This window comes from Pongo pygmaeus, chromosome 14 (genome assembly GCF_028885625.2).
Source record: "Pongo pygmaeus isolate AG05252 chromosome 14, NHGRI_mPonPyg2-v2.0_pri, whole genome shotgun sequence".
NCBI classification, from domain to species: domain Eukaryota; kingdom Metazoa; phylum Chordata; class Mammalia; order Primates; family Hominidae; genus Pongo; species Pongo pygmaeus.
In genome coordinates this window covers 14,040,181-14,112,110 of record NC_072387.2, presented here as the reverse complement: position 1 = coordinate 14,112,110, position 71,930 = coordinate 14,040,181, and positions in this window count along the sequence as shown.

Here is a 71,930-nt window from a genome sequence, read left to right as displayed (position 1 = left end):
AAGGTTCAACCCTGTGAGTAGAATGCAGTCATCACAAACCAGATTCTGGGAATGCTTCTGTCTAGTTTTTATGTGATGATATTTCCTTTTCCAGCATAGGCCCCAAAGCGCTCCAAATAAACACTTGCAGATTCTACAAAAGGAGTGTTTCCAAACTGTTCTATGAAAAGGAATGCTCAAGTCTGTGAGTTGAATGCACTCATCACACAGAAGTTTCTGAGAATGCTTCTGTCTAGTTTTTATTTGAAGATATTCCTTTTCCCAGCATAGGCCACAAAGCGCTCCAAATATCCACTTGCAGATTCTACAAAAAGAGTGTTTCAAAACTGCTCTTTCAAAAGGAACGTTCAAGTCTGTGAGTTGGATGCACTCATCATACAGAAGTTTCTGAGCATACTTCTGTCTAGTTTTTAGGTGAAGATATTTCATTTCCCAGCCTAGGCCTCAAAGCGTTCCAAATATCCACTTGCAGATTCTTCAAACAGAGTGTTTCAAAACTGCTCTTTCAAAAGGAACGTTCAAGTCTGTGAGTTGAAAGCTGTCATCATGAAGAAGTTTCTGAGAATGCTTCTGTCTAGTTCTTACGTGAAGATATTTCCTTTTCCTGCATAGGCCTCAAAGCCCTCCAATTAAACACTTGCACATTTTACAAAAGGAGTGTTACAAAACTGTTATATCAAAAGGAACGTTCGTGTCCGTGAGTTGAATGCACTCATCACACAGAAGTTTCTGAGAATGCTTCTGTCTAGTTCTTATGTGAAGATATTTCCTTTTCCAGCATAGACCTGAGAGCGCTCCAAATATCCACTTGCAGATTCTACAAAAAGAGTGTTTCAAAACTGCTCTTTCAAGAGGAACGTTCAAGTCTGTGAGTTGAACTCACTCCTCAGAAAGAGGTTTCTGAGAATGGTTCTATCTAGTTTTCATCTGCATGTATTTCCTTTTCCACTAGATGCCGTAGTCGCTCCAAATATCCTCTTGCAGAAATTACAAAAAGTGTGTTTCCAAATTACTCTATCAAAGTCAGTTTCAACTCTGTGAGTTGAATGCACGCATCGCGAAGAAGTTTCTGAGATTGCTTCTGTCTAGTTTTTAGTTGAAGATATTTCATTTCCCAGCATAGGCTTCAAGGCGCTCCAAATATCCACTTGCAGATTGCACAAAAAGAGTGTTTCAAAACTCCTCTTTCAAAAGCAAGGTTCAAATATGTGAGTTGAATGTACTCATCACACAGTAGTTTCTGAGAATCCTTCTGTCTAGTTTGTAAGTGAAGATATTTCATTTCCCAGCATAGGACTCAGTGCGCTCCAAATATACAGTAGCAGATTCTACAAAAAGAGTGTTTCAAAACTGCTCTTTCAAAAGAAAGGTTCAAGTCTGTGAGTTGAATGCACTCATCACAAAGAGGTTTCTGAGAATTCTTCTGTCTAGTTTTTATGTGAAGATGTTTCCTTTTCCAGTATTGGCCTCAAACAGCTCCAAATATCCACTTGCAGATTCTACAAAAAGAGCGTTTCAAAACTCTTCTATCAAAAAGAAGGTTTCACTCCATGAGTAGAATAAAGTCATCACAAACAAGATTCTGAGAATGCTTCAGTCTAGTTTTAATGTGAAGATATTTCCTTTTCCAGCATAGGCCCCAAAGCGCTCGAAATAAACACTTACAGATCCTACAAAAGGAGTGTGTCAAAACCGTTCTATCAAAAGGAACGTTGAAGTCTGTGAGTTGAATGCACTCATCACACAGAAGTTTCTGAGAATGCTTCTGTCTAGTTTTTAGGTGAAGATATTTCATTTCCCAGCACAGGCCTCAATGCGCTAAAAATATACACTAGCAGATTCTACAAAAAGAGTGTTTCAAAACTGCTCTTTCAAAAGAAAGGTTCAAGTCTGTGAGTTGAATGCACTCATCACAAAGAGGTTTCTGAGAATGCTTTTGTCTAGTTTTTATGTGAAGATATTTCCTTTTCCAGAATTGGCCTCAAACAGCTCTAGATATCCACTTGAAGATTCAACAAAAAGAGAGTTTCAAAACTCTTCTATCGAAAAGAAGGTTCAACCCTGTGAGTAGAATGCAGTCATCACAAACCAGATTCTGGGAATGCTTCTGTCTAGTTTTTATGTGATGATATTTCCTTTTCCAGCATAGGCCCCAAAGCGCTCCAAATAAACACTTGCAGATTCTACAAAAGGAGTGTTTCCAAACTGTTCTATGAAAAGGAATGCTCAAGTCTGTGAGTTGAATGCACTCATCACACAGAAGTTTCTGAGAATGCTTCTGTCTAGTTTTTATTTGAAGATATTCCTTTTCCCAGCATAGGCCACAAAGCGCTCCAAATATCCACTTGCAGATTCTACAAAAAGAGTGTTTCAAAACTGCTCTTTCAAAAGGAACGTTCAAGTCTGTGAGTTGGATGCACTCATCATACAGAAGTTTCTGAGCATACTTCTGTCTAGTTTTTAGGTGAAGATATTTCATTTCCCAGCCTAGGCCTCAAAGCGTTCCAAATATCCACTTGCAGATTCTTCAAACAGAGTGTTTCAAAACTGCTCTTTCAAAAGGAACGTTCAAGTCTGTGAGTTGAAAGCTGTCATCATGAAGAAGTTTCTGAGAATGCTTCTGTCTAGTTCTTACGTGAAGATATTTCCTTTTCCTGCATAGGCCTCAAAGCCCTCCAAATAAACACTTGCACATTTTACAAAAGGAGTGTTACAAAACTGTTATATCAAAAGGAACGTTCGTGTCCGTGAGTTGAATGCACTCATCACACAGAAGTTTCTGAGAATGCTTCTGTCTAGTTCTTATGTGAAGATATTTCCTTTTCCAGCATAGACCTGAGAGCGCTCCAAATATCCACTTGCAGATTCTACAAAAAGAGTGTTTCAAAACTGCTCTTTCAACAGGAACGTTCAAGTCTGTGAGTTGAACTCACTCCTCAGAAAGGGGTTTCTGAGAATGGTTCTATCTAGTTTTCATCTGCATGTATTTCCTTTTCCACTAGATACCGTAGTCGCTCCAAATATCCTCTTGCAGAAATTACAAAAAGTGTGTTTCCAAATTACTCTATCAAAGTCAGTTTCAACTCTGTGAGTTGAATGCACGCATCGCGAAGAAGTTTCTGAGATTGCTTCTGTCTAGTTTTCAGTTGAAGATATTTCATTTCCAAGCATAGGCTTCAAGGCGCTCCAAATATCCACTTGCAGATTGCACAAAAAGAGTGTTTCAAAACTCCTCTTTCAAAAGCAAGGTTCAAATATGTGAGTTGAATGTACTCATCACACAGTAGTTTCTGAGAATCCTTCTGTCTAGTTTGTAAGTGATGATATTTCATTTCCCAGCATAGGACTCAGTGCGCTCCAAATATACAGTAGCAGATTCTACAAAAAGAATGTTTCAAAACTGCTCTTTCAAAAGAAAGGTTCAAGTCTGTGAGTTGAATGCACTCATCACGAAGAGGTTTCTGAGAATTCTTCTGTCTAGTTTTTATGTGAAGATGTTTCCTTTTCCAGTATTGGCCTCAAACAGCTCCAAATATCCACTTGCAGATTCTACAAAAAGAGCGTTTCAAAACTCTTCTATCAAAAAGAAGGTTTCACTCCATGAGTAGAATAAAGTCATCACAAACAAGATTCTGAGAATGCTTCAGTCTAGTTTTAATGTGAAGATATTTCCTTTTCCAGCATAGGCCCCAAAGCGCTCGAAATAAACACTTACAGATCCTACAAAAGGAGTGTGTCAAAACCGTTCTATCAAAAGGAACGTTGAAGTCTGTGAGTTGAATGCACTCATCACACAGAAGTTTCTGAGAATGCTTCTGTCTAGTTTTTAGGTGAAGATATTTCATTTCCCAGCACAGGCCTCAATGCGCTAAAAATATACACTAGCAGATTCTACAAAAAGAGTGTTTCAAAACTGCTCTTTCAAAAGAAAGGTTCAAGTCTGTGAGTTGAATGCACTCATCACAAAGAGGTTTCTGAGAATGCTTTTGTCTAGTTTTTATGTGAAGATATTTCCTTTTCCAGAATTGGCCTCAAACAGCTCTAGATATCCACTTGAAGATTCAACAAAAAGAGAGTTTCAAAACTCTTCTATCGAAAAGAAGGTTCAACCCTGTGAGTAGAATGCAGTCATCACAAACCAGATTCTGGGAATGCTTCTGTCTAGTTTTTATGTGATGATATTTCCTTTTCCAGCATAGGCCCCAAAGCGCTCCAAATAAACACTTGCAGATTCTACAAAAGGAGTGTTTCCAAACTGTTCTATGAAAAGGAATGCTCAAGTCTGTGAGTTGAATGCACTCATCACACAGAAGTTTCTGAGAATGCTTCTGTCTAGTTTTTATTTGAAGATATTCCTTTTCCCAGCATAGGCCACAAAGCGCTCCAAATATCCACTTGCAGATTCTACAAAAAGAGTGTTTCAAAACTGCTCTTTCAAAAGGAACGTTCAAGTCTGTGAGTTGGATGCACTCATCATACAGAAGTTTCTGAGCATACTTCTGTCTAGTTTTTAGGTGAAGATATTTCATTTCCCAGCCTAGGCCTCAAAGCGTTCCAAATATCCACTTGCAGATTCTTCAAACAGAGTGTTTCAAAACTGCTCTTTCAAAAGGAACGTTCAAGTCTGTGAGTTGAAAGCTGTCATCATGAAGAAGTTTCTGAGAATGCTTCTGTCTAGTTCTTACGTGAAGATATTTCCTTTTCCTGCATAGGCCTCAAAGCCCTCCAAATAAACACTTGCACATTTTACAAAAGGAGTGTTACAAAACTGTTATATCAAAAGGAACGTTCGTGTCCGTGAGTTGAATGCACTCATCACACAGAAGTTTCTGAGAATGCTTCTGTCTAGTTCTTATGTGAAGATATTTCCTTTTCCAGCATAGACCTGAGAGCGCTCCAAATATCCACTTGCAGATTCTACAAAAAGAGTGTTTCAAAACTGCTCTTTCAAGAGGAACGTTCAAGTCTGTGTGTTGAACTCACTCCTCAGAAAGGGGTTTCTGGGAATGGTTCTATCTAGTTTTCATCTGCATGTATTTCCTTTTCCACTAGATGCCATAGTCGCTCCAAATATCCTCTTGCAGAAATTACAAAAAGTGTGTTTCCAAATTACTCTATCAAAGTCAGTTTCAACTCTGTGAGTTGAATGCACGCATCGCGAAGAAGTTTCTGAGATTGCTTCTGTCTAGTTTTTAGTTGAAGATATTTCATTTCCCAGCATAGGCTTCAAGGCGCTCCAAATATCCACTTGCAGATTGCACAAAAAGAGTGTTTCAAAACTCCTCTTTCAAAAGCAAGGTTCAAATATGTGAGTTGAATGTACTCATCACACAGTTGTTTCTGAGAATCCTTCTGTCTAGTTTGTAAGTGAAGATATTTCATTTCCCAGCATAGGACTCAGTGCACTCCAAATATACAGTAGCAGATTCTACAAAAAGAGTGTTTCAAAACTGCTCTTTCAAAAGAAAGGTTCAAGTCTGTGAGTTGAATGCACTCATCACAAAGAGGTTTCTGAGAATTCTTCTGTCTAGTTTTTATGTGAAGATGTTTCCTTTTCCAGTATTGGCCTCAAACAGCTCCAAATATCCACTTGCAGATTCTACAAAAAGAGCGTTTCAAAACTCTTCTATCAAAAAGAAGGTTTCACTCCATGAGTAGAATAAAGTCATCACAAACAAGATTCTGAGAATGCTTCAGTCTAGTTTTAATGTGAAGATATTTCCTTTTCCAGCATAGGCCCCAAAGCGCTCGAAATAAACACTTACAGATCCTACAAAAGGAGTGTGTCAAAACCGTTCTATCAAAAGGAACGTTGAAGTCTGTGAGTTGAATGCACTCATCACACAGAAGTTTCTGAGAATGCTTCTGTCTAGTTTTTAGGTGAAGATATTTCATTTCCCAGCACAGGCCTCAATGCGCTAAAAATATACACTAGCAGATTCTACAAAAAGAGTGTTTCAAAACTGCTTTTTCAAAAGAAAGGTTCAAGTCTGTGAGTTGAATGCACTCATCACAAAGAGGTTTCTGAGAATTCTTCTGTCTAGTTTTTATGTGAAGATGTTTCCTTTTCCAGTATTGGCCTCAAACAGCTCCAAATATCCACTTGCAGATTCTACAAAAAGAGCGTTTCAAAACTCTTCTATCAAAAAGAAGGTTTCACTCCATGAGTAGAATAAAGTCATCACAAACAAGATTCTGAGAATGCTTCAGTCTAGTTTTAATGTGAAGATATTTCCTTTTCCAGCATAGGCCCCAAAGCGCTCGAAATAAACACTTACAGATCCTACAAAAGGAGTGTGTCAAAACCGTTCTATCAAAAGGAACGTTGAAGTCTGTGAGTTGAATGCACTCATCACACAGAAGTTTCTGAGAATGCTTCTGTCTAGTTTTTAGGTGAAGATATTTCATTTCCCAGCACAGGCCTCAATGCGCTAAAAATATACACTAGCAGATTCTACAAAAAGAGTGTTTCAAAACTGCTCTTTCAAAAGAAAGGTTCAAGTCTGTGAGTTGAATGCACTCATCACAAAGAGGTTTCTGAGAATGCTTTTGTCTAGTTTTTATGTGAAGATATTTCCTTTTCCAGAATTGGTCTCAAACAGCTCTAGATATCCACTTGAAGATTCAACAAAAAGAGAGTTTCAAAACTCTTCTATCGAAAAGAAGGTTCAACCCTGTGAGTAGAATGCAGTCATCACAAACCAGATTCTGGGAATGCTTCTGTCTAGTTTTTATGTGATGATATTTCCTTTTCCAGCATAGGCCCCAAAGCGCTCCAAATAAACACTTGCAGATTCTACAAAAGGAGTGTTTCCAAACTGTTCTATGAAAAGGAATGCTCAAGTCTGTGAGTTGAATGCACTCATCACACAGAAGTTTCTGAGAATGCTTCTGTCTAGTTTTTATTTGAAGATATTCCTTTTCCCAGCATAGGCCACAAAGCGCTCCAAATATCCACTTGCAGATTCTACAAAAAGAGTGTTTCAAAACTGCTCTTTCAAAAGGAACGTTCAAGTCTGTGAGTTGGATGCACTCATCATACAGAAGTTTCTGAGCATACTTCTGTCTAGTTTTTAGGTGAAGATATTTCATTTCCCAGCCTAGGCCTCAAAGCGTTCCAAATATCCACTTGCAGATTCTTCAAACAGAGTGTTTCAAAACTGCTCTTTCAAAAGGAACGTTCAAGTCTGTGAGTTGAAAGCTGTCATCATGAAGAAGTTTCTGAGAATGCTTCTGTCTAGTTCTTACGTGAAGATATTTCCTTTTCCTGCATAGGCCTCAAAGCCCTCCAAATAAACACTTGCACATTTTACAAAAGGAGTGTTACAAAACTGTTATATCAAAAGGAACGTTCGTGTCCGTGAGTTGAATGCACTCATCACACAGAAGTTTCTGAGAATGCTTCTGTCTAGTTCTTATGTGAAGATATTTCCTTTTCCAGCATAGACCTGAGAGCGCTCCAAATATCCACTTGCAGATTCTACAAAAAGAGTGTTTCAAAACTGCTCTTTCAAGAGGAACGTTCAAGTCTGTGTGTTGAACTCACTCCTCAGAAAGGGGTTTCTGGGAATGGTTCTATCTAGTTTTCATCTGCATGTATTTCCTTTTCCACTAGATGCCGTAGTCGCTCCAAATATCCTCTTGCAGAAATTACAAAAAGTGTGTTTCCAAATTACTCTATCAAAGTCAGTTTCAACTCTGTGAGTTGAATGCACGCATCGCGAAGAAGTTTCTGAGATTGCTTCTGTCTAGTTTTTAGTTGAAGATATTTCATTTCCCAGCATAGGCTTCAAGGCGCTCCAAATATCCACTTGCAGATTGCACAAAAAGAGTGTTTCAAAACTCCTCTTTCAAAAGCAAGGTTCAAATATGTGAGTTGAATGTACTCATCACACAGTTGTTTCTGAGAATCCTTCTGTCTAGTTTGTAAGTGAAGATATTTCATTTCCCAGCATAGGACTCAGTGCGCTCCAAATATACAGTAGCAGATTCTACAAAAAGAGTGTTTCAAAACTGCTCTTTCAAAAGAAAGGTTCAAGTCTGTGAGTTGAATGCACTCATCACAAAGAGGTTTCTGAGAATTCTTCTGTCTAGTTTTTATGTGAAGATGTTTCCTTTTCCAGTATTGGCCTCAAACAGCTCCAAATATCCACTTGCAGATTCTACAAAAAGAGCGTTTCAAAACTCTTCTATCAAAAAGAAGGTTTCACTCCATGAGTAGAATAAAGTCATCACAAACAAGATTCTGAGAATGCTTCAGTCTAGTTTTAATGTGAAGATATTTCCTTTTCCAGCATAGGCCCCAAAGCGCTCGAAATAAACACTTACAGATCCTACAAAAGGAGTGTGTCAAAACCGTTCTATCAAAAGGAACGTTGAAGTCTGTGAGTTGAATGCACTCATCACACAGAAGTTTCTGAGAATGCTTCTGTCTAGTTTTTAGGTGAAGATATTTCATTTCCCAGCACAGGCCTCAATGCGCTAAAAATATACACTAGCAGATTCTACAAAAAGAGTGTTTCAAAACTGCTCTTTCAAAAGAAAGGTTCAAGTCTGTGAGTTGAATGCACTCATCACAAAGAGGTTTCTGAGAATGCTTTTGTCTAGTTTTTATGTGAAGATATTTCCTTTTCCAGAATTGGCCTCAAACAGCTCTAGATATCCACTTGAAGATTCAACAAAAAGAGAGTTTCAAAACTCTTCTATCGAAAAGAAGGTTCAACCCTGTGAGTAGAATGCAGTCATCACAAACCAGATTCTGAGAATGCTTCTGTCTAGTTTTTATGTGATGATATTTCCTTTTCCAGCATAGGCCCCAAAGCGCTCCAAATAAACACTTGCAGATTCTACAAAAGGAGTGTTTCCAAACTGTTCTATGAAAAGGAATGCTCAAGTCTGTGAGTTGAATGCACTCATCACACAGAAGTTTCTGAGAATGCTTCTGTCTAGTTTTTATTTGAAGATATTCCTTTTCCCAGCATAGGCCACAAAGCGCTCCAAATATCCACTTGCAGATTCTACAAAAAGAGTGTTTCAAAACTGCTCTTTCAAAAGGAACGTTCAAGTCTGTGAGTTGGATGCACTCATCATACAGAAGTTTCTGAGCATACTTCTGTCTTGTTTTTAGGTGAAGATATTTCATTTCCCAGCCTAGGCCTCAAAGCGTTCCAAATATCCACTTGCAGATTCTTCAAACAGAGTGTTTCAAAACTGCTCTTTCAAAAGGAACGTTCAAGTCTGTGAGTTGAAAGCTGTCATCATGAAGAAGTTTCTGAGAATGCTTCTGTCTAGTTCTTACGTGAAGATATTTCCTTTTCCTGCATAGGCCTCAAAGCCCTCCAAATAAACACTTGCACATTTTACAAAAGGAGTGTTACAAAACTGTTATATCAAAAGGAACGTTCGTGTCCGTGAGTTGAATGCACTCATCACACAGAAGTTTCTGAGAATGCTTCTGTCTAGTTCTTATGTGAAGATATTTCCTTTTCCAGCATAGACCTGAGAGCGCTCCAAATATCCACTTGCAGATTCTACAAAAAGAGTGTTTCAAAACTGCTCTTTCAAGAGGAACGTTCAAGACTGTGAGTTGAACTCACTCCTCAGAAAGAGGTTTCTGAGAATGGTTCTATCTAGTTTTCATCTGCATGTATTTCCTTTTCCACTAGATGCCGTAGTCGCTCCAAATATCCTCTTGCAGAAATTACAAAAAGTGTGTTTCCAAATTACTCTATCAAAGTCAGTTTCAACTCTGTGAGTTGAATGCACGCATCGCGAAGAAGTTTCTGAGATTGCTTCTGTCTAGTTTTTAGTTGAAGATATTTCATTTCCCAGCATAGGCTTCAAGGCGCTCCAAATATCCACTTGCAGATTGCACAAAAAGAGTGTTTCAAAACTCCTCTTTCAAAAGCAAGGTTCAAATATGTGAGTTGAATGTACTCATCACACAGTAGTTTCTGAGAATCCTTCTGTCTAGTTTGTAAGTGAAGATATTTCATTTCCCAGCATAGGACTCAGTGCGCTCCAAATATACAGTAGCAGATTCTACAAAAAGAGTGTTTCAAAACTGCTCTTTCAAAAGAAAGGTTCAAGTCTGTGAGTTGAATGCACTCATCACAAAGAGGTTTCTGAGAATTCTTCTGTCTAGTTTTTATGTGAAGATGTTTCCTTTTCCAGTATTGGCCTCAAACAGCTCCAAATATCCACTTGCAGATTCTACAAAAAGAGCGTTTCAAAACTCTTCTATCAAAAAGAAGGTTTCACTCCATGAGTAGAATAAAGTCATCACAAACAAGATTCTGAGAATGCTTCAGTCTAGTTTTAATGTGAAGATATTTCCTTTTCCAGCATAGGCCCCAAAGCGCTCGAAATAAACACTTACAGATCCTACAAAAGGAGTGTGTCAAAACCGTTCTATCAAAAGGAACGTTGAAGTCTGTGAGTTGAATGCACTCATCACACAGAAGTTTCTGAGAATGCTTCTGTCTAGTTTTTAGGTGAAGATATTTCATTTCCCAGCACAGGCCTCAATGCGCTAAAAATATACACTAGCAGATTCTACAAAAAGAGTGTTTCAAAACTGCTCTTTCAAAAGAAAGGTTCAAGTCTGTGAGTTGAATGCACTCATCACAAAGAGGTTTCTGAGAATGCTTTTGTCTAGTTTTTATGTGAAGATATTTCCTTTTCCAGAATTGGCCTCAAACAGCTCTAGATATCCACTTGAAGATTCAACAAAAAGAGAGTTTCAAAACTCTTCTATCGAAAAGAAGGTTCAACCCTGTGAGTAGAATGCAGTCATCACAAACCAGATTCTGAGAATGCTTCTGTCTAGTTTTTATGTGATGATATTTCCTTTTCCAGCATAGGCCCCAAAGCGCTCCAAATAAACACTTGCAGATTCTACAAAAGGAGTGTTTCCAAACTGTTCTATGAAAAGGAATGCTCAAGTCTGTGAGTTGAATGCACTCATCACACAGAAGTTTCTGAGAATGCTTCTGTCTAGTTTTTATTTGAAGATATTCCTTTTCCCAGCATAGGCCACAAAGCGCTCCAAATATCCACTTGCAGATTCTACAAAAAGAGTGTTTCAAAACTGCTCTTTCAAAAGGAACGTTCAAGTCTGTGAGTTGGATGCACTCATCATACAGAAGTTTCTGAGCATACTTCTGTCTTGTTTTTAGGTGAAGATATTTCATTTCCCAGCCTAGGCCTCAAAGCGTTCCAAATATCCACTTGCAGATTCTTCAAACAGAGTGTTTCAAAACTGCTCTTTCAAAAGGAACGTTCAAGTCTGTGAGTTGAAAGCTGTCATCATGAAGAAGTTTCTGAGAATGCTTCTGTCTAGTTCTTACGTGAAGATATTTCCTTTTCCTGCATAGGCCTCAAAGCCCTCCAAATAAACACTTGCACATTTTACAAAAGGAGTGTTACAAAACTGTTATATCAAAAGGAACGTTCGTGTCCGTGAGTTGAATGCACTCATCACACAGAAGTTTCTGAGAATGCTTCTGTCTAGTTCTTATGTGAAGATATTTCCTTTTCCACCATAGACCTGAGAGCGCTCCAAATATCCACTTGCAGATTCTACAAAAAGAGTGTTTCAAAACTGCTCTTTCAAGAGGAACGTTCAAGACTGTGAGTTGAACTCACTCCTCAGAAAGAGGTTTCTGAGAATGGTTCTATCTAGTTTTCATCTGCATGTATTTCCTTTTCCACTAGATGCCGTAGTCGCTCCAAATATCCTCTTGCAGAAATTACAAAAAGTGTGTTTCCAAATTACTCTATCAAAGTCAGTTTCAACTCTGTGAGTTGAATGCACGCATCGCGAAGAAGTTTCTGAGATTGCTTCTGTCTAGTTTTTAGTTGAAGATATTTCATTTCCCAGCATAGGCTTCAAGGCGCTCCAAATATCCACTTGCAGATTGCACAAAAAGAGTGTTTCAAAACTCCTCTTTCAAAAGCAAGGTTCAAATATGTGAGTTGAATGTACTCATCACACAGTAGTTTCTGAGAATCCTTCTGTCTAGTTTGTAAGTGAAGATATTTCAAGTCCCAGCATAGGACTCAGTGCGCTCCAAATATACAGTAGCAGATTCTACAAAAAGAGTGTTTCAAAACTGCTCTTTTAAAAGAAAGGTTCAAGTCTGTGAGTTGAATGCACTCATCACAAAGAGGTTTCTGAGAATTCTTCTGTCTAGTTTTTATGTGAAGATGTTTCCTTTTCCAGTATTGGCCTCAAACAGCTCCAAATATCCACTTGCAGATTCTACAAAAAGAGCGTTTCAAAACTCTTCTATCAAAAAGAAGGTTTCACTCCATGAGTAGAATAAAGTCATCACAAACAAGATTCTGAGAATGCTTCAGTCTAGTTTTAATGTGAAGATATTTCCTTTTCCAGCATAGGCCCCAAAGCGCTCGAAATAAACACTTACAGATCCTACAAAAGGAGTGTGTCAAAACCGTTCTATCAAAAGGAACGTTGAAGTCTGTGAGTTGAATGCACTCATCACACAGAAGTTTCTGAGAATGCTTCTGTCTAGTTTTTAGGTGAAGATATTTCATTTCCCAGCACAGGCCTCAATGCGCTAAAAATATACACTAGCAGATTCTACAAAAAGAGTGTTTCAAAACTGCTCTTTCAAAAGAAAGGTTCAAGTCTGTGAGTTGAATGCACTCATCACAAAGAAGTTTCTGAGAATGCTTTTGTCTAGTTTTTATGTGAAGATATTTCCTTTTCCAGAATTGGCCTCAAACAGCTCAAGATATCCACTTGAAGATTCAACAAAAAGAGAGTTTCAAAACTCTTCTATCGAAAAGAAGGTTCAACCCTGTGAGTAGAATGCAGTCATCACAAACCAGATTCTGAGAATGCTTCTGTCTAGTTTTTATGTGATGATATTTCCTTTTCCAGCATAGGCCCCAAAGCGCTCCAAATAAACACTTGCAGATTCTACAAAAGGAGTGTTTCCAAACTGTTCTATGAAAAGGAATGCTCAAGTCTGTGAGTTGAATGCACTCATCACACAGAAGTTTCTGAGAATGCTTCTGTCTAGTTTTTATTTGAAGATATTCCTTTTCCCAGCATAGGCCACAAAGCGCTCCAAATATCCACTTGCAGATTCTACAAAAAGAGTGTTTCAAAACTGCTCTTTCAAAAGGAACGTTCAAGTCTGTGAGTTGGATGCACTCATCATACAGAAGTTTCTGAGCATACTTCTGTCTTGTTTTTAGGTGAAGATATTTCATTTCCCAGCCTAGGCCTCAAAGCGTTCCAAATATCCACTTGCAGATTCTTCAAACAGAGTGTTTCAAAACTGCTCTTTCAAAAGGAACGTTCAAGTCTGTGAGTTGAAAGCTGTCATCATGAAGAAGTTTCTGAGAATGCTTCTGTCTAGTTCTTACGTGAAGATATTTCCTTTTCCTGCATAGGCCTCAAAGCCCTCCAAATAAACACTTGCACATTTTACAAAAGGAGTGTTACAAAACTGTTATATCAAAAGGAACGTTCGTGTCCGTGAGTTGAATGCACTCATCACACAGAAGTTTCTGAGAATGCTTCTGTCTAGTTCTTATGTGAAGATATTTCCTTTTCCAGCATAGACCTGAGAGCGCTCCAAATATCCACTTGCAGATTCTACAAAAAGAGTGTTTCAAAACTGCTCTTTCAAGAGGAACGTTCAAGTCTGTGAGTTGAACTCACTCCTCAGAAAGAGGTTTCTGAGAATGGTTCTATCTAGTTTTCATCTGCATGTATTTCCTTTTCCACTAGATGCCGTAGTCGCTCCAAATATCCTCTTGCAGAAATTACAAAAAGTGTGTTTCCAAATTACTCTATCAAAGTCAGTTTCAACTCTGTGAGTTGAATGCACGCATCGCGAAGAAGTTTCTGAGATTGCTTCTGTCTAGTTTTTAGTTGAAGATATTTCATTTCCCAGCATAGGCTTCAAGGCGCTCCAAATATCCACTTGCAGATTGCACAAAAAGAGTGTTTCAAAACTCCTCTTTCAAAAGCAAGGTTCAAATATGTGAGTTGAATGTACTCATCACACAGTAGTTTCTGAGAATCCTTCTGTCTAGTTTGTAAGTGAAGATATTTCATTTCCCAGCATAGGACTCAGTGCGCTCCAAATATACAGTAGCAGATTCTACAAAAAGAGTGTTTCAAAACTGCTCTTTCAAAAGAAAGGTTCAAGTCTGTGAGTTGAATGCACTCATCACAAAGAGGTTTCTGAGAATTCTTCTGTCTAGTTTTTATGTGAAGATGTTTCCTTTTCCAGTATTGGCCTCAAACAGCTCCAAATATCCACTTGCAGATTCTACAAAAAGAGCGTTTCAAAACTCTTCTATCAAAAAGAAGGTTTCACTCCATGAGTAGAATAAAGTCATCACAAACAAGATTCTGAGAATGCTTCAGTCTAGTTTTAATGTGAAGATATTTCCTTTTCCAGCATAGGCCCCAAAGCGCTCGAAATAAACACTTACAGATCCTACAAAAGGAGTGTGTCAAAACCGTTCTATCAAAAGGAACGTTGAAGTCTGTGAGTTGAATGCACTCATCACACAGAAGTTTCTGAGAATGCTTCTGTGTAGTTTTTAGGTGAAGATATTTCATTTCCCAGCACAGGCCTCAATGCGCTAAAAATATACACTAGCAGATTCTACAAAAAGAGTGTTTCAAAACTGCTCTTTCAAAAGAAAGGTTCAAGTCTGTGAGTTGAATGCACTCATCACAAAGAGGTTTCTGAGAATGCTTTTGTCTAGTTTTTATGTGAAGATATTTCCTTTTCCAGAATTGGCCTCAAACAGCTCTAGATATCCACTTGAAGATTCAACAAAAAGAGAGTTTCAAAACTCTTCTATCGAAAAGAAGGTTCAACCCTGTGAGTAGAATGCAGTCATCACAAACCAGATTCTGGGAATGCTTCTGTCTAGTTTTTATGTGATGATATTTCCTTTTCCAGCATAGGCCCCAAAGCGCTCCAAATAAACACTTGCAGATTCTACAAAAGGAGTGTTTCCAAACTGTTCTATGAAAAGGAATGCTCAAGTCTGTGAGTTGAATGCACTCATCACACAGAAGTTTCTGAGAATGCTTCTGTCTAGTTTTTATTTGAAGATATTCCTTTTCCCAGCATAGGCCACAAAGCGCTCCAAATATCCACTTGCAGATTCTACAAAAAGAGTGTTTCAAAACTGCTCTTTCAAAAGGAACGTTCAAGTCTGTGAGTTGGATGCACTCATCATACAGAAGTTTCTGAGCATACTTCTGTCTAGTTTTTAGGTGAAGATATTTCATTTCCCAGCCTAGGCCTCAAAGCGTTCCAAATATCCACTTGCAGATTCTTCAAACAGAGTGTTTCAAAACTGCTCTTTCAAAAGGAACGTTCAAGTCTGTGAGTTGAAAGCTGTCATCATGAAGAAGTTTCTGAGAATGCTTCTGTCTAGTTCTTACGTGAAGATATTTCCTTTTCCTGCATAGGCCTCAAAGCCCTCCAAATAAACACTTGCACATTTTACAAAAGGAGTGTTACAAAACTGTTATATCAAAAGGAACGTTCGTGTCCGTGAGTTGAATGCACTCATCACACAGAAGTTTCTGAGAATGCTTCTGTCTAGTTCTTATGTGAAGATATTTCCTTTTCCAGCATAGACCTGAGAGCGCTCCAAATATCCACTTGCAGATTCTACAAAAAGAGTGTTTCAAAACTGCTCTTTCAAGAGGAACGTTCAAGTCTGTGAGTTGAACTCACTCCTCAGAAAGAGGTTTCTGAGAATGGTTCTATCTAGTTTTCATCTGCATGTATTTCCTTTTCCACTAGATGCCGTAGTCGCTCCAAATATCCTCTTGCAGAAATTACAAAAAGTGTGTTTCCAAATTACTCTATCAAAGTCAGTTTCAACTCTGTGAGTTGAATGCACGCATCGCGAAGAAGTTTCTGAGATTGCTTCTGTCTAGTTTTTAGTTGAAGATATTTCATTTCCCAGCATAGGCTTCAAGGCGCTCCAAATATCCACTTGCAGATTGCACAAAAAGAGTGTTTCAAAACTCCTCTTTCAAAAGCAAGGTTCAAATATGTGAGTTGAATGTACTCATCACACAGTAGTTTCTGAGAATCCTTCTGTCTAGTTTGTAAGTGAAGATATTTCATTTCCCAGCATAGGACTCAGTGCGCTCCAAATATACAGTAGCAGATTCTACAAAAAGAGTGTTTCAAAACTGCTCTTTCAAAAGAAAGGTTCAAGTCTGTGAGTTGAATGCACTCATCACAAAGAGGTTTCTGAGAATTCTTCTGTCTAGTTTTTATGTGAAGATGTTTCCTTTTCCAGTATTGGCCTCAAACAGCTCCAAATATCCACTTGCAGATTCTACAAAAAGAGCGTTTCAAAACTCTTCTATCAAAAAGAAGGTTTCACTCCATGAGTAGAATAAAGTCATCACAAACAAGATTCTGAGAATGCTTCAGTCTAGTTTTAATGTGAAGATATTTCCTTTTCCAGCATAGGCCCCAAAGCGCTCGAAATAAACACTTACAGATCCTACAAAAGGAGTGTGTCAAAACCGTTCTATCAAAAGGAACGTTGAAGTCTGTGAGTTGAATGCACTCATCACACAGAAGTTTCTGAGAATGCTTCTGTCTAGTTTTTAGGTGAAGATATTTCATTTCCCAGCACAGGCCTCAATGCGCTAAAAATATACACTAGCAGATTCTACAAAAAGAGTGTTTCAAAACTGCTCTTTCAAAAGAAAGGTTCAAGTCTGTGAGTTGAATGCACTCATCACAAAGAGGTTTCTGAGAATGCTTTTGTCTAGTTTTTATGTGAAGATATTTCCTTTTCCAGAATTGGCCTCAAACAGCTCTAGATATCCACTTGAAGATTCAACAAAAAGAGAGTTTCAAAACTCTTCTATCGAAAAGAAGGTTCAACCCTGTGAGTAGAATGCAGTCATCACAAACCAGATTCTGGGAATGCTTCTGTCTAGTTTTTATGTGATGATATTTCCTTTTCCAGCATAGGCCCCAAAGCGCTCCAAATAAACACTTGCAGATTCTACAAAAGGAGTGTTTCCAAACTGTTCTATGAAAAGGAATGCTCAAGTCTGTGAGTTGAATGCACTCATCACACAGAAGTTTCTGAGAATGCTTCTGTCTAGTTTTTATTTGAAGATATTCCTTTTCCCAGCATAGGCCACAAAGCGCTCCAAATATCCACTTGCAGATTCTACAAAAAGAGTGTTTCAAAACTGCTCTTTCAAAAGGAACGTTCAAGTCTGTGAGTTGGATGCACTCATCATACAGAAGTTTCTGAGCATACTTCTGTCTAGTTTTTAGGTGAAGATATTTCATTTCCCAGCCTAGGCCTCAAAGCGTTCCAAATATCCACTTGCAGATTCTTCAAACAGAGTGTTTCAAAACTGCTCTTTCAAAAGGAACGTTCAAGTCTGTGAGTTGAAAGCTGTCATCATGAAGAAGTTTCTGAGAATGCTTCTGTCTAGTTCTTACGTGAAGATATTTCCTTTTCCTGCATAGGCCTCAAAGCCCTCCAAATAAACACTTGCACATTTTACAAAAGGAGTGTTACAAAACTGTTATATCAAAAGGAACGTTCGTGTCCGTGAGTTGAATGCACTCATCACACAGAAGTTTCTGAGAATGCTTCTGTCTAGTTCTTATGTGAAGATATTTCCTTTTCCAGCATAGACCTGAGAGCGCTCCAAATATCCACTTGCAGATTCTACAAAAAGAGTGTTTCAAAACTGCTCTTTCAAGAGGAACGTTCAAGTCTGTGAGTTGAACTCACTCCTCAGAAAGGGGTTTCTGAGAATGGTTCTATCTAGTTTTCATCTGCATGTATTTCCTTTTCCACTAGATGCCGTAGTCGCTCCAAATATCCTCTTGCAGAAATTACAAAAAGTGTGTTTCCAAATTACTCTATCAAAGTCAGTTTCAACTCTGTGAGTTGAATGCACGCATCGCGAAGAAGTTTCTGAGATTGCTTCTGTCTAGTTTTCAGTTGAAGATATTTCATTTCCAAGCATAGGCTTCAAGGCGCTCCAAATATCCACTTGCAGATTGCACAAAAAGAGTGTTTCAAAACTCCTCTTTCAAAAGCAAGGTTCAAATATGTGAGTTGAATGTACTCATCACACAGTAGTTTCTGAGAATCCTTCTGTCTAGTTTGTAAGTGATGATATTTCATTTCCCAGCATAGGACTCAGTGCGCTCCAAATATACAGTAGCAGATTCTACAAAAAGAGTGTTTCAAAACTGCTCTTTCAAAAGAAAGGTTCAAGTCTGTGAGTTGAATGCACTCATCACGAAGAGGTTTCTGAGAATTCTTCTGTCTAGTTTTTTGTGAAGATGTTTCCTTTTCCAGTATTGGCCTCAAACAGCTCCAAATATCCACTTGCAGATTCTACAAAAAGAGCGTTTCAAAACTCTTCTATCAAAAAGAAGGTTTCACTCCATGAGTAGAATAAAGTCATCACAAACAAGATTCTGAGAATGCTTCAGTCTAGTTTTAATGTGAAGATATTTCCTTTTCCAGCATAGGCCCCAAAGCGCTCGAAATAAACACTTACAGATCCTACAAAAGGAGTGTGTCAAAACCGTTCTATCAAAAGGAACGTTGAAGTCTGTGAGTTGAATGCACTCATCACACAGAAGTTTCTGAGAATGCTTCTGTCTAGTTTTTAGGTGAAGATATTTCATTTCCCAGCACAGGCCTCAATGCGCTAAAAATATACACTAGCAGATTCTACAAAAAGAGTGTTTCAAAACTGCTCTTTCAAAAGAAAGGTTCAAGTCTGTGAGTTGAATGCACTCATCACAAAGAGGTTTCTGAGAATGCTTTTGTCTAGTTTTTATGTGAAGATATTTCCTTTTCCAGAATTGGCCTCAAACAGCTCTAGATATCCACTTGAAGATTCAACAAAAAGAGAGTTTCAAAACTCTTCTATCGAAAAGAAGGTTCAACCCTGTGAGTAGAATGCAGTCATCACAAACCAGATTCTGGGAATGCTTCTGTCTAGTTTTTATGTGATGATATTTCCTTTTCCAGCATAGGCCCCAAAGCGCTCCAAATAAACACTTGCAGATTCTACAAAAGGAGTGTTTCCAAACTGTTCTATGAAAAGGAATGCTCAAGTCTGTGAGTTGAATGCACTCATCACACAGAAGTTTCTGAGAATGCTTCTGTCTAGTTTTTATTTGAAGATATTCCTTTTCCCAGCATAGGCCACAAAGCGCTCCAAATATCCACTTGCAGATTCTACAAAAAGAGTGTTTCAAAACTGCTCTTTCAAAAGGAACGTTCAAGTCTGTGAGTTGGATGCACTCATCATACAGAAGTTTCTGAGCATACTTCTGTCTTGTTTTTAGGTGAAGATATTTCATTTCCCAGCCTAGGCCTCAAAGCGTTCCAAATATCCACTTGCAGATTCTTCAAACAGAGTGTTTCAAAACTGCTCTTTCAAAAGGAACGTTCAAGTCTGTGAGTTGAAAGCTGTCATCATGAAGAAGTTTCTGAGAATGCTTCTGTCTAGTTCTTACGTGAAGATATTTCCTTTTCCTGCATAGGCCTCAAAGCCCTCCAAATAAACACTTGCACATTTTACAAAAGGAGTGTTACAAAACTGTTATATCAAAAGGAACGTTCGTGTCCGTGAGTTGAATGCACTCATCACACAGAAGTTTCTGAGAATGCTTCTGTCTAGTTCTTATGTGAAGATATTTCCTTTTCCAGCATAGACCTGAGAGCGCTCCAAATATCCACTTGCAGATTCTACAAAAAGAGTGTTTCAAAACTGCTCTTTCAAGAGGAACGTTCAAGTCTGTGAGTTGAACTCACTCCTCAGAAAGAGGTTTCTGAGAATGGTTCTATCTAGTTTTCATCTGCATGTATTTCCTTTTCCACTAGATGCCGTAGTCGCTCCAAATATCCTCTTGCAGAAATTACAAAAAGTGTGTTTCCAAATTACTCTATCAAAGTCAGTTTCAACTCTGTGAGTTGAATGCACGCATCGCGAAGAAGTTTCTGAGATTGCTTCTGTCTAGTTTTTAGTTGAAGATATTTCATTTCCCAGCATAGGCTTCAAGGCGCTCCAAATATCCACTTGCAGATTGCACAAAAAGAGTGTTTCAAAACTCCTCTTTCAAAAGCAAGGTTCAAATATGTGAGTTGAATGTACTCATCACACAGTAGTTTCTGAGAATCCTTCTGTCTAGTTTGTAAGTGAAGATATTTCATTTCCCAGCATAGGACTCAGTGCGCTCCAAATATACAGTAGCAGATTCTACAAAAAGAGTGTTTCAAAACTGCTCTTTCAAAAGAAAGGTTCAAGTCTGTGAGTTGAATGCACTCATCACAAAGAGGTTTCTGAGAATTCTTCTGTCTAGTTTTTATGTGAAGATGTTTCCTTTTCCAGTATTGGCCTCAAACAGCTCCAAATATCCACTTGCAGATTCTACAAAAAGAGCGTTTCAAAACTCTTCTATCAAAAAGAAGGTTTCACTCCATGAGTAGAATAAAGTCATCACAAACAAGATTCTGAGAATGCTTCAGTCTAGTTTTAATGTGAAGATATTTCCTTTTCCAGCATAGGCCCCAAAGCGCTCGAAATAAACACTTACAGATCCTACAAAAGGAGTGTGTCAAAACCGTTCTATCAAAAGGAACGTTGAAGTCTGTGAGTGGAATGCACTCATCACACAGAAGTTTCTGAGAATGCTTCTGTCTAGTTTTTAGGTGAAGATATTTCATTTCCCAGCACAGGCCTCAATGCGCTAAAAATATACACTAGCAGATTCTACAAAAAGAGTGTTTCAAAACTGCTCTTTCAAAAGAAAGGTTCAAGTCTGTGAGTTGAATGCACTCATCACAAAGAGGTTTCTGAGAATGCTTTTGTCTAGTTTTTATGTGAAGATATTTCCTTTTCCAGAATTGGCCTCAAACAGCTCTAGATATCCACTTGAAGATTCAACAAAAAGAGAGTTTCAAAACTCTTCTATCGAAAAGAAGGTTCAACCCTGTGAGTAGAATGCAGTCATCACAAACCAGATTCTGGGAATGCTTCTGTCTAGTTTTTATGTGATGATATTTCCTTTTCCAGCATAGGCCCCAAAGCGCTCCAAATAAACACTTGCAGATTCTACAAAAGGAGTGTTTCCAAACTGTTCTATGAAAAGGAATGCTCAAGTCTGTGAGTTGAATGCACTCATCACACAGAAGTTTCTGAGAATGCTTCTGTCTAGTTTTTATTTGAAGATATTCCTTTTCCCAGCATAGGCCACAAAGCGCTCCAAATATCCACTTGCAGATTCTACAAAAAGAGTGTTTCAAAACTGCTCTTTCAAAAGGAACGTTCAAGTCTGTGAGTTGGATGCACTCATCATACAGAAGTTTCTGAGCATACTTCTGTCTAGTTTTTAGGTGAAGATATTTCATTTCCCAGCCTAGGCCTCAAAGCGTTCCAAATATCCACTTGCAGATTCTTCAAACAGAGTGTTTCAAAACTGCTCTTTCAAAAGGAACGTTCAAGTCTGTGAGTTGAAAGCTGTCATCATGAAGAAGTTTCTGAGAATGCTTCTGTCTAGTTCTTACGTGAAGATATTTCCTTTTCCTGCATAGGCCTCAAAGCCCTCCAAATAAACACTTGCACATTTTACAAAAGGAGTGTTACAAAACTGTTATATCAAAAGGAACGTTCGTGTCCGTGAGTTGAATGCACTCATCACACAGAAGTTTCTGAGAATGCTTCTGTCTAGTTCTTATGTGAAGATATTTCCTTTTCCAGCATAGACCTGAGAGCGCTCCAAATATCCACTTGCAGATTCTACAAAAAGAGTGTTTCAAAACTGCTCTTTCAAGAGGAACGTTCAAGTCTGTGAGTTGAACTCACTCCTCAGAAAGGGGTTTCTGAGAATGGTTCTATCTAGTTTTCATCTGCATGTATTTCCTTTTCCACTAGATGCCGTAGTCGCTCCAAATATCCTCTTGCAGAAATTACAAAAAGTGTGTTTCCAAATTACTCTATCAAAGTCAGTTTCAACTCTGTGAGTTGAATGCACGCATCGCGAAGAAGTTTCTGAGATTGCTTCTGTCTAGTTTTCAGTTGAAGATATTTCATTTCCAAGCATAGGCTTCAAGGCGCTCCAAATATCCACTTGCAGATTGCACAAAAAGAGTGTTTCAAAACTCCTCTTTCAAAAGCAAGGTTCAAATATGTGAGTTGAATGTACTCATCACACAGTAGTTTCTGAGAATCCTTCTGTCTAGTTTGTAAGTGATGATATTTCATTTCCCAGCATAGGACTCAGTGCGCTCCAAATATACAGTAGCAGATTCTACAAAAAGAGTGTTTCAAAACTGCTCTTTCAAAAGAAAGGTTCAAGTCTGTGAGTTGAATGCACTCATCACGAAGAGGTTTCTGAGAATTCTTCTGTCTAGTTTTTTGTGAAGATGTTTCCTTTTCCAGTATTGGCCTCAAACAGCTCCAAATATCCACTTGCAGATTCTACAAAAAGAGCGTTTCAAAACTCTTCTATCAAAAAGAAGGTTTCACTCCATGAGTAGAATAAAGTCATCACAAACAAGATTCTGAGAATGCTTCAGTCTAGTTTTAATGTGAAGATATTTCCTTTTCCAGCATAGGCCCCAAAGCGCTCGAAATAAACACTTACAGATCCTACAAAAGGAGTGTGTCAAAACCGTTCTATCAAAAGGAACGTTGAAGTCTGTGAGTTGAATGCACTCATCACACAGAAGTTTCTGAGAATGCTTCTGTCTAGTTTTTAGGTGAAGATATTTCATTTCCCAGCACAGGCCTCAATGCGCTAAAAATATACACTAGCAGATTCTACAAAAAGAGTGTTTCAAAACTGCTCTTTCAAAAGAAAGGTTCAAGTCTGTGAGTTGAATGCACTCATCACAAAGAGGTTTCTGAGAATGCTTTTGTCTAGTTTTTATGTGAAGATATTTCCTTTTCCAGAATTGGCCTCAAACAGCTCTAGATATCCACTTGAAGATTCAACAAAAAGAGAGTTTCAAAACTCTTCTATCGAAAAGAAGGTTCAACCCTGTGAGTAGAATGCAGTCATCACAAACCAGATTCTGGGAATGCTTCTGTCTAGTTTTTATGTGATGATATTTCCTTTTCCAGCATAGGCCCCAAAGCGCTCCAAATAAACACTTGCAGATTCTACAAAAGGAGTGTTTCCAAACTGTTCTATGAAAAGGAATGCTCAAGTCTGTGAGTTGAATGCACTCATCACACAGAAGTTTCTGAGAATGCTTCTGTCTAGTTTTTATTTGAAGATATTCCTTTTCCCAGCATAGGCCACAAAGCGCTCCAAATATCCACTTGCAGATTCTACAAAAAGAGTGTTTCAAAACTGCTCTTTCAAAAGGAACGTTCAAGTCTGTGAGTTGGATGCACTCATCATACAGAAGTTTCTGAGCATACTTCTGTCTAGTTTTTAGGTGAAGATATTTCATTTCCCAGCCTAGGCCTCAAAGCGTTCCAAATATCCACTTGCAGATTCTTCAAACAGAGTGTTTCAAAACTGCTCTTTCAAAAGGAACGTTCAAGTCTGTGAGTTGAAAGCTGTCATCATGAAGAAGTTTCTGAGAATGCTTCTGTCTAGTTCTTACGTGAAGATATTTCCTTTTCCTGCATAGGCCTCAAAGCCCTCCAAATAAACACTTGCACATTTTACAAAAGGAGTGTTACAAAACTGTTATATCAAAAGGAACGTTCGTGTCCGTGAGTTGAATGCACTCATCACACAGAAGTTTCTGAGAATGCTTCTGTCTAGTTCTTATGTGAAGATATTTCCTTTTCCAGCATAGACCTGAGAGCGCTCCAAATATCCACTTGCAGATTCTACAAAAAGAGTGTTTCAAAACTGCTCTTTCAAGAGGAACGTTCAAGTCTGTGTGTTGAACTCACTCCTCAGAAAGGGGTTTCTGGGAATGGTTCTATCTAGTTTTCATCTGCATGTATTTCCTTTTCCACTAGATGCCGTAGTCGCTCCAAATATCCTCTTGCAGAAATTACAAAAAGTGTGTTTCCAAATTACTCTATCAAAGTCAGTTTCAACTCTGTGAGTTGAATGCACGCATCGCGAAGAAGTTTCTGAGATTGCTTCTGTCTAGTTTTTAGTTGAAGATATTTCATTTCCCAGCATAGGCTTCAAGGCGCTCCAAATATCCACTTGCAGATTGCACAAAAAGAGTGTTTCAAAACTCCTCTTTCAAAAGCAAGGTTCAAATATGTGAGTTGAATGTACTCATCACACAGTTGTTTCTGAGAATCCTTCTGTCTAGTTTGTAAGTGAAGATATTTCATTTCCCAGCATAGGACTCAGTGCACTCCAAATATACAGTAGCAGATTCTACAAAAAGAGTGTTTCAAAACTGCTCTTTCAAAAGAAAGGTTCAAGTCTGTGAGTTGAATGCACTCATCACAAAGAGGTTTCTGAGAATTCTTCTGTCTAGTTTTTATGTGAAGATGTTTCCTTTTCCAGTATTGGCCTCAAACAGCTCCAAATATCCACTTGCAGATTCTACAAAAAGAGCGTTTCAAAACTCTTCTATCAAAAAGAAGGTTTCACTCCATGAGTAGAATAAAGTCATCACAAACAAGATTCTGAGAATGCTTCAGTCTAGTTTTAATGTGAAGATATTTCCTTTTCCAGCATAGGCCCCAAAGCGCTCGAAATAAACACTTACAGATCCTACAAAAGGAGTGTGTCAAAACCGTTCTATCAAAAGGAACGTTGAAGTCTGTGAGTTGAATGCACTCATCACACAGAAGTTTCTGAGAATGCTTCTGTCTAGTTTTTAGGTGAAGATATTTCATTTCCCAGCACAGGCCTCAATGCGCTAAAAATATACACTAGCAGATTCTACAAAAAGAGTGTTTCAAAACTGCTCTTTCAAAAGAAAGGTTCAAGTCTGTGAGTTGAATGCACTCATCACAAAGAGGTTTCTGAGAATGCTTTTGTCTAGTTTTTATGTGAAGATATTTCCTTTTCCAGCATAGGCCCCAAAGCGCTCCAAATAAACACTTGCAGATTCTACAAAAGGAGTGTTTCCAAACTGTTCTATGAAAAGGAATGCTCAAGTCTGTGAGTTGAATGCACTCATCACACAGAAGTTTCTGAGAATGCTTCTGTCTAGTTTTTATTTGAAGATATTCCTTTTCCCAGCATAGGCCACAAAGCGCTCCAAATATCCACTTGCAGATTCTACAAAAAGAGTGTTTCAAAACTGCTCTTTCAAAAGGAACGTTCAAGTCTGTGAGTTGGATGCACTCATCATACAGAAGTTTCTGAGCATACTTCTGTCTAGTTTTTAGGTGAAGATATTTCATTTCCCAGCCTAGGCCTCAAAGCGTTCCAAATATCCACTTGCAGATTCTTCAATCAGAGTGTTTCAAAACTGCTCTTTCAAAAGGAACGTTCAAGTCTGTGAGTTGAAAGCTGTCATCATGAAGAAGTTTCTGAGAATGCTTCTGTCTAGTTCTTACGTGAAGATATTTCCTTTTCCTGCATAGGCCTCAAAGCCCTCCAAATAAACACTTGCACATTTTACAAAAGGAGTGTTACAAAACTGTTATATCAAAAGGAACGTTCGTGTCCGTGAGTTGAATGCACTCATCACACAGAAGTTTCTGAGAATGCTTCTGTCTAGTTCTTATGTGAAGATATTTCCTTTTCCAGCATAGACCTGAGAGCGCTCCAAATATCCACTTGCAGATTCTACAAAAAGAGTGTTTCAAAACTGCTCTTTCAAGAGGAACGTTCAAGTCTGTGAGTTGAACTCACTCCTCAGAAAGAGGTTTCTGAGAATGGTTCTATCTAGTTTTCATCTGCATGTATTTCCTTTTCCACTAGATGCCGTAGTCGCTCCATATATCCTCTTGCAGAAATTACAAAAAGTGTGTTTCCAAATTACTCTATCAAAGTCAGTTTCAACTCTATGAGTTGAATGCACGCATCGCGAAGAAGCTTCTGAGATTGCTTCTGTCTAGTTTTTAGTTGAAGATATTTCATTTCCCAGCATAGGCTTCAAGGCGCTCCAAATATCCACTTGCAGATTGCACAAAAAGAGTGTTTCAAAACTCCTCTTTCAAAAGCAAGGTTCAAATATGTGAGCTGAATGTACTCATCGCACAGTAGTTTCTGAGAATCCTTCTGTCTAGTTTGTAAGTGAAGATATTTCATTTCCCAGCATAGGACTCAGTGCGCTCCAAATATACAGTAGCAGATTCTACAAAAAGAGTGTTTCAAAACTGCTCTTTCAAAAGAAAGGTTCAAGTCTGTGAGTTGAATGCACTCATCACAAAGAGGTTTCTGAGAATTCTTCTGTCTAGTTTTTATGTGAAGATGTTTCCTTTTCCAGTATTGGCCTCAAACAGCTCCAAATATCCACTTGCAGATTCTACAAAAAGAGCGTTTCAAAACTCTTCTATCAAAAAGAAGGTTTCACTCCATGAGTAGAATAAAGTCATCACAAACAAGATTCTGAGAATGCTTCAGTCTAGTTTTAATGTGAAGATATTTCCTTTTCCAGCATAGGCCCCAAAGCGCTCGAAATAAACACTTACAGATCCTACAAAAGGAGTGTGTCAAAACCGTTCTATCAAAAGGAACGTTGAAGTCTGTGAGTTGAATGCACTCATCACACAGAAGTTTCTGAGAATGCTTCTGTCTAGTTTTTAGGTGAAGATAATTCATTTCCCAGCACAGGCCTCAATGCGCTAAAAATATACACTAGCAGATTCTACAAAAAGAGTGTTTCAAAACTGCTCTTTCAAAAGAAAGGTTCAAGTCTGTGAGTTGAATGCACTCATCACAAAGAGGTTTCTGAGAATGCTTTTGTCTAGTTTTTATGTGAAGATATTTCCTTTTCCAGAATTGGCCTCAAACAGCTCTAGATATCCACTTGAAGATTCAACAAAAAGAGAGTTTCAAAACTCTTCTATCGAAAAGAAGGTTCAACCCTGTGAGTAGAATGCAGTCATCACAAACCAGATTCTGGGAATGCTTCTGTCTAGTTTTTATGTGATGATATTTCCTTTTCCAGCATAGGCCCCAAAGCGCTCCAAATAAACACTTGCAGATTCTACAAAAGGAGTGTTTCCAAACTGTTCTATGAAAAGGAATGCTCAAGTCTGTGAGTTGAATGCACTCATCACACAGAAGTTTCTGAGAATGCTTCTGTCTAGTTTTTATTTGAAGATATTCCTTTTCCCAGCATAGGCCACAAAGCGCTCCAAATATCCACTTGCAGATTCTACAAAAAGAGTGTTTCAAAACTGCTCTTTCAAAAGGAACGTTCAAGTCTGTGAGTTGGATGCACTCATCATACAGAAGTTTCTGAGCATACTTCTGTCTTGTTTTTAGGTGAAGATATTTCATTTCCCAGCCTAGGCCTCAAAGCGTTCCAAATATCCACTTGCAGATTCTTCAAACAGAGTGTTTCAAAACTGCTCTTTCAAAAGGAACGTTCAAGTCTGTGAGTTGAAAGCTGTCATCATGAAGAAGTTTCTGAGAATGCTTCTGTCTAGTTCTTACGTGAAGATATTTCCTTTTCCTGCATAGGCCTCAAAGCCCTCCAAATAAACACTTGCACATTTTACAAAAGGAGTGTTACAAAACTGTTATATCAAAAGGAACGTTCGTGTCCGTGAGTTGAATGCACTCATCACACAGAAGTTTCTGAGAATGCTTCTGTCTAGTTCTTATGTGAAGATATTTCCTTTTCCAGCATAGACCTGAGAGCGCTCCAAATATCCACTTGCAGATTCTACAAAAAGAGTGTTTCAAAACTGCTCTTTCAAGAGGAACGTTCAAGTCTGTGAGTTGAACTCACTCCTCAGAAAGAGGTTTCTGAGAATGGTTCTATCTAGTTTTCATCTGCATGTATTTCCTTTTCCACTAGATGCCGTAGTCGCTCCAAATATCCTCTTGCAGAAATTACAAAAAGTGTGTTTCCAAATTACTCTATCAAAGTCAGTTTCAACTCTGTGAGTTGAATGCACGCATCGCGAAGAAGTTTCTGAGATTGCTTCTGTCTAGTTTTTAGTTGAAGATATTTCATTTCCCAGCATAGGCTTCAAGGCGCTCCAAATATCCACTTGCAGATTGCACAAAAAGAGTGTTTCAAAACTCCTCTTTCAAAAGCAAGGTTCAAATATGTGAGTTGAATGTACTCATCACACAGTAGTTTCTGAGAATCCTTCTGTCTAGTTTGTAAGTGAAGATATTTCATTTCCCAGCATAGGACTCAGTGCGCTCCAAATATACAGTAGCAGATTCTACAAAAAGAGTGTTTCAAAACTGCTCTTTCAAAAGAAAGGTTCAAGTCTGTGAGTTGAATGCACTCATCACAAAGAGGTTTCTGAGAATTCTTCTGTCTAGTTTTTATGTGAAGATGTTTCCTTTTCCAGTATTGGCCTCAAACAGCTCCAAATATCCACTTGCAGATTCTACAAAAAGAGCGTTTCAAAACTCTTCTATCAAAAAGAAGGTTTCACTCCATGAGTAGAATAAAGTCATCACAAACAAGATTCTGAGAATGCTTCAGTCTAGTTTTAATGTGAAGATATTTCCTTTTCCAGCATAGGCCCCAAAGCGCTCGAAATAAACACTTACAGATCCTACAAAAGGAGTGTGTCAAAACCGTTCTATCAAAAGGAACGTTGAAGTCTGTGAGTTGAATGCACTCATCACACAGAAGTTTCTGAGAATGCTTCTGTCTAGTTTTTAGGTGAAGATATTTCATTTCCCAGCACAGGCCTCAATGCGCTAAAAATATACACTAGCAGATTCTACAAAAAGAGTGTTTCAAAACTGCTCTTTCAAAAGAAAGGTTCAAGTCTGTGAGTTGAATGCACTCATCACAAAGAGGTTTCTGAGAATGCTTTTGTCTAGTTTTTATGTGAAGATATTTCCTTTTCCAGCATAGGCCCCAAAGCGCTCCAAATAAACACTTGCAGATTCTACAAAAGGAGTGTTTCCAAACTGTTCTATGAAAAGGAATGCTCAAGTCTGTGAGTTGAATGCACTCATCACACAGAAGTTTCTGAGAATGCTTCTGTCTAGTTTTTATTTGAAGATATTCCTTTTCCCAGCATAGGCCACAAAGCGCTCCAAATATCCACTTGCAGATTCTACAAAAAGAGTGTTTCAAAACTGCTCTTTCAAAAGGAACGTTCAAGTCTGTGAGTTGGATGCACTCATCATACAGAAGTTTCTGAGCATACTTCTGTCTAGTTTTTAGGTGAAGATATTTCATTTCCCAGCCTAGGCCTCAAAGCGTTCCAAATATCCACTTACAGATTCTTCAATCAGAGTGTTTCAAAACTGCTCTTTCAAAAGGAACGTTCAAGTCTGTGAGTTGAAAGCTGTCATCATGAAGAAGTTTCTGAGAATGCTTCTGTCTAGTTCTTACGTGAAGATATTTCCTTTTCCTGCATAGGCCTCAAAGCCCTCCAAATAAACACTTGCACATTTTACAAAAGGAGTGTTACAAAACTGTTATATCAAAAGGAACGTTCGTGTCCGTGAGTTGAATGCACTCATCACACAGAAGTTTCTGAGAATGCTTCTGTCTAGTTCTTATGTGAAGATATTTCCTTTTCCAGCATAGACCTGAGAGCGCTCCAAATATCCACTTGCAGATTCTACAAAAAGAGTGTTTCAAAACTGCTCTTTCAAGAGGAACGTTCAAGTCTGTGAGTTGAACTCACTCCTCAGAAAGAGGTTTCTGAGAATGGTTCTATCTAGTTTTCATCTGCATGTATTTCCTTTTCCACTAGATGCCGTAGTCGCTCCATATATCCTCTTGCAGAAATTACAAAAAGTGTGTTTCCAAATTACTCTATCAAAGTCAGTTTCAACTCTATGAGTTGAATGCACGCATCGCGAAGAAGCTTCTGAGATTGCTTCTGTCTAGTTTTTAGTTGAAGATATTTCATTTCCCAGCATAGGCTTCAAGGCGCTCCAAATATCCACTTGCAGATTGCACAAAAAGAGTGTTTCAAAACTCCTCTTTCAAAAGCAAGGTTCAAATATGTGAGCTGAATGTACTCATCGCACAGTAGTTTCTGAGAATCCTTCTGTCTAGTTTGTAAGTGAAGATATTTCATTTCCCAGCATAGGACTCAGTGCGCTCCAAATATACAGTAGCAGATTCTACAAAAAGAGTGTTTCAAAACTGCTCTTTCAAAAGAAAGGTTCAAGTCTGTGAGTTGAATGCACTCATCACAAAGAGGTTTCTGAGAATTCTTCTGTCTAGTTTTTATGTGAAGATGTTTCCTTTTCCAGTATTGGCCTCAAACAGCTCCAAATATCCACTTGCAGATTCTACAAAAAGAGCGTTTCAAAACTCTTCTATCAAAAAGAAGGTTTCACTCCATGAGTAGAATAAAGTCATCACAAACAAGATTCTGAGAATGCTTCAGTCTAGTTTTAATGTGAAGATATTTCCTTTTCCAGCATAGGCCCCAAAGCGCTCGAAATAAACACTTACAGATCCTACAAAAGGAGTGTGTCAAAACCGTTCTATCAAAAGGAACGTTGAAGTCTGTGAGTTGAATGCACTCATCACACAGAAGTTTCTGAGAATGCTTCTGTCTAGTTTTTAGGTGAAGATAATTCATTTCCCAGCACAGGCCTCAATGCGCTAAAAATATACACTAGCAGATTCTACAAAAAGAGTGTTTCAAAACTGCTCTTTCAAAAGAAAGGTTCAAGTCTGTGAGTTGAATGCACTCATCACAAAGAGGTTTCTGAGAATGCTTTTGTCTAGTTTTTATGTGAAGATATTTCCTTTTCCAGAATTGGCCTCAAACAGCTCTAGATATCCACTTGAAGATTCAACAAAAAGAGAGTTTCAAAACTCTTCTATCGAAAAGAAGGTTCAACCCTGTGAGTAGAATGCAGTCATCACAAACCAGATTCTGGGAATGCTTCTGTCTAGTTTTTATGTGATGATATTTCCTTTTCCAGCATAGGCCCCAAAGCGCTCCAAATAAACACTTGCAGATTCTACAAAAGGAGTGTTTCCAAACTGTTCTATGAAAAGGAATGCTCAAGTCTGTGAGTTGAATGCACTCATCACACAGAAGTTTCTGAGAATGCTTCTGTCTAGTTTTTATTTGAAGATATTCCTTTTCCCAGCATAGGCCACAAAGCGCTCCAAATATCCACTTGCAGATTCTACAAAAAGAGTGTTTCAAAACTGCTCTTTCAAAAGGAACGTTCAAGTCTGTGAGTTGGATGCACTCATCATACAGAAGTTTCTGAGCATACTTCTGTCTTGTTTTTAGGTGAAGATATTTCATTTCCCAGCCTAGGCCTCAAAGCGTTCCAAATATCCACTTGCAGATTCTTCAAACAGAGTGTTTCAAAACTGCTCTTTCAAAAGGAACGTTCAAGTCTGTGAGTTGAAAGCTGTCATCATGAAGAAGTTTCTGAGAATGCTTCTGTCTAGTTCTTACGTGAAGATATTTCCTTTTCCTGCATAGGCCTCAAAGCCCTCCAAATAAACACTTGCACATTTTACAAAAGGAGTGTTACAAAACTGTTATATCAAAAGGAACGTTCGTGTCCGTGAGTTGAATGCACTCATCACACAGAAGTTTCTGAGAATGCTTCTGTCTAGTTCTTATGTGAAGATATTTCCTTTTCCAGCATAGACCTGAGAGCGCTCCAAATATCCACTTGCAGATTCTACAAAAAGAGTGTTTCAAAACTGCTCTTTCAAGAGGAACGTTCAAGTCTGTGAGTTGAACTCACTCCTCAGAAAGAGGTTTCTGAGAATGGTTCTATCTAGTTTTCATCTGCATGTATTTCCTTTTCCACTAGATGCCGTAGTCGCTCCAAATATCCTCTTGCAGAAATTACAAAAAGTGTGTTTCCAAATTACTCTATCAAAGTCAGTTTCAACTCTGTGAGTTGAATGCACGCATCGCGAAGAAGTTTCTGAGATTGCTTCTGTCTAGTTTTTAGTTGAAGATATTTCATTTCCCAGCATAGGCTTCAAGGCGCTCCAAATATCCACTTGCAGATTGCACAAAAAGAGTGTTTCAAAACTCCTCTTTCAAAAGCAAGGTTCAAATATGTGAGTTGAATGTACTCATCACACAGTAGTTTCTGAGAATCCTTCTGTCTAGTTTGTAAGTGAAGATATTTCATTTCCCAGCATAGGACTCAGTGCGCTCCAAATATACAGTAGCAGATTCTACAAAAAGAGTGTTTCAAAACTGCTCTTTCAAAAGAAAGGTTCAAGTCTGTGAGTTGAATGCACTCATCACAAAGAGGTTTCTGAGAATTCTTCTGTCTAGTTTTTATGTGAAGATGTTTCCTTTTCCAGTATTGGCCTCAAACAGCTCCAAATATCCACTTGCAGATTCTACAAAAAGAGCGTTTCAAAACTCTTCTATCAAAAAGAAGGTTTCACTCCATGAGTAGAATAAAGTCATCACAAACAAGATTCTGAGAATGCTTCAGTCTAGTTTTAATGTGAAGATATTTCCTTTTCCAGCATAGGCCCCAAAGCGCTCGAAATAAACACTTACAGATCCTACAAAAGGAGTGTGTCAAAACCGTTCTATCAAAAGGAACGTTGAAGTCTGTGAGTTGAATGCACTCATCACACAGAAGTTTCTGAGAATGCTTCTGTCTAGTTTTTAGGTGAAGATATTTCATTTCCCAGCACAGGCCTCAATGCGCTAAAAATATACACTAGCAGATTCTACAAAAAGAGTGTTTCAAAACTGCTCTTTCAAAAGAAAGGTTCAAGTCTGTGAGTTGAATGCACTCATCACAAAGAGGTTTCTGAGAATGCTTTTGTCTAGTTTTTATGTGAAGATATTTCCTTTTCCAGCATAGGCCCCAAAGCGCTCCAAATAAACACTTGCAGATTCTACAAAAGGAGTGTTTCCAAACTGTTCTATGAAAAGGAATGCTCAAGTCTGTGAGTTGAATGCACTCATCACACAGAAGTTTCTGAGAATGCTTCTGTCTAGTTTTTATTTGAAGATATTCCTTTTCCCAGCATAGGCCACAAAGCGCTCCAAATATCCACTTGCAGATTCTACAAAAAGAGTGTTTCAAAACTGCTCTTTCAAAAGGAACGTTCAAGTCTGTGAGTTGGATGCACTCATCATACAGAAGTTTCTGAGCATACTTCTGTCTAGTTTTTAGGTGAAGATATTTCATTTCCCAGCCTAGGCCTCAAAGCGTTCCAAATATCCACTTGCAGATTCTTCAATCAGAGTGTTTCAAAACTGCTCTTTCAAAAGGAACGTTCAAGTCTGTGAGTTGAAAGCTGTCATCATGAAGAAGTTTCTGAGAATGCTTCTGTCTAGTTCTTACGTGAAGATATTTCCTTTTCCTGCATAGGCCTCAAAGCCCTCCAAATAAACACTTGCACATTTTACAAAAGGAGTGTTACAAAACTGTTATATCAAAAGGAACGTTCGTGTCCGTGAGTTGAATGCACTCATCACACAGAAGTTTCTGAGAATGCTTCTGTCTAGTTCTTATGTGAAGATATTTCCTTTTCCAGCATAGACCTGAGAGCGCTCCAAATATCCACTTGCAGATTCTACAAAAAGAGTGTTTCAAAACTGCTCTTTCAAGAGGAACGTTCAAGTCTGTGAGTTGAACTCACTCCTCAGAAAGAGGTTTCTGAGAATGGTTCTATCTAGTTTTCATCTGCATGTATTTCCTTTTCCACTAGATGCCGTAGTCGCTCCATATATCCTCTTGCAGAAATTACAAAAAGTGTGTTTCCAAATTACTCTATCAAAGTCAGTTTCAACTCTATGAGTTGAATGCACGCATCGCGAAGAAGCTTCTGAGATTGCTTCTGTCTAGTTTTTAGTTGAAGATATTTCATTTCCCAGCATAGGCTTCAAGGCGCTCCAAATATCCACTTGCAGATTGCACAAAAAGAGTGTTTCAAAACTCCTCTTTCAAAAGCAAGGTTCAAATATGTGAGCTGAATGTACTCATCGCACAGTAGTTTCTGAGAATCCTTCTGTCTAGTTTGTAAGTGAAGATATTTCATTTCCCAGCATAGGACTCAGTGCGCTCCAAATATACAGTAGCAGATTCTACAAAAAGAGTGTTTCAAAACTGCTCTTTCAAAAGAAAGGTTCAAGTCTGTGAGTTGAATGCACTCATCACAAAGAGGTTTCTGAGAATTCTTCTGTCTAGTTTTTATGTGAAGATGTTTCCTTTTCCAGTATTGGCCTCAAACAGCTCCAAATATCCACTTGCAGATTCTACAAAAAGAGCGTTTCAAAACTCTTCTATCAAAAAGAAGGTTTCACTCCATGAGTAGAATAAAGTCATCACAAACAAGATTCTGAGAATGCTTCAGTCTAGTTTTAATGTGAAGATATTTCCTTTTCCAGCATAGGCCCCAAAGCGCTCGAAATAAACACTTACAGATCCTACAAAAGGAGTGTGTCAAAACCGTTCTATCAAAAGGAACGTTGAAGTCTGTGAGTTGAATGCACTCATCACACAGAAGTTTCTGAGAATGCTTCTGTCTAGTTTTTAGGTGAAGATAATTCATTTCCCAGCACAGGCCTCAATGCGCTAAAAATATACACTAGCAGATTCTACAAAAAGAGTGTTTCAAAACTGCTCTTTCAAAAGAAAGGTTCAAGTCTGTGAGTTGAATGCACTCATCACAAAGAGGTTTCTGAGAATGCTTTTGTCTAGTTTTTATGTGAAGATATTTCCTTTTCCAGAATTGGCCTCAAACAGCTCTAGATATCCACTTGAAGATTCAACAAAAAGAGAGTTTCAAAACTCTTCTATCGAAAAGAAGGTTCAACCCTGTGAGTAGAATGCAGTCATCACAAACCAGATTCTGGGAATGCTTCTGTCTAGTTTTTATGTGATGATATTTCCTTTTCCAGCATAGGCCCCAAAGCGCTCCAAATAAACACTTGCAGATTCTACAAAAGGAGTGTTTCCAAACTGTTCTATGAAAAGGAATGCTCAAGTCTGTGAGTTGAATGCACTCATCACACAGAAGTTTCTGAGAATGCTTCTGTCTAGTTTTTATTTGAAGATATTCCTTTTCCCAGCATAGGCCACAAAGCGCTCCAAATATCCACTTGCAGATTCTACAAAAAGAGTGTTTCAAAACTGCTCTTTCAAAAGGAACGTTCAAGTCTGTGAGTTGGATGCACTCATCATACAGAAGTTTCTGAGCATACTTCTGTCTTGTTTTTAGGTGAAGATATTTCATTTCCCAGCCTAGGCCTCAAAGCGTTCCAAATATCCACTTGCAGATTCTTCAAACAGAGTGTTTCAAAACTGCTCTTTCAAAAGGAACGTTCAAGTCTGTGAGTTGAAAGCTGTCATCATGAAGAAGTTTCTGAGAATGCTTCTGTCTAGTTCTTACGTGAAGATATTTCCTTTTCCTGCATAGGCCTCAAAGCCCTCCAAATAAACACTTGCACATTTTACAAAAGGAGTGTTACAAAACTGTTATATCAAAAGGAACGTTCGTGTCCGTGAGTTGAATGCACTCATCACACAGAAGTTTCTGAGAATGCTTCTGTCTAGTTCTTATGTGAAGATATTTCCTTTTCCAGCATAGACCTGAGAGCGCTCCAAATATCCACTTGCAGATTCTACAAAAAGAGTGTTTCAAAACTGCTCTTTCAAGAGGAACGTTCAAGTCTGTGAGTTGAACTCACTCCTCAGAAAGAGGTTTCTGAGAATGGTTCTATCTAGTTTTCATCTGCATGTATTTCCTTTTCCACTAGATGCCGTAGTCGCTCCAAATATCCTCTTGCAGAAATTACAAAAAGTGTGTTTCCAAATTACTCTATCAAAGTCAGTTTCAACTCTGTGAGTTGAATGCACGCATCGCGAAGAAGTTTCTGAGATTGCTTCTGTCTAGTTTTTAGTTGAAGATATTTCATTTCCCAGCATAGGCTTCAAGGCGCTCCAAATATCCACTTGCAGATTGCACAAAAAGAGTGTTTCAAAACTCCTCTTTCAAAAGCAAGGTTCAAATATGTGAGTTGAATGTACTCATCACACAGTAGTTTCTGAGAATCCTTCTGTCTAGTTTGTAAGTGAAGATATTTCATTTCCCAGCATAGGACTCAGTGCGCTCCAAATATACAGTAGCAGATTCTACAAAAAGAGTGTTTCAAAACTGCTCTTTCAAAAGAAAGGTTCAAGTCTGTGAGTTGAATGCACTCATCACAAAGAGGTTTCTGAGAATTCTTCTGTCTAGTTTTTATGTGAAGATGTTTCCTTTTCCAGTATTGGCCTCAAACAGCTCCAAATATCCACTTGCAGATTCTACAAAAAGAGCGTTTCAAAACTCTTCTATCAAAAAGAAGGTTTCACTCCATGAGTAGAATAAAGTCATCACAAACAAGATTCTGAGAATGCTTCAGTCTAGTTTTAATGTGAAGATATTTCCTTTTCCAGCATAGGCCCCAAAGCGCTCGAAATAAACACTTACAGATCCTACAAAAGGAGTGTGTCAAAACCGTTCTATCAAAAGGAACGTTGAAGTCTGTGAGTTGAATGCACTCATCACACAGAAGTTTCTGAGAATGCTTCTGTCTAGTTTTTAGGTGAAGATATTTCATTTCCCAGCACAGGCCTCAATGCGCTAAAAATATACACTAGCAGATTCTACAAAAAGAGTGTTTCAAAACTGCTCTTTCAAAAGAAAGGTTCAAGTCTGTGAGTTGAATGCACTCATCACAAAGAGGTTTCTGAGAATGCTTTTGTCTAGTTTTTATGTGAAGATATTTCCTTTTCCAGAATTGGCCTCAAACAGCTCTAGATATCCACTTGAAGATTCAACAAAAAGAGAGTTTCAAAACTCTTCTATCGAAAAGAAGGTTCAACCCTGTGAGTAGAATGCAGTCATCACAAACCAGATTCTGAGAATGCTTCTGTCTAGTTTTTATGTGATGATATTTCCTTTTCCAGCATAGGCCCCAAAGCGCTCCAAATAAACACTTGCAGATTCTACAAAAGGAGTGTTTCCAAACTGTTCTATGAAAAGGAATGCTCAAGTCTGTGAGTTGAATGCACTCATCACACAGAAGTTTCTGAGAATGCTTCTGTCTAGTTTTTATTTGAAGATATTCCTTTTCCCAGCATAGGCCACAAAGTGCTCCAAATATCCACTTGCAGATTCTACAAAAAGAGTGTTTCAAAACTGCTCTTTCAAAAGGAACGTTCAAGTCTGTGAGTTGGATGCACTCATCATACAGAAGTTTCTGAGCATACTTCTGTCTAGTTTTTAGGTGAAGATATTTCATTTCCCAGCCTAGGCCTCAAAGCGTTCCAAATATCCACTTGCAGATTCTTCAAACAGAGTGTTTCAAAACTGCTCTTTCAAAAGGAACGTTCAAGTCTGTGAGTTGAAAGCTGTCATCATGAAGAAGTTTCTGAGAATGCTTCTGTCTAGTTCTTACGTGAAGATATTTCCTTTTCCTGCATAGGCCTCAAAGCCCTCCAAATAAACACTTGCACATTTTACAAAAGGAGTGTTACAAAACTGTTATATCAAAAGGAACGTTCGTGTCCGTGAGTTGAATGCACTCATCACACAGAAGTTTCTGAGAATGCTTCTGTCTAGTTCTTATGTGAAGATATTTCCTTTTCCAGCATAGACCTGAGAGCGCTCCAAATATCCACTTGCAGATTCTACAAAAAGAGTGTTTCAAAACTGCTCTTTCAAGAGGAACGTTCAAGTCTGTGAGTTGAACTCACTCCTCAGAAAGAGGTTTCTGAGAATGGTTCTATCTAGTTTTCATCTGCATGTATTTCCTTTTCCACTAGATGCCGTAGTCGCTCCAAATATCCTCTTGCAGAAATTACAAAAAGTGTGTTTCCAAATTACTCTATCAAAGTCAGTTTCAACTCTGTGAGTTGAATGCACGCATCGCGAAGAAGTTTCTGAGATTGCTTCTGTCTAGTTTTTAGTTGAAGATATTTCATTTCCCAGCATAGGCTTCAAGGCGCTCCAAATATCCACTTGCAGATTGCACAAAAAGAGTGTTTCAAAACTCCTCTTTCAAAAGCAAGGTTCAAATATGTGAGTTGAATGTACTCATCACACAGTAGTTTCTGAGAATCATTCTGTCTAGTTTGTAAGTGAAGATATTTCATTTCCCAGCATAGGACTCAGTGCGCTCCAAATATACAGTAGCAGATTCTACAAAAAGAGTGTTTCAAAACTGCTCTTTCAAAAGAAAGGTTCAAGTCTGTGAGTTGAATGCACTCATCACAAAGAGGTTTCTGAGAATTCTTCTGTCTAGTTTTTATGTGAAGATGTTTCCTTTTCCAGTATTGGCCTCAAACAGCTCCAAATATCCACTTGCAGATTCTACAAAAAGAGCGTTTCAAAACTCTTCTATCAAAAAGAAGGTTTCACTCCATGAGTAGAATAAAGTCATCACAAACAAGATTCTGAGAATGCTTCAGTCTAGTTTTAATGTGAAGATATTTCCTTTTCCAGCATAGGCCCCAAAGCGCTCGAAATAAACACTTACAGATCCTACAAAAGGAGTGTGTCAAAACCGTTCTATCAAAAGGAACGTTGAAGTCTGTGAGTTGAATGCACTCATCACACAGAAGTTTCTGAGAATGCTTCTGTCTAGTTTTTAGGTGAAGATATTTCATTTCCCAGCACAGGCCTCAATGCGCTAAAAATATACACTAGCAGATTCTACAAAAAGAGTGTTTCAAAACTGCTCTTTCAAAAGAAAGGTTCAAGTCTGTGAGTTGAATGCACTCATCACAAAGAGGTTTCTGAGAATGCTTTTGTCTAGTTTTTATGTGAAGATATTTCCTTTTCCAGAATTGGCCTCAAACAGCTCTAGATATCCACTTGAAGATTCAACAAAAAGAGAGTTTCAAAACTCTTCTATCAAAAAGAAGGTTCAACCCTGTGAGTAGAATGCAGTCATCACAAACCAGATTCTGAGAATGCTTCTTTCTAGTTTTTATGTGATGATATTTCCTTTTCCAGCATAGGCCCCAAAGCGCTCCAAATAAACACTTGCAGATTCTACAAAAGGAGTGTTTCCAAACTGTTCTATGAAAAGGAATGCTCAAGTCTGTGAGTTGAATGCACTCATCACACAGAAGTTTCTGAGAATGCTTCTGTCTAGTTTTTATTTGAAGATATTCCTTTTCCCAGCATAGGCCACAAAGCGCTCCAAATATCCACTTGCAGATTCTACAAAAAGAGTGTTTCAAAACTGCTCTTTCAAAAGGAACGTTCAAGTCTGTGAGTTGGATGCACTCATCATACAGAAGTTTCTGAGCATACTTCTGTCTAGTTTTTAGGTGAAGATATTTCATTTCCCAGCCTAGGCCTCAAAGCGTTCCAAATATCCACTTGCAGATTCTTCAAACAGAGTGTTTCAAAACTGCTCTTTCAAAAGGAACGTTCAAGTCTGTGAGTTGAAAGCTGTCATCATGAAGAAGTTTCTGAGAATGCTTCTGTCTAGTTCTTACGTGAAGATATTTCCTTTTCCTGCATAGGCCTCAAAGCCCTCCAAATAAACACTTGCACATTTTACAAAAGGAGTGTTACAAAACTGTTATATCAAAAGGAACGTTCGTGTCCGTGAGTTGAATGCACTCATCACACAGAAGTTTCTGAGAATGCTTCTGTCTAGTTCTTATGTGAAGATATTTCCTTTTCCAGCATAGACCTGAGAGCGCTCCAAATATCCACTTGCAGATTCTACAAAAAGAGTGTTTCAAAACTGCTCTTTCAAGAGGAACGTTCAAGTCTGTGAGTTGAACTCACTCCTCAGAAAGAGGTTTCTGAGAATGGTTCTATCTAGTTTTCATCTGCATGTATTTCCTTTTCCACTAGATGCCGTAGTCGCTCCAAATATCCTCTTGCAGAAATTACAAAAAGTGTGTTTCCAAATTACTCTATCAAAGTCAGTTTCAACTCTGTGAGTTGAATGCACGCATCGCGAAGAAGTTTCTGAGATTGCTTCTGTCTAGTTTTTAGTTGAAGATATTTCATTTCCCAGCATAGGCTTCAAGGCGCTCCAAATATCCACTTGCAGATTGCACAAAAAGAGTGTTTCAAAACTCCTCTTTCAAAAGCAAGGTTCAAATATGTGAGTTGAATGTACTCATCACACAGTAGTTTCTGAGAATCCTTCTGTCTAGTTTGTAAGTGAAGATATTTCATTTCCCAGCATAGGACTCAGTGCGCTCCAAATATACAGTAGCAGATTCTACAAAAAGAGTGTTTCAAAACTGCTCTTTCAAAAGAAAGGTTCAAGTCTGTGAGTTGAATGCACTCATCACAAAGAGGTTTCTGAGAATTCTTCTGTCTAGTTTTTATGTGAAGATGTTTCCTTTTCCAGTATTGGCCTCAAACAGCTCCAAATATCCACTTGCAGATTCTACAAAAAGAGCGTTTCAAAACTCTTCTATCAAAAAGAAGGTTTCACTCCATGAGTAGAATAAAGTCATCACAAACAAGATTCTGAGAATGCTTCAGTCTAGTTTTAATGTGAAGATATTTCCTTTTCCAGCATAGGCCCCAAAGCGCTCGAAATAAACACTTACAGATCCTACAAAAGGAGTGTGTCAAAACCGTTCTATCAAAAGGAACGTTGAAGTCTGTGAGTTGAATGCACTCATCACACAGAAGTTTCTGAGAATGCTTCTGTCTAGTTTTTAGGTGAAGATATTTCATTTCCCAGCACAGGCCTCAATGTGCTAAAAATATACACTAGCAGATTCTACAAAAAGAGTGTTTCAAAACTGCTCTTTCAAAAGAAAGGTTCAAGTCTGTGAGTTGAATGCACTCATCACAAAGAGGTTTCTGAGAATGCTTTTGTCTAGTTTTTATGTGAAGATATTTCCTTTTCCAGAATTGGCCTCAAACAGCTCTAGATATCCACTTGAAGATTCAACAAAAAGAGAGTTTCAAAACTCTTCTATCGAAAAGAAGGTTCAACCCTGTGAGTAGAATGCAGTCATCACAAACCAGATTCTGAGAATGCTTCTGTCTAGTTTTTATGTGATGATATTTCCTTTTCCAGCATAGGCCCCAAAGCGCTCCAAATAAACACTTGCAGATTCTACAAAAGGAGTGTTTCCAAACTGTTCTATGAAAAGGAATGCTCAAGTCTGTGAGTTGAATGCACTCATCACACAGAAGTTTCTGAGAATGCTTCTGTCTAGTTTTTATTTGAAGATATTCCTTTTCCCAGCATAGGCCACAAAGCGCTCCAAATATCCACTTGCAGATTCTACAAAAAGAGTGTTTCAAAACTGCTCTTTCAAAAGGAACGTTCAAGTCTGTGAGTTGGATGCACTCATCATACAGAAGTTTCTGAGCATACTTCTGTCTAGTTTTTAGGTGAAGATATTTCATTTCCCAGCCTAGGCCTCAAAGCGTTCCAAATATCCACTTGCAGATTCTTCAAACAGAGTGTTTCAAAACTGCTCTTTCAAAAGGAACGTTCAAGTCTGTGAGTTGAAAGCTGTCATCATGAAGAAGTTTCTGAGAATGCTTCTGTCTAGTTCTTACGTGAAGATATTTCCTTTTCCTGCATAGGCCTCAAAGCCCTCCAAATAAACACTTGCACATTTTACAAAAGGAGTGTTACAAAACTGTTATATCAAAAGGAACGTTCGTGTCCGTGAGTTGAATGCACTCATCACACAGAAGTTTCTGAGAATGCTTCTGTCTAGTTCTTATGTGAAGATATTTCCTTTTCCAGCATAGACCTGAGAGCGCTCCAAATATCCACTTGCAGATTCTACAAAAAGAGTGTTTCAAAACTGCTCTTTCAAGAGGAACGTTCAAGTCTGTGAGTTGAACTCACTCCTCAGAAAGAGGTTTCTGAGAATGGTTCTATCTAGTTTTCATCTGCATGTATTTCCTTTTCCACTAGATGCCGTAGTCGCTCCAAATATCCTCTTGCAGAAATTACAAAAAGTGTGTTTCCAAATTACTCTATCAAAGTCAGTTTCAACTCTGTGAGTTGAATGCACGCATCGCGAAGAAGTTTCTGAGATTGCTTCTGTCTAGTTTTTAGTTGAAGATATTTCATTTCCCAGCATAGGCTTCAAGGCGCTCCAAATATCCACTTGCAGATTGCACAAAAAGAGTGTTTCAAAACTCCTCTTTCAAAAGCAAGGTTCAAATATGTGAGTTGAATGTACTCATCACACAGTAGTTTCTGAGAATCCTTCTGTCTAGTTTGTAAGTGAAGATATTTCATTTCCCAGCATAGGACTCAGTGCGCTCCAAATATACAGTAGCAGATTCTACAAAAAGAGTGTTTCAAAACTGCTCTTTCAAAAGAAAGGTTCAAGTCTGTGAGTTGAATGCACTCATCACAAAGAGGTTTCTGAGAATTCTTCTGTCTAGTTTTTATGTGAAGATGTTTCCTTTTCCAGTATTGGCCTCAAACAGCTCCAAATATCCACTTGCAGATTCTACAAAAAGAGCGTTTCAAAACTCTTCTATCAAAAAGAAGGTTTCACTCCATGAGTAGAATAAAGTCATCACAAACAAGATTCTGAGAATGCTTCAGTCTAGTTTTAATGTGAAGATATTTCCTTTTCCAGCATAGGCCCCAAAGCGCTCGAAATAAACACTTACAGATCCTACAAAAGGAGTGTGTCAAAACCGTTCTATCAAAAGGAACGTTGAAGTCTGTGAGTTGAATGCACTCATCACACAGAAGTTTCTGAGAATGCTTCTGTCTAGTTTTTAGGTGAAGATATTTCATTTCCCAGCACAGGCCTCAATGCGCTAAAAATATACACTAGCAGATTCTACAAAAAGAGTGTTTCAAAACTGCTCTTTCAAAAGAAAGGTTCAAGTCTGTGAGTTGAATGCACTCATCACAAAGAGGTTTCTGAGAATGCTTTTGTCTAGTTTTTATGTGAAGATATTTCCTTTTCCAGAATTGGCCTCAAACAGCTCTAGATATCCACTTGAAGATTCAACAAAAAGAGAGTTTCAAAACTCTTCTATCAAAAAGAAGGTTCAACCCTGTGAGTAGAATGCAGTCATCACAAACCAGATTCTGAGAATGCTTCTTTCTAGTTTTTATGTGATGATATTTCCTTTTCCAGCATAGGCCCCAAAGCGCTCCAAATAAACACTTGCAGATTCTACAAAAGGAGTGTTTCCAAACTGTTCTATGAAAAGGAATGCTCAAGTCTGTGAGTTGAATGCACTCATCACACAGAAGTTTCTGAGAATGCTTCTGTCTAGTTTTTATTTGAAGATATTCCTTTTCCCAGCATAGGCCACAAAGCGCTCCAAATATCCACTTGCAGATTCTACAAAAAGAGTGTTTCAAAACTGCTCTTTCAAAAGGAACGTTCAAGTCTGTGAGTTGGATGCACTCATCATACAGAAGTTTCTGAGCATACTTCTGTCTAGTTTTTAGGTGAAGATATTTCATTTCCCAGCCTAGGCCTCAAAGCGTTCCAAATATCCACTTGCAGATTCTTCAAACAGAGTGTTTCAAAACTGCTCTTTCAAAAGGAACGTTCAAGTCTGTGAGTTGAAAGCTGTCATCATGAAGAAGTTTCTGAGAATGCTTCTGTCTAGTTCTTACGTGAAGATATTTCCTTTTCCTGCATAGGCCTCAAAGCCCTCCAAATAAACACTTGCACATTTTACAAAAGGAGTGTTACAAAACTGTTACATCAAAAGGAACGTTCGTGTCCGTGAGTTGAATGCACTCATCACACAGAAGTTTCTGAGAATGCTTCTGTCTAGTTCTTATGTGAAGATATTTCCTTTTCCAGCATAGACCTGAGAGCGCTCCAAATATCCACTTGCAGATTCTACAAAAAGAGTGTTTCAAAACTGCTCTTTCAAGAGGAACGTTCAAGTCTGTGAGTTGAACTCACTCCTCAGAAAGAGGTTTCTGAGAATGGTTCTATCTAGTTTTCATCTGCATGTATTTCCTTTTCCACTAGATGCCGTAGTCGCTCCAAATATCCTCTTGCAGAAATTACAAAAAGTGTGTTTCCAAATTACTCTATCAAAGTCAGTTTCAACTCTGTGAGTTGAATGCACGCATCGCGAAGAAGTTTCTGAGATTGCTTCTGTCTAGTTTTTAGTTGAAGATATTTCATTTCCCAGCATAGGCTTCAAGGCGCTCCAAATATCCACTTGCAGATTGCACAAAAAGAGTGTTTCAAAACTCCTCTTTCAAAAGCAAGGTTCAAATATGTGAGTTGAATGTACTCACCACACAGTAGTTTCTGAGAATCCTTCTGTCTAGTTTGTAAGTGAAGATATTTCATTTCCCAGCATAGGACTCAGTGCGCTCCAAATATACAGTAGCAGATTCTACAAAAAGAGTGTTTCAAAACTGCTCTTTCAAAAGAAAGGTTCAAGTCTGTGAGTTGAATGCACTCATCACAAAGAGGTTTCTGAGAATTCTTCTGTCTAGTTTTTATGTGAAGATGTTTCCTTTTCCAGTATTGGCCTCAAACAGCTCCAAATATCCACTTGCAGATTCTACAAAAAGAGCGTTTCAAAACTCTTCTATCAAAAAGAAGGTTTCACTCCATGAGTAGAATAAAGTCATCACAAACAAGATTCTGAGAATGCTTCAGTCTAGTTTTAATGTGAAGATATTTCCTTTTCCAGCATAGGCCCCAAAGCGCTCGAAATAAACACTTACAGATCCTACAAAAGGAGTGTGTCAAAACCGTTCTATCAAAAGGAACGTTGAAGTCTGTGAGTTGAATGCACTCATCACACAGAAGTTTCTGAGAATGCTTCTGTCTAGTTTTTAGGTGAAGATATTTCATTTCCCAGCACAGGCCTCAATGCGCTAAAAATATACACTAGCAGATTCTACAAAAAGAGTGTTTCAAAACTGCTCTTTCAAAAGAAAGGTTCAAGTCTGTGAGTTGAATGCACTCATCACAAAGAGGTTTCTGAGAATGCTTTTGTCTAGTTTTTATGTGAAGATATTTCCTTTTCCAGAATTGGCCTCAAACAGCTCTAGATATCCACTTGAAGATTCAACAAAAAGAGAGTTTCAAAACTCTTCTATCGAAAAGAAGGTTCAACCCTGTGAGTAGAATGCAGTCATCACAAACCAGATTCTGAGAATGCTTCTGTCTAGTTTTTATGTGATGATATTTCCTTTTCCAGCATAGGCCCCAAAGCGCTCCAAATAAACACTTGCAGATTCTACAAAAGGAGTGTTTCCAAACTGTTCTATGAAAAGGAATGCTCAAGTCTGTGAGTTGAATGCACTCATCACACAGAAGTTTCTGAGAATGCTTCTGTCTAGTTTTTATTTGAAGATATTCCTTTTCCCAGCATAGGCCACAAAGCGCTCCAAATATCCACTTGCAGATTCTACAAAAAGAGTGTTTCAAAACCGCTCTTTCAAAAGGAACGTTCAAGTCTGTGAGTTGGATGCACTCATCATACAGAAGTTTCTGAGCATACTTCTGTCTAGTTTTTAGGTGAAGATATTTCATTTCCCAGCCTAGGCCTCAAAGCGTTCCAAATATCCACTTGCAGATTCTTCAAACAGAGTGTTTCAAAACTGCTCTTTCAAAAGGAACGTTCAAGTCTGTGAGTTGAAAGCTGTCATCATGAAGAAGTTTCTGAGAATGCTTCTGTCTAGTTCTTACGTGAAGATATTTCCTTTTCCTGCATAGGCCTCAAAGCCCTCCAAATAAACACTTGCACATTTTACAAAAGGAGTGTTACAAAACTGTTATATCAAAAGGAACGTTCGTGTCCGTGAGTTGAATGCACTCATCACACAGAAGTTTCTGAGAATGCTTCTGTCTAGTTCTTATGTGAAGATATTTCCTTTTCCAGCATAGACCTGAGAGCGCTCCAAATATCCACTTGCAGATTCTACAAAAAGAGTGTTTCAAAACTGCTCTTTCAAGAGGAACGTTCAAGTCTGTGAGTTGAACTCACTCCTCAGAAAGAGGTTTCTGAGAATGGTTCTATCTAGTTTTCATCTGCATGTATTTCCTTTTCCACTAGATGCCGTAGTCGCTCCAAATATCCTCTTGCAGAAATTACAAAAAGTGTGTTTCCAAATTACTCTATCAAAGTCAGTTTCAACTCTGTGAGTTGAATGCACGCATCGCGAAGAAGTTTCTGAGATTGCTTCTGTCTAGTTTTTAGTTGAAGATATTTCATTTCCCAGCATAGGCTTCAAGGCGCTCCAAATATCCACTTGCAGATTGCACAAAAAGAGTGTTTCAAAACTCCTCTTTCAAAAGCAAGGTTCAAATATGTGAGTTGAATGTACTCATCACACAGTAGTTTCTGAGAATCCTTCTGTCTAGTTTGTAAGTGAAGATATTTCATTTCCCAGCATAGGACTCAGTGCGCTCCAAATATACAGTAGCAGATTCTACAAAAAGAGTGTTTCAAAACTGCTCTTTCAAAAGAAAGGTTCAAGTCTGTGAGTTGAATGCACTCATCACAAAGAGGTTTCTGAGAATTCTTCTGTCTAGTTTTTATGTGAAGATGTTTCCTTTTCCAGTATTGGCCTCAAACAGCTCCAAATATCCACTTGCAGATTCTACAAAAAGAGCGTTTCAAAACTCTTCTATCAAAAAGAAGGTTTCACTCCATGAGTAGAATAAAGTCATCACAAACAAGATTCTGAGAATGCTTCAGTCTAGTTTTAATGTGAAGATATTTCCTTTTCCAGCATAGGCCCCAAAGCGCTCGAAATAAACACTTACAGATCCTACAAAAGGAGTGTGTCAAAACCGTTCTATCAAAAGGAACGTTGAAGTCTGTGAGTTGAATGCACTCATCACACAGAAGTTTCTGAGAATGCTTCTGTCTAGTTTTTAGGTGAAGATATTTCATTTCCCAGCACAGGCCTCAATGCGCTAAAAATATACACTAGCAGATTCTACAAAAAGAGTGTTTCAAAACTGCTCTTTCAAAAGAAAGGTTCAAGTCTGTGAGTTGAATGCACTCATCACAAAGAGGTTTCTGAGAATGCTTTTGTCTAGTTTTTATGTGAAGATATTTCCTTTTCCAGAATTGGCCTCAAACAGCTCTAGATATCCACTTGAAGATTCAACAAAAAGAGAGTTTCAAAACTCTTCTATCGAAAAGAAGGTTCAACCCTGTGAGTAGAATGCAGTCATCACAAACCAGATTCTGAGAATGCTTCTGTCTAGTTTTTATGTGATGATATTTCCTTTTCCAGCATAGGCCCCAAAGCGCTCCAAATAAACACTTGCAGATTCTACAAAAGGAGTGTTTCCAAACTGTTCTATGAAAAGGAATGCTCAAGTCTGTGAGTTGAATGCACTCATCACACAGAAGTTTCTGAGAATGCTTCTGTCTAGTTTTTATTTGAAGATATTCCTTTTCCCAGCATAGGCCACAAAGCGCTCCAAATATCCACTTGCAGATTCTACAAAAAGAGTGTTTCAAAACCGCTCTTTCAAAAGGAACGTTCAAGTCTGTGAGTTGGATGCACTCATCATACAGAAGTTTCTGAGCATACTTCTGTCTAGTTTTTAGGTGAAGATATTTCATTTCCCAGCCTAGGCCTCAAAGCGTTCCAAATATCCACTTGCAGATTCTTCAAACAGAGTGTTTCAAAACTGCTCTTTCAAAAGGAACGTTCAAGTCTGTGAGTTGAAAGCTGTCATCATGAAGAAGTTTCTGAGAATGCTTCTGTCTAGTTCTTACGTGAAGATATTTCCTTTTCCTGCATAGGCCTCAAAGCCCTCCAAATAAACACTTGCACATTTTACAAAAGGAGTGTTACAAAACTGTTATATCAAAAGGAACGTTCGTGTCCGTGAGTTGAATGCACTCATCACACAGAAGTTTCTGAGAATGCTTCTGTCTAGTTCTTATGTGAAGATATTTCCTTTTCCAGCATAGACCTGAGAGCGCTCCAAATATCCACTTGCAGATTCTACAAAAAGAGTGTTTCAAAACTGCTCTTTCAAGAGGAACGTTCAAGTCTGTGAGTTGAACTCACTCCTCAGAAAGAGGTTTCTGAGAATGGTTCTATCTAGTTTTCATCTGCATGTATTTCCTTTTCCACTAGATGCCGTAGTCGCTCCAAATATCCTCTTGCAGAAATTACAAAAAGTGTGTTTCCAAATTACTCTATCAAAGTCAGTTTCAACTCTGTGAGTTGAATGCACGCATCGCGAAGAAGTTTCTGAGATTGCTTCTGTCTAGTTTTTAGTTGAAGATATTTCATTTCCCAGCATAGGCTTCAAGGCGCTCCAAATATCCACTTGCAGATTGCACAAAAAGAGTGTTTCAAAACTCCTCTTTCAAAAGCAAGGTTCAAATATGTGAGTTGAATGTACTCATCACACAGTAGTTTCTGAGAATCCTTCTGTCTAGTTTGTAAGTGAAGATATTTCATTTCCCAGCATAGGACTCAGTGCGCTCCAAATATACAGTAGCAGATTCTACAAAAAGAGTGTTTCAAAACTGCTCTTTCAAAAGAAAGGTTCAAGTCTGTGAGTTGAATGCACTCATCACAAAGAGGTTTCTGAGAATTCTTCTGTCTAGTTTTTATGTGAAGATGTTTCCTTTTCCAGTATTGGCCTCAAACAGCTCCAAATATCCACTTGCAGATTCTACAAAAAGAGCGTTTCAAAACTCTTCTATCAAAAAGAAGGTTTCACTCCATGAGTAGAATAAAGTCATCACAAACAAGATTCTGAGAATGCTTCAGTCTAGTTTTAATGTGAAGATATTTCCTTTTCCAGCATAGGCCCCAAAGCGCTCGAAATAAACACTTACAGATCCTACAAAAGGAGTGTGTCAAAACCGTTCTATCAAAAGGAACGTTGAAGTCTGTGAGTTGAATGCACTCATCACACAGAAGTTTCTGAGAATGCTTCTGTCTAGTTTTTAGGTGAAGATATTTCATTTCCCAGCACAGGCCTCAATGCGCTAAAAATATACACTAGCAGATTCTACAAAAAGAGTGTTTCAAAACTGCTCTTTCAAAAGAAAGGTTCAAGTCTGTGAGTTGAATGCACTCATCACAAAGAGGTTTCTGAGAATGCTTTTGTCTAGTTTTTATGTGAAGATATTTCCTTTTCCAGAATTGGCCTCAAACAGCTCTAGATATCCACTTGAAGATTCTACAAAAAGAGAGTTTCAAAACTCTTCTATCGAAAAGAAGGTTCAACCCTGTGAGTAGAATGCAGTCATCACAAACCAGATTCTGAGAATGCTTCTGTCTAGTTTTTATGTGATGATATTTCCTTTTCCAGCATAGGCCCCAAAGCGCTCCAAATAAACACTTGCAGATTCTACAAAAGGAGTGTTTCCAAACTGTTCTATGAAAAGGAATGCTCAAGTCTGTGAGTTGAATGCACTCATCACACAGAAGTTTCTGAGAATGCTTCTGTCTAGTTTTTATTTGAAGATATTCCTTTTCCCAGCATAGGCCACAAAGCGCTCCAAATATCCACTTGCAGATTCTACAAAAAGAGTGTTTCAAAACCGCTCTTTCAAAAGGAACGTTCAAGTCTGTGAGTTGGATGCACTCATCATACAGAAGTTTCTGAGCATACTTCTGTCTAGTTTTTAGGTGAAGATATTTCATTTCCCAGCCTAGGCCTCAAAGCGTTCCAAATATCCACTTGCAGATTCTTCAATCAGAGTGTTTCAAAACTGCTCTTTCAAAAGGAACGTTCAAGTCTGTGAGTTGAAAGCTGTCATCATGAAGAAGTTTCTGAGAATGCTTCTGTCTAGTTCTTACGTGAAGATATTTCCTTTTCCTGCATAGGCCTCAAAGCCCTCCAAATAAACACTTGCACATTTTATAAAAGGAGTGTTACAAAACTGTTATATCAAAAGGAACGTTCGTGTCCGTGAGTTGAATGCACTCATCACACAGAAGTTTCTGAGAATGCTTCTGTCTAGTTCTTATGTGAAGATATTTCCTTTTCCAGCATAGACCTGAGAGCGCTCCAAATATCCACTTGCAGATTCTACAAAAAGAGTGTTTCAAAACTGCTCTTTCAAGAGGAACGTTCAAGTCTGTGAGTTGAACTCACTCCTCAGAAAGAGGTTTCTGAGAATGGTTCTATCTAGTTTTCATCTGCATGTATTTCCTTTTCCACTAGATGCCGTAGTCGCTCCATATATCCTCTTGCAGAAATTACAAAAAGTGTGTTTCCAAATTACTCTATCAAAGTCAGTTTCAACTCTGTGAGTTGAATGCACGCATCGCGAAGAAGCTTCTGAGATTGCTTCTGTCTAGTTTTTAGTTGAAGATATTTCATTTCCCAGCATAGGCTTCAAGGCGCTCCAAATATCCACTTGCAGATTGCACAAAAAGAGTGTTTCAAAACTCCTCTTTCAAAAGCAAGGTTCAAATATGTGAGCTGAATGTACTCATCACACAGTAGTTTCTGAGAATCCTTCTGTCTAGTTTGTAAGTGAAGATATTTCATTTCCCAGCATAGGACTCAGTGCGCTCCAAATATACAGTAGCAGATTCTACAAAAAGAGTGTTTCAAAACTGCTCTTTCTAAAGAAAGGTTCAAGTCTGTGAGTTGAATGCACTCATCACAAAGAGGTTTCTGAGAATTCTTCTGTCTAGTTTTTATGTGAAGATGTTTCCTTTTCCAGTATTGGCCTCAAACAGCTCCAAATATCCACTTGCAGATTCTACAAAAAGAGCGTTTCAAAACTCTTCTATCAAAAAGAAGGTTTCACTCCATGAGTAGAATAAAGTCATCACAAACAAGATTCTGAGAATGCTTCAGTCTAGTTTTAATGTGAAGATATTTCCTTTTCCAGCATAGGCCCCAAAGCGCTCGAAATAAACACTTACAGATCCTACAAAAGGAGTGTGTCAAAACCGTTCTATCAAAAGGAACGTTGAAGTCTGTGAGTTGAATGCACTCATCACACAGAAGTTTCTGAGAATGCTTCTGTCTAGTTTTTAGGTGAAGATATTTCATTTCCCAGCACAGGCCTCAATGCGCTAAAAATATACACTAGCAGATTCTACAAAAAGAGTGTTTCAAAACTGCTCTTTCAAAAGAAAGGTTCAAGTCTGTGAGTTGAATGCACTCATCACAAAGAGGTTTCTGAGAATGCTTTTGTCTAGTTTTTATGTGAAGATATTTCCTTTTCCAGCATAGGCCCCAAAGCGCTCCAAATAAACACTTGCAGATTCTACAAAAGGAGTGTTTCCAAACTGTTCTATGAAAAGGAATGCTCAAGTCTGTGAGTTGAATGCACTCATCACACAGAAGTTTCTGAGAATGCTTCTGTCTAGTTTTTATTTGAAGATATTCCTTTTCCCAGCATAGGCCACAAAGCGCTCCAAATATCCACTTGCAGATTCTACAAAAAGAGTGTATCAAAACTGCTCTTTCAAAAGGAACGTTCAAGACTGTGAGTTGGATGCACTCATCATACAGAAGTTTCTGAGCATACTTCTGTCTAGTTTTTAGGTGAAGATATTTCATTTCCCAGCCTAGGCCTCAAAGCGTTCCAAATATCCACTTGCAGATTCTTCAATCAGAGCGTTTCAAAACAGCTCTTTCAAAAGGAACGTTCAAGTCTGTGAGTTGAAAGCTGTCATCATGAAGAAGTTTCTGAGAATGCTTCTGTCTAGTTCTTACGTGAAGATATTTCCTTTTCCTGCATAGGCCTCAAAGCCCTCCAAATAAACACTTGCACATTTTACAAAAGGAGTGTTACAAAACTGTTATATCAAAAGGAACGTTCGTGTCCGTGAGTTGAATGCACTCATCACACAGAAGTTTCTGAGAATGCTTCTGTCTAGTTCTTATGTGAAGATATTTCCTTTTCCAGCATAGACCTGAGAGCGCTCCAAATATCCACTTGCAGATTCTACAAAAAGAGTGTTTCAAAACTGCTCTTTCAAGAGGAACGTTCAAGTCTGTGAGTTGAACTCACTCCTCAGAAAGAGGTTTCTGAGAATGGTTCTATCTAGTTTTCATCTGCATGTATTTCCTTTTCCACTAGATGCCGTAGTCGCTCCAAATATCCTCTTGCAGAAATTACAAAAAGTGTGTTTCCAAATTACTCTATCAAAGTCAGTTTCAACTCTGTGAGTTGAATGCACGCATCGCGAAGAAGTTTCTGAGATTGCTTCTGTCTAGTTTTTAGTTGAAGATATTTCATTTCCCAGCATAGGCTTCAAGGCGCTCCAAATATCCACTTGCAGATTGCACAAAAAGAGTGTTTCAAAACTCCTCTTTCAGAAGCAAGGTTCAAATATGTGAGCTGAATGTACTCATCACACAGTAGTTTCTGAGAATCCTTCTGTCTAGTTTGTAAGTGAAGATATTTCATTTCCCAGCATAGGACTCAGTGCGCTCCAAATATACAGTAGCAGATTCTACAAAAAGAGTGTTTCAAAACTGCTCTTTCAAAAGAAAGGTTCAAGTCTGTGAGTTGAATGCACTCATCACAAAGAGGTTTCTGAGAATTCTTCTGTCTAGTTTTTATGTGAAGATGTTTCCTTTTCCAGTATTGGCCTCAAACAGCTCCAAATATCCACTTGCAGATTCTACAAAAAGAGCGTTTCAAAACTCTTCTATCAAAAAGAAGGTTTCACTCCATGAGTAGAATAAAGTCATCACAAACAAGATTCTGAGAATGCTTCAGTCTAGTTTTAATGTGAAGATATTTCCTTTTCCAGCATAGGCCCCAAAGCGCTCGAAATAAACACTTACAGATCCTACAAAAGGAGTGTGTCAAAACCGTTCTATCAAAAGGAACGTTGAAGTCTGTGAGTTGAATGCACTCATCACACAGAAGTTTCTGAGAATGCTTCTGTCTAGTTTTTAGGTGAAGATATTTCATTTCCCAGCACAGGCCTCAATGCGCTAAAAATATACACCAGCAGATTCTACAAAAAGAGTGTTTCAAAACTGCTCTTTCAAAAGAAAGGTTCAAGTCTGTGAGTTGAATGCACTCATCACAAAGAGGTTTCTGAGAATGCTTTTGTCTAGTTTTTATGTGAAGATATTTCCTTTTCCAGCATAGGCCCCAAAGCGCTCCAAATAAACACTTGCAGATTCTACAAAAGGAGTGTTTCCAAACTGTTCTATGAAAAGGAATGCTCAATTCTGTGAGTTGAATGCACTCATCACACAGAAGTTTCTGAGAATGCTTCTGTCTAGTTTTTATTTGAAGATATTCCTTTTCCCAGCATAGGCCACAAAGCGCTCCAAATATCCACTTGCAGATTCTACAAAAAGAGTGTTCCAAAACTGCTCTTTCAAAAGGAACGTTCAAGTCTGTGAGTTGGATGCACTCATCATACAGAAGTTTCTGAGCATACTTCTGTCTAGTTTTTAGGTGAAGATATTTCATTTCCCAGCCTAGGCCTCAAAGCGTTCCAAATATCCACTTGCAGATTCTTCAATCAGAGTGTTTCAAAACTGCTCTTTCAAAAGGAACGTTCAAGTCTGTGAGTTGAAAGCTGTCATCATGAAGAAGTTTCTGAGAATGCTTCTGTCTAGTTCTTACGTGAAGATATTTCCTTTTCCTGCATAGGCCTCAAAGCCCTCCAAATAAACACTTGCACATTTTACAAAAGGAGTGTTACAAAACTGTTATATCAAAAGGAACGTTCGTGTCCGTGAGTTGAATGCACTCATCACACAGAAGTTTCTGAGAATGCTTCTGTCTAGTTCTTATGTGAAGATATTTCCTTTTCCAGCATAGACCTGAGAGCGCTCCAAATATCCACTTGCAGATTCTACAAAAAGAGTGTTTCATAACTGCTCTTTCAAGAGGAACGTTCAAGTCTGTGGGTTGAACTCACTCCTCAGAAAGAGGTTTCTGAGAATGGTTCTATCTAGTTTTCATCTGCATGTATTTCCTTTTCCACTAGATGCCGTAGTCGCTCCAAATATCCTCTTGCAGAAATTACAAAAAGTGTGTTTCCAAATTACTCTATCAAAGTCAGTTTCAACTCTGTGAGTTGAATGCACGCATCGCAAAGAAGCTTCTGAGATTGCTTCTGTCTAGTTTTTAGTTGAAGATATTTCATTTCCCAGCATAGGCTTCAAGGCGCTCCAAATATCCACTTGCAGATTGCACAAAAAGAGTGTTTCAAAACTCCTCTTTCAAAAGCAAGGTTCAAATATGTGAGCTGAATGTACTCATCACACAGTAGTTTCTGAGAATCCTTCTGTCTAGTTTGTAAGTGAAGATATTTCATTTCCCAGCATAGGACTCAGTGCGCTCCAAATATACAGTAGCAGATTCTACAAAAAGAGTGTTTCAAAACTGCTCTTTCAAAAGAAAGGTTCAAGTCTGTGAGTTGAATGCACTCATCACAAAGAGGTTTCTGAGAATTCTTCTGTCTAGTTTTTATGTGAAGATGTTTCCTTTTCCAGTATTGGCCTCAAACAGCTCCAAATATCCACTTGCAGATTCTACAAAAAGAGCGTTTCAAAACTCTTCTATCAAAAAGAAGGTTTCACTCCATGAGTAGAATAAAGTCATCACAAACAAGATTCTGAGAATGCTTCAGTCTAGTTTTATTGTGAAGATATTTCCTTTTCCAGCATAGGCCCCAAAGCGCTCGAAATAAACACTTACAGATCCTACAAAAGGAGTGTGTCAAAACCGTTCTATCAAAAGGAACGTTGAAGTCTGTGAGTTGAATGCACTCATCACACAGAAGTTTCTGAGAATGCTTCTGTCTAGTTTTTAGGTGAAGATATTTCATTTCCCAGCACAGGCCTCAATGCGCTAAAAATATACACTAGCAGATTCTACCAAAAGAGTGTTTCAAAACTGCTCTTTCAAAAGAAAGGTTCAAGTCTGTGAGTTGAATGCACTCATCACAAAGAGGTTTCTGAGAATGCTTTTGTCTAGTTTTTATGTGAAGATATTTCCTTTTCCAGAATTGGCCTCAAACAGCTCTAGATATCCACTTGAAGATTCAACAAAAAGAGAGTTTCAAAACTCTTCTATCGAAAAGAAGGTTCAACCCTGTGAGTAGAATGCAGTCATCACAAACCAGATTCTGGGAATGCTTCTGTCTAGTTTTTATGTGATGATATTTCCTTTTCCAGCATAGGCCCCAAAGCGCTCCAAATAAACACTTGCAGATTCTACAAAAGGAGTGTTTCCAAACTGTTCTATGAAAAGGAATGCTCAAGTCTGTGAGTTGAATGCACTCATCACACAGAAGTTTCTGAGAATGCTTCTGTCTAGTTTTTATTTGAAGATATTCCTTTTCCCAGCATAGGCCACAAAGCGCTCCAAATATCCACTTGCAGATTCTACAAAAAGAGTGTTTCCAAACTGCTCTTTCAAAAGGAACGTTCAAGTCTGTGAGTTGGATGCACTCATCATACAGAAGTTTCTGAGCATACTTCTGTCTTGTTTTTAGGTGAAGATATTTCATTTCCCAGCCTAGGCCTCAAAGCGTTCCAAATATCCACTTGCAGATTCTTCAAACAGAGTGTTTCAAAACTGCTCTTTCAAAAGGAACGTTCAAGTCTGTGAGTTGAAAGCTGTCATCATGAAGAAGTTTCTGAGAATGCTTCTGTCTAGTTCTTACGTGAAGATATTTCCTTTTCCTGCATAGGCCTCAAAGCCCTCCAAATAAACACTTGCACATTTTACAAAAGGAGTGTTACAAAACTGTTATATCAAAAGGAACGTTCGTGTCCGTGAGTTGAATGCACTCATCACACAGAAGTTTCTGAGAATGCTTCTGTCTAGTTCTTATGTGAAGATATTTCCTTTTCCAGCATAGACCTGAGAGCGCTCCAAATATCCACTTGCAGATTCTACAAAAAGAGTGTTTCAAAACTGCTCTTTCAAGAGGAACGTTCAAGTCTGTGAGTTGAACTCACTCCTCAGAAAGAGGTTTCTGAGAATGGTTCTATCTAGTTTTCATCTGCATGTATTTCCTTTTCCACTAGATGCCGTAGTCGCTCCAAATATCCTCTTGCAGAAATTACAAAAAGTGTGTTTCCAAATTACTCTATCAAAGTCAGTTTCAACTCTGTGAGTTGAATGCACGCATCGCGAAGAAGTTTCTGAGATTGCTTCTGTCTAGTTTTTAGTTGAAGATATTTCATTTCCCAGCATAGGCTTCAAGGCGCTCCAAATATCCACTTGCAGATTGCACAAAAAGAGTGTTTCAAAACTCCTCTTTCAAAAGCAAGGTTCAAATATGTGAGTTGAATGTACTCATCACACAGTAGTTTCTGAGAATCCTTCTGTCTAGTTTGTAAGTGAAGATATTTCATTTCCCAGCATAGGACTCAGTGCGCTCCAAATATTCAGTAGCAGATTCTACAAAAAGAGTGTTTCAAAACTGCTCTTTCAAAAGAAAGGTTCAAGTCTGTGAGTTGAATGCACTCATCACAAAGAGGTTTCTGAGAATTCTTCTGTCTAGTTTTTATGTGAAGATGTTTCCTTTTCCAGTATTGGCCTCAAACAGCTCCAAATATCCACTTGCAGATTCTACAAAAAGAGTGTTTCAAAACTCTTCTATCAAAAAGAAGGTTTCACTCCATGAGTAGAATAAAGTCATCACAAACAAGATTCTGAGAATGCTTCAGTCTAGTTTTAATGTGAAGATATTTCCTTTTCCAGCATAGGCCCCAAAGCGCTCGAAATAAACACTTACAGATCCTACAAAAGGAGTGTGTCAAAACCGTTCTATCAAAAGGAACGTTGAAGTCTGTGAGTTGAAAGCACTCATCACACAGAAGTTTCTGAGAATGCTTCTGTCTAGTTTTTAGGTGAAGATATTTCATTTCCCAGCACAGGCCTCAATGGGCTAAAAATATACACTAGCAGATTCTACAAAAAGAGTGTTTCAAAACTGCTCTTTCAAAAGAAAGGTTCAAGTCTGTGAGTTGAATGCACTCATCACAAAGAGGTTTCTGAGAATGCTTTTGTCTAGTTTTTATGTGAAGATATTTCCTTTTCCAGCATAGGCCCCAAAGCGCTCCAAATAAACACTTGCAGATTCTACAAAAGGAGTGTTTCCAAACTGTTCTATGAAAAGGAATGCTCAAGTCTGTGAGTTGAATGCACTCATCACACAGAAGTTTCTGAGAATGCTTCTGTCTAGTTTTTGTTTGAAGATATTCCTTTTCCCAGCATAGGCCACAAAGCGCTCCAAATATCCACTTGCAGATTCTACAAAAAGAGTGTTTCAAAACTGCTCTTTCAAAAGGAACGTTCAAGTCTGTGAGTTGGATGCACTCATCATACAGAAGTTTCTGAGCATACTTCTGTCTAGTTTTTAGGTGAAGATATTTCATTTCCCAGCCTAGGCCTCAAAGCGTTCCAAATATCCACTTGCAGATTCTTCAATCAGAGTGTTTCAAAACTGCTCTTTCAAAAGGAACGTTCAAGTCTGTGAGTTGAAAGCTGTCATCATGAAGAAGTTTCTGAGAATGCTTCTGTCTAGTTCTTACGTGAAGATATTTCCTTTTCCTGCATAGGCCTCAAAGCCCTCCAAATAAACACTTGCACATTTTACAAAAGGAGTGTTACAAAACTGTTATATCAAAAGGAACGTTCGTGTCCGTGAGTTGAATGCACTCATCACACAGAAGTTTCTGAGAATGCTTCTGTCTAGTTCTTATGTGAAGATATTTCCTTTTCCAGCATAGACCTGAGAGCGCTCCAAATATCCACTTGCAGATTCTACAAAAAGAGTGTTTCAAAACTGCTCTTTCAAGAGGAACGTTCAAGTCTGTGAGTTGAACTCACTCCTCAGAAAGAGGTTTCTGAGAATGGTTCTATCTAGTTTTCATCTGCATGTATTTCCTTTTCCACTAGATGCCGTAGTCGCTCCAAATATCCTCTTGCAGAAATTACAAAAAGTGTGTTTCCAAATTACTCTATCAAAGTCAGTTTCAACTCTGTGAGTTGAATGCACGCATCGCGAAGAAGTTTCTGAGATTGCTTCTGTCTAGTTTTTAGTTGAAGATATTTCATTTCCCAGCATAGGCTTCAAGGCGCTCCAAATATCCACTTGCAGATTGCACAAAAAGAGTGTTTCAAAACTCCTCTTTCAAAAGCAAGGTTCAAATATGTGAGTTGAATGTACTCATCACACAGTAGTTTCTGAGAATCCTTCTGTCTAGTTTGTAAGTGAAGATATTTCATTTCCCAGCATAGGACTCAGTGCGCTCCAAATATACAGTAGCAGATTCTACAAAAAGAGTGTTTCAAAACTGCTCTTTCAAAAGAAAGGTTCAAGTCTGTGAGTTGAATGCACTCATCACAAAGAGGTTTCTGAGAATTCTTCTGTCTAGTTTTTATGTGAAGATGTTTCCTTTTCCAGTATTGGCCTCAAACAGCTCCAAATATCCACTTGCAGATTCTACAAAAAGAGCGTTTCAAAACTCTTCTATCAAAAAGAAGGTTTCACTCCATGAGTAGAATAAAGTCATCACAAACAAGATTCTGAGAATGCTTCAGTCTAGTTTTAATGTGAAGATATTTCCTTTTCCAGCATAGGCCCCAAAGCGCTCGAAATAAACACTTACAGATCCTACAAAAGGAGTGTGTCAAAACCGTTCTATCAAAAGGAACGTTGAAGTCTGTGAGTTGAATGCACTCATCACACAGAAGTTTCTGAGAATGCTTCTGTCTAGTTTTTAGGTGAAGATATTTCATTTCCCAGCACAGGCCTCAATGCGCTAAAAATATACACTAGCAGATTCTACAAAAAGAGTGTTTCAAAACTGCTCTTTCAAAAGAAAGGTTCAAGTCTGTGAGTTGAATGCACTCATCACAAAGAGGTTTCTGAGAATGCTTTTGTCTAGTTTTTATGTGAAGATATTTCGTTTTCCAGAATTGGCCTCAAACAGCTCTAGATATCCACTTGAAGATTCAACAAAAAGAGAGTTTCAAAACTCTTCTATCGAAAAGAAGGTTCAACCCTGTGAGTAGAATGCAGTCATCACAAACCAGATTCTGAGAATGCTTCTGTCTAGTTTTTATGTGATGATATTTCCTTTTCCAGCATAGGCCCCAAAGCGCTCCAAATAAACACTTGCAGATTCTACAAAAGGAGTGTTTCCAAACTGTTCTATGAAAAGGAATGCTCAAGTCTGTGAGTTGAATGCACTCATCACACAGAAGTTTCTGAGAATGCTTCTGTCTAGTTTTTATTTGAAGATATTCCTTTTCCCAGCATAGGCCACAAAGCGCTCCAAATATCCACTTGCAGATTCTACAAAAAGAGTGTTTCAAAACCGCTCTTTCAAAAGGAACGTTCAAGTCTGTGAGTTGGATGCACTCATCATACAGAAGTTTCTGAGCATACTTCTGTCTAGTTTTTAGGTGAAGATATTTCATTTCCCAGCCTAGGCCTCAAAGCGTTCCAAATATCCACTTGCAGATTCTTCAAACAGAGTGTTTCAAAACTGCTCTTTCAAAAGGAACGTTCAAGTCTGTGAGTTGAAAGCTGTCATCATGAAGAAGTTTCTGAGAATGCTTCTGTCTAGTTCTTACGTGAAGATATTTCCTTTTCCTGCATAGGCCTCAAAGCCCTCCAAATAAACACTTGCACATTTTACAAAAGGAGTGTTACAAAACTGTTATATCAAAAGGAACGTTCGTGTCCGTGAGTTGAATGCACTCATCACACAGAAGTTTCTGAGAATGCTTCTGTCTAGTTCTTATGTGAAGATATTTCCTTTTCCAGCATAGACCTGAGAGCGCTCCAAATATCCACTTGCAGATTCTACAAAAAGAGTGTTTCAAAACTGCTCTTTCAAGAGGAACGTTCAAGTCTGTGAGTTGAACTCACTCCTCAGAAAGAGGTTTCTGAGAATGGTTCTATCTAGTTTTCATCTGCATGTATTTCCTTTTCCACTAGATGCCGTAGTCGCTCCAAATATCCTCTTGCAGAAATTACAAAAAGTGTGTTTCCAAATTACTCTATCAAAGTCAGTTTCAACTCTGTGAGTTGAATGCACGCATCGCGAAGAAGTTTCTGAGATTGCTTCTGTCTAGTTTTTAGTTGAAGATATTTCATTTCCCAGCATAGGCTTCAAGGCGCTCCAAATATCCACTTGCAGATTGCACAAAAAGAGTGTTTCAAAACTCCTCTTTCAAAAGCAAGGTTCAAATATGTGAGTTGAATGTACTCATCACACAGTAGTTTCTGAGAATCCTTCTGTCTAGTTTGTAAGTGAAGATATTTCATTTCCCAGCATAGGACTCAGTGCGCTCCAAATATACAGTAGCAGATTCTACAAAAAGAGTGTTTCAAAACTGCTCTTTCAAAAGAAAGGTTCAAGTCTGTGAGTTGAATGCACTCATCACAAAGAGGTTTCTGAGAATTCTTCTGTCTAGTTTTTATGTGAAGATGTTTCCTTTTCCAGTATTGGCCTCAAACAGCTCCAAATATCCACTTGCAGATTCTACAAAAAGAGCGTTTCAAAACTCTTCTATCAAAAAGAAGGTTTCACTCCATGAGTAGAATAAAGTCATCACAAACAAGATTCTGAGAATGCTTCAGTCTAGTTTTAATGTGAAGATATTTCCTTTTCCAGCATAGGCCCCAAAGCGCTCGAAATAAACACTTACAGATCCTACAAAAGGAGTGTGTCAAAACCGTTCTATCAAAAGGAACGTTGAAGTCTGTGAGTTGAATGCACTCATCACACACAAGTTTCTGAGAATGCTTCTGTCTAGTTTTTAGGTGAAGATATTTCATTTCCCAGCACAGGCCTCAATGCGCTAAAAATATACACTAGCAGATTCTACAAAAAGAGTGTTTCAAAACTGCTCTTTCAAAAGAAAGGTTCAAGTCTGTGAGTTGAATGCACTCATCACAAAGAGGTTTCTGAGAATGCTTTTGTCTAGTTTTTATGTGAAGATATTTCCTTTTCCAGAATTGGCCTCAAACAGCTCTAGATATCCACTTGAAGATTCTACAAAAAGAGAGTTTCAAAACTCTTCTATCGAAAAGAAGGTTCAACCCTGTGAGTAGAATGCAGTCATCACAAACCAGATTCTGAGAATGCTTCTGTCTAGTTTTTATGTGATGATATTTCCTTTTCCAGCATAGGCCCCAAAGCGCTCCAAATAAACACTTGCAGATTCTACAAAAGGAGTGTTTCCAAACTGTTCTATGAAAAGGAATGCTCAAGTCTGTGAGTTGAATGCACTCATCACACAGAAGTTTCTGAGAATGCTTCTGTCTAGTTTTTATTTGAAGATATTCCTTTTCCCAGCATAGGCCACAAAGCGCTCCAAATATCCACTTGCAGATTCTACAAAAAGAGTGTTTCAAAACTGCTCTTTCAAAAGGAACGTTCAAGTCTGTGAGTTGGATGCACTCATCATACAGAAGTTTCTGAGCATACTTCTGTCTAGTTTTTAGGTGAAGATATTTCATTTCCCAGCCTAGGCCTCAAAGCGTTCCAAATATCCACTTGCAGATTCTTCAATCAGAGTGTTTCAAAACTGCTCTTTCAAAAGGAACGTTCAAGTCTGTGAGTTGAAAGCTGTCATCATGAAGAAGTTTCTGAGAATGCTTCTGTCTAGTTCTTACGTGAAGATATTTCCTTTTCCTGCATAGGCCTCAAAGCCCTCCAAATAAACACTTGCACATTTTACAAAAGGAGTGTTACAAAACTGTTATATCAAAAGGAACGTTCGTGTCCGTGAGTTGAATGCACTCATCACACAGAAGTTTCTGAGAATGCTTCTGTCTAGTTCTTATGTGAAGATATTTCCTTTTCCAGCATAGACCTGAGAGCGCTCCAAATATCCACTTGCAGATTCTACAAAAAGAGTGTTTCAAAACTGCTCTTTCAAGAGGAACGTTCAAGTCTGTGAGTTGAACTCACTCCTCAGAAAGAGGTTTCTGAGAATGGTTCTATCTAGTTTTCATCTGCATGTATTTCCTTTTCCACTAGATGCCGTAGTCGCTCCATATATCCTCTTGCAGAAATTACAAAAAGTGTGTTTCCAAATTACTCTATCAAAGTCAGTTTCAACTCTGTGAGTTGAATGCACGCATCGCGAAGAAGCTTCTGAGATTGCTTCTGTCTAGTTTTTAGTTGAAGATATTTCATTTCCCAGCATAGGCTTCAAGGCGCTCCAAATATCCACTTGCAGATTGCACAAAAAGAGTGTTTCAAAACTCCTCTTTCAAAAGCAAGGTTCAAATATGTGAGCTGAATGTACTCATCACACAGTAGTTTCTGAGAATCCTTCTGTCTAGTTTGTAAGTGAAGATATTTCATTTCCCAGCATAGGACTCAGTGCGCTCCAAATATACAGTAGCAGATTCTACAAAAAGAGTGTTTCAAAACTGCTCTTTCTAAAGAAAGGTTCAAGTCTGTGAGTTGAATGCACTCATCACAAAGAGGTTTCTGAGAATTCTTCTGTCTAGTTTTTATGTGAAGATGTTTCCTTTTCCAGTATTGGCCTCAAACAGCTCCAAATATCCACTTGCAGATTCTACAAAAAGAGCGTTTCAAAACTCTTCTATCAAAAAGAAGGTTTCACTCCATGAGTAGAATAAAGTCATCACAAACAAGATTCTGAGAATGCTTCAGTCTAGTTTTAATGTGAAGATATTTCCTTTTCCAGCATAGGCCCCAAAGCGCTCGAAATAAACACTTACAGATCCTACAAAAGGAGTGTGTCAAAACCGTTCTATCAAAAGGAACGTTGAAGTCTGTGAGTTGAATGCACTCATCACACAGAAGTTTCTGAGAATGCTTCTGTCTAGTTTTTAGGTGAAGATATTTCATTTCCCAGCACAGGCCTCAATGCGCTAAAAATATACACTAGCAGATTCTACAAAAAGAGTGTTTCAAAACTGCTCTTTCAAAAGAAAGGTTCAAGTCTGTGAGTTGAATGCACTCATCACAAAGAGGTTTCTGAGAATGCTTTTGTCTAGTTTTTATGTGAAGATATTTCCTTTTCCAGCATAGGCCCCAAAGCGCTCCAAATAAACACTTGCAGATTCTACAAAAGGAGTGTTTCCAAACTGTTCTATGAAAAGGAATGCTCAAGTCTGTGAGTTGAATGCACTCATCACACAGAAGTTTCTGAGAATGCTTCTGTCTAGTTTTTATTTGAAGATATTCCTTTTCCCAGCATAGGCCACAAAGCGCTCCAAATATCCACTTGCAGATTCTACAAAAAGAGTGTATCAAAACTGCTCTTTCAAAAGGAACGTTCAAGACTGTGAGTTGGATGCACTCATCATACAGAAGTTTCTGAGCATACTTCTGTCTAGTTTTTAGGTGAAGATATTTCATTTCCCAGCCTAGGCCTCAAAGCGTTCCAAATATCCACTTGCAGATTCTTCAATCAGAGCGTTTCAAAACAGCTCTTTCAAAAGGAACGTTCAAGTCTGTGAGTTGAAAGCTGTCATCATGAAGAAGTTTCTGAGAATGCTTCTGTCTAGTTCTTACGTGAAGATATTTCCTTTTCCTGCATAGGCCTCAAAGCCCTCCAAATAAACACTTGCACATTTTACAAAAGGAGTGTTACAAAACTGTTATATCAAAAGGAACGTTCGTGTCCGTGAGTTGAATGCACTCATCACACAGAAGTTTCTGAGAATGCTTCTGTCTAGTTCTTATGTGAAGATATTTCCTTTTCCAGCATAGACCTGAGAGCGCTCCAAATATCCACTTGCAGATTCTACAAAAAGAGTGTTTCAAAACTGCTCTTTCAAGAGGAACGTTCAAGTCTGTGAGTTGAACTCACTCCTCAGAAAGAGGTTTCTGAGAATGGTTCTATCTAGTTTTCATCTGCATGTATTTCCTTTTCCACTAGATGCCGTAGTCGCTCCAAATATCCTCTTGCAGAAATTACAAAAAGTGTGTTTCCAAATTACTCTATCAAAGTCAGTTTCAACTCTGTGAGTTGAATGCACGCATCGCGAAGAAGTTTCTGAGATTGCTTCTGTCTAGTTTTTAGTTGAAGATATTTCATTTCCCAGCATAGGCTTCAAGGCGCTCCAAATATCCACTTGCAGATTGCACAAAAAGAGTGTTTCAAAACTCCTCTTTCAGAAGCAAGGTTCAAATATGTGAGCTGAATGTACTCATCACACAGTAGTTTCTGAGAATCCTTCTGTCTAGTTTGTAAGTGAAGATATTTCATTTCCCAGCATAGGACTCAGTGCGCTCCAAATATACAGTAGCAGATTCTACAAAAAGAGTGTTTCAAAACTGCTCTTTCAAAAGAAAGGTTCAAGTCTGTGAGTTGAATGCACTCATCACAAAGAGGTTTCTGAGAATTCTTCTGTCTAGTTTTTATGTGAAGATGTTTCCTTTTCCAGTATTGGCCTCAAACAGCTCCAAATATCCACTTGCAGATTCTACAAAAAGAGCGTTTCAAAACTCTTCTATCAAAAAGAAGGTTTCACTCCATGAGTAGAATAAAGTCATCACAAACAAGATTCTGAGAATGCTTCAGTCTAGTTTTAATGTGAAGATATTTCCTTTTCCAGCATAGGCCCCAAAGCGCTCGAAATAAACACTTACAGATCCTACAAAAGGAGTGTGTCAAAACCGTTCTATCAAAAGGAACGTTGAAGTCTGTGAGTTGAATGCACTCATCACACAGAAGTTTCTGAGAATGCTTCTGTCTAGTTTTTAGGTGAAGATATTTCATTTCCCAGCACAGGCCTCAATGCGCTAAAAATATACACCAGCAGATTCTACAAAAAGAGTGTTTCAAAACTGCTCTTTCAAAAGAAAGGTTCAAGTCTGTGAGTTGAATGCACTCATCACAAAGAGGTTTCTGAGAATGCTTTTGTCTAGTTTTTATGTGAAGATATTTCCTTTTCCAGCATAGGCCCCAAAGCGCTCCAAATAAACACTTGCAGATTCTACAAAAGGAGTGTTTCCAAACTGTTCTATGAAAAGGAATGCTCAATTCTGTGAGTTGAATGCACTCATCACACAGAAGTTTCTGAGAATGCTTCTGTCTAGTTTTTATTTGAAGATATTCCTTTTCCCAGCATAGGCCACAAAGCGCTCCAAATATCCACTTGCAGATTCTACAAAAAGAGTGTTCCAAAACTGCTCTTTCAAAAGGAACGTTCAAGTCTGTGAGTTGGATGCACTCATCATACAGAAGTTTCTGAGCATACTTCTGTCTAGTTTTTAGGTGAAGATATTTCATTTCCCAGCCTAGGCCTCAAAGCGTTCCAAATATCCACTTGCAGATTCTTCAATCAGAGTGTTTCAAAACTGCTCTTTCAAAAGGAACGTTCAAGTCTGTGAGTTGAAAGCTGTCATCATGAAGAAGTTTCTGAGAATGCTTCTGTCTAGTTCTTACGTGAAGATATTTCCTTTTCCTGCATAGGCCTCAAAGCCCTCCAAATAAACACTTGCACATTTTACAAAAGGAGTGTTACAAAACTGTTATATCAAAAGGAACGTTCGTGTCCGTGAGTTGAATGCACTCATCACACAGAAGTTTCTGAGAATGCTTCTGTCTAGTTCTTATGTGAAGATATTTCCTTTTCCAGCATAGACCTGAGAGCGCTCCAAATATCCACTTGCAGATTCTACAAAAAGAGTGTTTCATAACTGCTCTTTCAAGAGGAACGTTCAAGTCTGTGAGTTGAACTCACTCCTCAGAAAGAGGTTTCTGAGAATGGTTCTATCTAGTTTTCATCTGCATGTATTTCCTTTTCCACTAGATGCCGTAGTCGCTCCAAATATCCTCTTGCAGAAATTACAAAAAGTGTGTTTCCAAATTACTCTATCAAAGTCAGTTTCAACTCTGTGAGTTGAATGCACGCATCGCAAAGAAGCTTCTGAGATTGCTTCTGTCTAGTTTTTAGTTGAAGATATTTCATTTCCCAGCATAGGCTTCAAGGCGCTCCAAATATCCACTTGCAGATTGCACAAAAAGAGTGTTTCAAAACTCCTCTTTCAAAAGCAAGGTTCAAATATGTGAGCTGAATGTACTCATCACACAGTAGTTTCTGAGAATCCTTCTGTCTAGTTTGTAAGTGAAGATATTTCATTTCCCAGCATAGGACTCAGTGCGCTCCAAATATACAGTAGCAGATTCTACAAAAAGAGTGTTTCAAAACTGCTCTTTCAAAAGAAAGGTTCAAGTCTGTGAGTTGAATGCACTCATCACAAAGAGGTTTCTGAGAATTCTTCTGTCTAGTTTTTATGTGAAGATGTTTCCTTTTCCAGTATTGGCCTCAAACAGCTCCAAATATCCACTTGCAGATTCTACAAAAAGAGCGTTTCAAAACTCTTCTATCAAAAAGAAGGTTTCACTCCATGAGTAGAATAAAGTCATCACAAACAAGATTCTGAGAATGCTTCAGTCTAGTTTTATTGTGAAGATATTTCCTTTTCCAGCATAGGCCCCAAAGCGCTCGAAATAAACACTTACAGATCCTACAAAAGGAGTGTGTCAAAACCGTTCTATCAAAAGGAACGTTGAAGTCTGTGAGTTGAATGCACTCATCACACAGAAGTTTCTGAGAATGCTTCTGTCTAGTTTTTAGGTGAAGATATTTCATTTCCCAGCACAGGCCTCAATGCGCTAAAAATATACACTAGCAGATTCTACAAAAAGAGTGTTTCAAAACTGCTCTTTCAAAAGAAAGGTTCAAGTCTGTGAGTTGAATGCACTCATCACAAAGAGGTTTCTGAGAATGCTTTTGTCTAGTTTTTATGTGAAGATATTTCCTTTTCCAGAATTGGCCTCAAACAGCTCTAGATATCCACTTGAAGATTCAACAAAAAGAGAGTTTCAAAACTCTTCTATCGAAAAGAAGGTTCAACCCTGTGAGTAGAATGCAGTCATCACAAACCAGATTCTGGGAATGCTTCTGTCTAGTTTTTATGTGATGATATTTCCTTTTCCAGCATAGGCCCCAAAGCGCTCCAAATAAACACTTGCAGATTCTACAAAAGGAGTGTTTCCAAACTGTTCTATGAAAAGGAATGCTCAAGTCTGTGAGTTGAATGCACTCATCACACAGAAGTTTCTGAGAATGCTTCTGTCTAGTTTTTATTTGAAGATATTCCTTTTCCCAGCATAGGCCACAAAGCGCTCCAAATATCCACTTGCAGATTCTACAAAAAGAGTGTTTCCAAACTGCTCTTTCAAAAGGAACGTTCAAGTCTGTGAGTTGGATGCACTCATCATACAGAAGTTTCTGAGCATACTTCTGTCTTGTTTTTAGGTGAAGATATTTCATTTCCCAGCCTAGGCCTCAAAGCGTTCCAAATATCCACTTGCAGATTCTTCAAACAGAGTGTTTCAAAACTGCTCTTTCAAAAGGAACGTTCAAGTCTGTGAGTTGAAAGCTGTCATCATGAAGAAGTTTCTGAGAATGCTTCTGTCTAGTTCTTACGTGAAGATATTTCCTTTTCCTGCATAGGCCTCAAAGCCCTCCAAATAAACACTTGCACATTTTACAAAAGGAGTGTTACAAAACTGTTATATCAAAAGGAACGTTCGTGTCCGTGAGTTGAATGCACTCATCACACAGAAGTTTCTGAGAATGCTTCTGTCTAGTTCTTATGTGAAGATATTTCCTTTTCCAGCATAGACCTGAGAGCGCTCCAAATATCCACTTGCAGATTCTACAAAAAGAGTGTTTCAAAACTGCTCTTTCAAGAGGAACGTTCAAGTCTGTGAGTTGAACTCACTCCTCAGAAAGAGGTTTCTGAGAATGGTTCTATCTAGTTTTCATCTGCATGTATTTCCTTTTCCACTAGATGCCGTAGTCGCTCCAAATATCCTCTTGCAGAAATTACAAAAAGTGTGTTTCCAAATTACTCTATCAAAGTCAGTTTCAACTCTGTGAGTTGAATGCACGCATCGCGAAGAAGTTTCTGAGATTGCTTCTGTCTAGTTTTTAGTTGAAGATATTTCATTTCCCAGCATAGGCTTCAAGGCGCTCCAAATATCCACTTGCAGATTGCACAAAAAGAGTGTTTCAAAACTCCTCTTTCAAAAGCAAGGTTCAAATATGTGAGTTGAATGTACTCATCACACAGTAGTTTCTGAGAATCCTTCTGTCTAGTTTGTAAGTGAAGATATTTCATTTCCCAGCATAGGACTCAGTGCGCTCCAAATATTCAGTAGCAGATTCTACAAAAAGAGTGTTTCAAAACTGCTCTTTCAAAAGAAAGGTTCAAGTCTGTGAGTTGAATGCACTCATCACAAAGAGGTTTCTGAGAATTCTTCTGTCTAGTTTTTATGTGAAGATGTTTCCTTTTCCAGTATTGGCCTCAAACAGCTCCAAATATCCACTTGCAGATTCTACAAAAAGAGTGTTTCAAAACTCTTCTATCAAAAAGAAGGTTTCACTCCATGAGTAGAATAAAGTCATCACAAACAAGATTCTGAGAATGCTTCAGTCTAGTTTTAATGTGAAGATATTTCCTTTTCCAGCATAGGCCCCAAAGCGCTCGAAATAAACACTTACAGATCCTACAAAAGGAGTGTGTCAAAACCGTTCTATCAAAAGGAACGTTGAAGTCTGTGAGTTGAATGCACTCATCACACAGAAGTTTCTGAGAATGCTTCTGTCTAGTTTTTAGGTGAAGATATTTCATTTCCCAGCACAGGCCTCAATGGGCTAAAAATATACACTAGCAGATTCTACAAAAAGAGTGTTTCAAAACTGCTCTTTCAAAAGAAAGGTTCAAGTCTGTGAGTTGAATGCACTCATCACAAAGAGGTTTCTGAGAATGCTTTTGTCTAGTTTTTATGTGAAGATATTTCCTTTTCCAGCATAGGCCCCAAAGCGCTCCAAATAAACACTTGCAGATTCTACAAAAGGAGTGTTTCCAAACTGTTCTATGAAAAGGAATGCTCAAGTCTGTGAGTTGAATGCACTCATCACACAGAAGTTTCTGAGAATGCTTCTGTCTAGTTTTTATTTGAAGATATTCCTTTTCCCAGCATAGGCCACAAAGCGCTCCAAATATCCACTTGCAGATTCTACAAAAAGAGTGTTTCAAAACTGCTCTTTCAAAAGGAACGTTCAAGTCTGTGAGTTGGATGCACTCATCATACAGAAGTTTCTGAGCATACTTCTGTCTAGTTTTTAGGTGAAGATATTTCATTTCCCAGCCTAGGCCTCAAAGCGTTCCAAATATCCACTTGCAGATTCTTCAATCAGAGTGTTTCAAAACTGCTCTTTCAAAAGGAACGTTCAAGTCTGTGAGTTGAAAGCTGTCATCATGAAGAAGTTTCTGAGAATGCTTCTGTCTAGTTCTTACGTGAAGATATTTCCTTTTCCTGCATAGGCCTCAAAGCCCTCCAAATAAACACTTGCACATTTTACAAAAGGAGTGTTACAAAACTGTTATATCAAAAGGAACGTTCGTGTCCGTGAGTTGAATGCACTCATCACACAGAAGTTTCTGAGAATGCTTCTGTCTAGTTCTTATGTGAAGATATTTCCTTTTCCAGCATAGACCTGAGAGCGCTCCAAATATCCACTTGCAGATTCTACAAAAAGAGTGTTTCAAAACTGCTCTTTCAAGAGGAACGTTCAAGTCTGTGAGTTGAACTCACTCCTCAGAAAGAGGTTTCTGAGAATGGTTCTATCTAGTTTTCATCTGCATGTATTTCCTTTTCCACTAGATGCCGTAGTCGCTCCAAATATCCTCTTGCAGAAATTACAAAAAGTGTGTTTCCAAATTACTCTATCAAAGTCAGTTTCAACTCTGTGAGTTGAATGCACGCATCGCGAAGAAGTTTCTGAGATTGCTTCTGTCTAGTTTTTAGTTGAAGATATTTCATTTCCCAGCATAGGCTTCAAGGCGCTCCAAATATCCACTTGCAGATTGCACAAAAAGAGTGTTTCAAAACTCCTCTTTCAAAAGCAAGGTTCAAATATGTGAGTTGAATGTACTCATCACACAGTAGTTTCTGAGAATCCTTCTGTCTAGTTTGTAAGTGAAGATATTTCATTTCCCAGCATAGGACTCAGTGCGCTCCAAATATACAGTAGCAGATTCTACAAAAAGAGTGTTTCAAAACTGCTCTTTCAAAAGAAAGGTTCAAGTCTGTGAGTTGAATGCACTCATCACAAAGAGGTTTCTGAGAATTCTTCTGTCTAGTTTTTATGTGAAGATGTTTCCTTTTCCAGTATTGGCCTCAAACAGCTCCAAATATCCACTTGCAGATTCTACAAAAAGAGCGTTTCAAAACTCTTCTATCAAAAAGAAGGTTTCACTCCATGAGTAGAATAAAGTCATCACAAACAAGATTCTGAGAATGCTTCAGTCTAGTTTTAATGTGAAGATATTTCCTTTTCCAGCATAGGCCCCAAAGCGCTCGAAATAAACACTTACAGATCCTACAAAAGGAGTGTGTCAAAACCGTTCTATCAAAAGGAACGTTGAAGTCTGTGAGTTGAATGCACTCATCACACAGAAGTTTCTGAGAATGCTTCTGTCTAGTTTTTAGGTGAAGATATTTCATTTCCCAGCACAGGCCTCAATGCGCTAAAAATATACACTAGCAGATTCTACAAAAAGAGTGTTTCAAAACTGCTCTTTCAAAAGAAAGGTTCAAGTCTGTGAGTTGAATGCACTCATCACAAAGAGGTTTCTGAGAATGCTTTTGTCTAGTTTTTATGTGAAGATATTTCCTTTTCCAGAATTGGCCTCAAACAGCTCTAGATATCCACTTGAAGATTCTACAAAAAGAGAGTTTCAAAACTCTTCTATCGAAAAGAAGGTTCAACCCTGTGAGTAGAATGCAGTCATCACAAACCAGATTCTGAGAATGCTTCTGTCTAGTTTTTATGTGATGATATTTCCTTTTCCAGCATAGGCCCCAAAGCGCTCCAAATAAACACTTGCAGATTCTACAAAAGGAGTGTTTCCAAACTGTTCTATGAAAAGGAATGCTCAAGTCTGTGAGTTGAATGCACTCATCACACAGAAGTTTCTGAGAATGCTTCTGTCTAGTTTTTATTTGAAGATATTCCTTTTCCCAGCATAGGCCACAAAGCGCTCCAAATATCCACTTGCAGATTCTACAAAAAGAGTGTTTCCAAACTGCTCTTTCAAAAGGAACGTTCAAGTCTGTGAGTTGGATGCACTCATCATACAGAAGTTTCTGAGCATACTTCTGTCTAGTTTTTAGGTGAAGATATTTCATTTCCCAGCCTAGGCCTCAAAGCGTTCCAAATATCCACTTGCAGATTCTTCAATCAGAGTGTTTCAAAACTGCTCTTTCAAAAGGAACGTTCAAGTCTGTGAGTTGAAAGCTGTCATCATGAAGAAGTTTCTGAGAATGCTTCTGTCTAGTTCTTACGTGAAGATATTTCCTTTTCCTGCATAGGCCTCAAAGCCCTCCAAATAAACACTTGCACATTTTACAAAAGGAGTGTTACAAAACTGTTATATCAAAAGGAACGTTCGTGTCCGTGAGTTGAATGCACTCATCACACAGAAGTTTCTGAGAATGCTTCTGTCTAGTTCTTATGTGAAGATATTTCCTTTTCCAGCATAGACCTGAGAGCGCTCCAAATATCCACTTGCAGATTCTACAAAAAGAGTGTTTCAAAACTGCTCTTTCAAGAGGAACGTTCAAGTCTGTGAGTTGAACTCACTCCTCAGAAAGAGGTTTCTGAGAATGGTTCTATCTAGCTTTCATCTGCATGTATTTCCTTTTCCACTAGATGCCGTAGTCGCTCCAAATATCCTCTTGCAGAAATTACAAAAAGTGTGTTTCCAAATTACTCTATCAAAGTCAGTTTCAACTCTGTGAGTTGAATGCACGCATCGCGAAGAAGTTTCTGAGATTGCTTCTGTCTAGTTTTTAGTTGAAGATATTTCATTTCCCAGCATAGGCTTCAAGGCGCTCCAAATATCCACTTGCAGATTGCACAAAAAGAGTGTTTCAAAACTCCTCTTTCAAAAGCAAGGTTCAAATAT